Source organism: Pinus tabuliformis, chromosome 6 (assembly GCF_031772625.1).
Source record: "Pinus tabuliformis cultivar Carrire ecotype Pingquan chromosome 6, CPIR1, whole genome shotgun sequence".
Taxonomy (NCBI): domain Eukaryota; kingdom Viridiplantae; phylum Streptophyta; class Pinopsida; order Pinales; family Pinaceae; genus Pinus; species Pinus tabuliformis.
The window spans coordinates 1,395,233,766-1,395,305,854 of NC_142292.1; positions in this window are offsets into that span (position 1 = coordinate 1,395,233,766).

Sequence of the window (72,089 nt, forward strand, 5' to 3'; positions counted from 1 at the left end):
ATACTTCATGGTAAAGGTATCATAGAAGGTATGAGTAATAGCTCTCTCGATTTTTATTTCTGTGAAACTTGTGTATATGAGAAGCCGAATCTGGTGAGTTTCCCCTCTGGTGGTAAGAGGGCGAAACATATATTAGATCTTGTGCACAATTATGTGTTTGGACCTGTGAAGGTTCCATCACTGGGTAAGTTTGTGTACTATGTATCATTTATAGATGACTTCTCAATGAATACATGGATATATTTCCTTAAGAAGAAATTTGAAGTCTTTGATAGGTTTAAAGAATTTAAGGCTCTCATGGAAAATCAGATAGAGAATAAGATAAAGGTGATGAGGACTGATAATGGTGGAGAGTTTTGCAGCAAGGAATTTGAAGAATTCTATAAGAATTGTGGTATAGCATGGCAAAAGACTACTCCATATACACCTTAGTAAAATGGAGTTGCAGAAAGAATGAACAAGACGTTGATGGAAAGAGCAAGAAGCATGCCCAGTGGTGTTGGGTTAGGACAGGAATTCTAGGCAGAGGCGGTGGATACTGCATGTTACCTGGTCAACAGGTCACCTTCATCAGTGTTGGAGGATAAGACTCCACATGAGGTATGGACTGGTAAGAAACCCTCTCTTTCGCATCTAAGGGTATTTGAAGTGATGCATATGTACATGTTCGAAAGGAGAAACGAACCAAGTTGGATAGTAAATCTGAAAGGTGCATCTTTATTGGGTATAAGGATGGTTTAAAGTGTTATAAACTTTGGAACCTAGTAACAAGGAAGGTTGTGTACAGTCGAGATGTGGGGTTCATAGAGGTGAAAGATGTTATTAAACATGAAGTCCAACCAAAGGAACCTGAGAAGATAGAGATTGAGCTAAAGGACGAAAAATCAGACTCTAAAACAGAGGAGGAATCAGAAGGTGAAGAGCAACAAACTCCGGCTGTGAGAAGATCAGTTCGAGAAAGAAGGTATCCAGAGAGGTATAGTCCATTTGCTTTCTACTCAAATTTTTATTTTTTTGTTATTGATGATGATCCTAGAGCTGGGAAAGAAGCAGTGGATTCATGGGATGGAAAACTCTAGAAAGAGGCCATGGTTGATGAAATGGCATCTTTGTACAAAAATGAGGCTTGGGATCTGGTGGAGTTGCCGGCTGGGAGGAAACCCATTGGTAGCAAATGGGTGTTCAAAAATAAGTCAAATGCAGAAGAAAAAGTGGAGAAATACAATGCTCGATTGGTAGCAAAAGGTTATTCCCTAGTGCCGGGAATTGATTTTGGTGATATTTTTCTCCTCTTGCTAAGGTAACTTCTATTAGATTACTTTTATCTATTGTTGCTGCTTTTGATTTTGAGGTAGAAGATATGGATGTGAAGACAATATTTCTTCATGGGGATTTGGAAGAGGAGATCTACATGAAGCAACTTGAAGGCTTTGCGGTGAAGGGTAATAAAGAACTAGTATGAAAGTTAAATAAGTCTCTGTATGGGTTAAAATAGTCACCAAGGATGTGGTATCAGAAATTTGATACATTTATATGGGGACTTGGCTTCACCAGAAGCAAAGCAGATCACTGTGTGTATTTTAAATTAATTGGTGACCGTGTTATTTATCTGGTCTTGTATGTGGATGATATGTTGCTTATTGGAAATGATAAAAATTATCTAGGATTTGAAGACCCAATTATCCTCCAAATTCGACATGAAAGATCTTGGTGTTGCAAACTAGATTTTGGGCATGGAAATTAAAAGAGATCGGGAAAAGAGGAAGCTTTGGTTACAACAAAGGAAGTATGTCAAGACAATACTACAGAGGTTTAATATGCATGATAGTAAACCGGTGAAGGTTCATATTCCTGTAGTTGTGAGGTTATCTGCTGAACAGTGTCCCAAGACACAAGAAGAGGAAGAGGACATGTCCCGTGTTCCATATGCAAGTGCAGCTGGTAGCCTCATGTATGAAATGGTCTGTACTAGACCAGACATTGCACATGCAGTGGGAGTATTGAGCAAGTTTATGTCAAAACCAGGGAAGGAGCATTGGATAGCAGTGAAGTGGGTTTTTAGGTATTTGCATGGCACTAGTGATTATGGTTTGTGCTACCAAGGAAGACTAGGATTGAACAAAGTGTTGTATATTCGTGGCTTTGTTGATGCAGACTGGAATAGATGTATGGATCAGAGAAGATATACAAGTGAGCATGTGTTTAACCTATTTGGAGGTGCAGTCAGTTGGATGAGTAAGAAACAATCCATAGTGGCACTATCAACTATAGAAGCAGAATGCATAGCAGCCACTCATGCAAGAAAGGAAGTAGTTTGGTTGCAGAGATTGTGTTCAAGTATGGGGTTAGTACAGGAAGCTATAAGGATAAACTATGGCAGCCAAAGTGCAATTTTCTTGGCTAAGAACCCTGCATATCATTCAGAGACAAAGCACATTGATGTTCAGTATCACTTTGTGAGGGATATGATAGAAGATAAAAGGGTGTTGCTGGTAAAGGTGGACACTTTGAAGAATACTACAGATGCATTGAAAAAATCTATGAGCTCTGAGAAGTTGCCTTGGTGTAGAGAAACAATGGGCATTACAGGGCTGGATAAATAACTAAGCTCTCTTGTGGCCCCCTTTGGAAAGAAAACAACAAGTGGGAGAATGTTGGGTTGTGTTATATTCTTTCCACGACTAGCCGACGTATTTAACTGGGGGTTAGGGGGGGGAGGTCATAGGGGGTTTGAGGGGCACACATAACCCCACTTTATGGTGTCCATGGCAGTGCCCCAGAAATTTTTGGTTTTGGAACATATGTTAGGTTGGGTGGACCCACCTATGGTTTTGTGTATGATTTTCGCACATTTTTTTTTCTGGACGTGATGGTTTTCAGTCTATGGTATTGAACGCGATGATTTTCGGTCCATGGTATTGGATGCTTCGACATGTATAGATATGTATTGTAACATTAAAAGGAACATAATGAAAAATCAAGCTGGTAGTCTCAGTTTTGGGATCCAGGGGAAAATCTCTGTGTATATGTGTTTTATGTGTTATGCTCTCACATTGTTTATTTTCTGTGTTTTAGAATTCGTATGCAGGTAATTTTTGTATGGGGGGAACCTACAAGTCCATAGGATTATGACTAGGTGGACACTATGACACTTAATTCTTTTGAAATCCTTCATCATGTTCTTCATCACTGATGTTTTCATAGTCCATAGAATTACAGCTAAGTGGACACTATGACACTCTATTCAGTTAAAATTCTTCTTGATGCTCTTCATCACTATGCTCTCATAGTCCATAGGATTAGGACTAAGTGGACACCATGACACTCCAATATTTTGAAATTCTTCATCATGCTCTTCATCACTGTTGCTCTCATAGTCCATAGGATTATGACTAAGTGGACACCGTGACACTCCATTCTTCTAAAATTCGTCATCATGCTCTTCATCACTGCTTCTCTCATAGTCCATAGGATTAGGACTAAGTGGACACTGTGACACTCCATTCTTTTGAAATTATTCATTATGCTCTTCATCATTGTTTCTCTCATAATCCATAGGATTAGGACTAAGTGGAAATTGTGATTCTTTATTTATTTGAAATTCTTCATCATGTATTTCATCAGTACTGCTCTCATAGTCCTTACGATTAGGACTAAGTGGAAGAATCGACTCTCTATTCATATTGGAATAATTTCCATTATATTCATCTATATGAATAGAGTTGTTATGCGATGAAGATATTCATACTTCACAAAGGGAAACTTCACTATCATAAGAATCAATGCCTTTCAAATAGAAGAGGTTGAACGATACAAATGCAGACTCTCCTAATGATAATACATAGCTTAAAGTATGAAAATTTCCCTCCATAAAATTTTCACCAAAATTTTTCCCTCCAAAAATTTCGTTTCATGTATTTCCCTCCATTATTTTCTTCTACAATTTATTGAAAAAATTTAACTAACATTTTCTTATGAAATAAATATTTTAAATTAAAATTGTAAACTAAATCTTTTACCTAAATTAATTTATTACTTAAACTATATAATATTTAGTAGACAAATGAATGTTCTTTTTAATTTTTATTATACCTTCTAAAACAAATTAATCCCACATTCATCTTGCTATAAACAATTATGTAATGTTCATTTTATCATAGTTTCCTATCGCCATAACAAAATTTACATGTTAAAATTTATAAAAACAAATTAATCCCACATTAATCGTACGGTAAAACAATTCCTTAACTTCCCCTATATGATAAATTTCATTATCACTATTCCTCACATCACATTAGGGTTTTCTGAGGTTTGTTAAAATACTTGGAGTGAATTTGTGGAGCAGCAACATGCTATTAACAACATATTCAACAGAGGATTATCACATTTGAAAGGTTAGTCAATATTTCTGCTGTGCAAATTTTAAAATTAAATAAGTTTAATGATTTTTTTTTTTTTTAGAAAATTAAATTTTTGTGGGATAGATTTATCCACTACGTCCACAGTGGGCATGGTGGGCCCGATCATGCTCCTGGTGGCCCAATGAGCCCATGGATGAGAGGCAGGGGGGCTGGGCACTAGCCCCCTCACTCCACCCTGACGACCTAATGATCGGCTGCGGCGGTAGACCATTGGGCCACTAGGGTGGGGTAGGGTGTCTAGCGGAGCTAGGGGTGCCGACATGGTCCTGTTGTTGGGATGCCATGTTAGGGTAGGGGGGCTCGGCCCAACTGCTGGTCCAGGTGGCCGACCTATTTCGGGGTGGTGTGGCAGAGTGCTCTAATTTTTAAATTTCTTATTTTATTTTTATTTTTTGTAAATTGTTATGTTTTACGAAATTAATTATCATTTATTGCTTTGTTTGTTAATATAAGTTATTATTTTTTGTAATTTACTGATTTATATATATGTCTTTTTTCAGGAAAATGGCAACAAAGAAGATTTCTATGAATCTTTCTGGACCAAGGACTGTTAAAGGTGGATCTTCAAAAAACACTGTTGAATGAAACAAACTTGAGTTGATAGCTACAAATCTTTCAAGTGCCTCAAACTATAAGAAAATGATTTCATACTGGAAGAAATCAAAAGAAGTGAAACTTCCAACAAATGTATTGTATGTAAAAGAAAGAGAAAGAAAAGATGCCCAGATATATCTATGTGTTGATATACCTAATGATAATGGAATTTATGAGGTGCTGGGAAAGTTCATAGATATGTGTTAGGTAACGGACAATGAAGTTGTTTACATACATACAAAACCGCCCAAGTAACATGAAAGGATTAAATCTCAGTTATTATATTCATTGTATAACATGAGAGAGGTATCTACAAAGTTGTGTAAAGAAATCATAAATGAGATGACATAAAATATCATAAGTATTGTTATTTATATTTGTGTTTTGTGTTATTCTAACTGTCTCATTATATTTTTATAACTTTGTTTTTATTGACATATGATATTTTGTTTGGTAGAATTTTGTTGAAAGTGTTTCAATTATGTTGGTAGGCATTCATTTCATAGAGAATGATACTATGAAAGTTACCAGCAGTTTCTACTCAGTGTCAGAAGAAGATATGGCAAACAAGGAAAAGGTTATAATTCATGATGCTACAAAATTACGTCCAAGGGATCAGAAAAAAAAATGCCTCTAGTAGATAAATCTAGCAAAGGTAGATATGTTACTTTTCAATATAAGCAAGTTGAAATTAACATTGAAGAATATGTTGTCATGACTAAGCATGACATTGGAACTGATGTTAGAAAGTAGAACCTTAAAAGACAAAAAGTAACAATGCCCAAGAATGAATATGTTCTAGTTAATGATGAGAATGTTATGAGGAAGAAAAGTAAAGTTGAACATTCTCAATTAGTCATTACCAACAGTGAAGATCCTAGTGAAACTTCAAAAGAATGCAGAGAAATCATTACACCAGGAGCTAAATTAGAGGATGGCATTATTAAAACAGAACAAAATGTCATTCGAGAGAACTTGACAAAGAGAAACTTATTTGAGGGTGGTCATACATTTCAACTTAATGTGAGACAAATCTATAAGGCAAGTGAAGGACAATGTAAATGTCAAATCAGAAAGCCACACCACTTGCAAGTTCACAACTTGAAGACATTGATGAGGTACAATCCATATGCTCATGTGGTCAATTATGTGTTTCTTGTCGATCCAATTCAAGTTCCCAACAAAGAAGCATTTGATAAGTCAAAATGTTTTTAATACAATTATTGTGTGCTTGGGGGGAACCATTTTGTAGAAGCTCAAAGAAAATTGATGGAGGAATATCCCAATAAACCACGTTTTGAAACAATGAAATGTATCATTTATGCTAGTTTATCAGATACAAAAGAAAATTTAGTGGCATGGGATCATAATTCAGATAATGAATATAGGATGTCTATGAATTTCATCCAAAGGGTTAGATTTATTCATAGTGAATTTGAAGAAAAGTGTGGTGGGGATACGATAAAGGTTACTGTAGATTTCTGAAAGGAATGTTGTATGGAAATAGGCTATCAAATTGAGGAGAAAATAAATTCAAAATGTGACATAGTAAATACTGATTTATTCAGAGGTATTGATAACATTTTCTAGTTGGCATTTATAACTAGAGAGATATGGGAATTGATTAATGAGATTTTTAGCATGTGGGAGAACCTTAACATTAAAAACCAGAAGGCCAAAAGGTCTAGACCATTGATATGTAGCAATAGTAAATCAAGTCCTCAAATGAAGCAACTTCTAGAAGATATGACTATCACACCTTAGAGAATTGCAAGGAGTGAAGGATGAAAAACTTGTCAAAGCAATATTATCTCGTGTGAGGTCAGGGGAATAATCATTGGAGGAAATATATGATGAATTTCAAAAGTAAGTTTGTTGAATTATTTTTACTTATTTATAGATTATAATTTTCTTTTAAATATAACATATTGTTCTTGGTAGTATTTGTTATACATATCATTATATTAACTTTCTTTTCTTTATCTATGAAGTCAAAAATTTTACATGAAAATACAAGAACAAATGGTAAATGGTTGAATGAGGATAATTGGGATGATGTTGTATGCAACTATCGAGATTCAAGTTCTACATCAACATTAATTTTTTTTTATCTTGCATACAAAAAGGTATGTTCATTTATGCATCCATTTTTATTCATCTGTATACTATTTTTATTTTATAACTTATACATATATTTGTTTATTTTATTAAAGATGAGGAATGATGCAAACAAAACACCAGATATTTTCAAAACCTTTATTGAAAAAATTAAGATCGTAAGACTCAAGAAGCAACATCTTAGGAATTTTGAACTTGATCAAACTCTTACTCATTTTATTTCAAATGAGCTTGACACTATCCAATATCAAGTAATACAAAGTGACTATGAAGACATTGCTAAACTCATACCTAAAATGGATTATTCCCTAATTATTGCAGATATTCCCCATGGTTTCAGTATCCCAAACATTGACTATGATAGTGACCATTATATTTATTAAGCTCTTAGTAATGTGGTTGCCGGATTTCTAGAAGTCACATCATCACCAGTATGGATATTTGTCACATTTAATTTAGACACACAATTGGCAATGTTATTGTCAAGCTACAAGGGAAAAACAACTTCAAGGATGCAGCTTACATGGTAAGACGTTGAAGATGTATATCTGATTAATGTTAAAAAATTAATTTATGTACAAGTTAATTGAAATTTTACTATTTCAAGTTACAGGAAAAATTCAAATCCTCTTAACCGTGAAGATCAACAATTTATAAATGATTGTGAGTTCATCCATATTGATAGTTGGGCAAAAGATGATAGCTATATGTCTATGATTTTTAATCGGGTAGATGGAAAGGGTCATAACCAAGTATTGGCTTATGATGATGTTGTGAGAAAACTAACGTATCAAGACAAATAAGCAAAAGGAGATATAGTTAAATTTATCAAAAACCACAGTTATTGATTAACTATTTTATAGACATATGTTCAAATGAAGGAGATTGGGTTTTGGATTTATTTTCTAGCTCATGCAAGTTTTATTATATGGAATTGAATTTTAATATATTATTTCTTAATTTATATGTCATTGTACTAATTTACTTAATTATTTCTTTTGTGCTTGATAATTAGGTACAACACTAGCATGTTGCCTTCAAAAAGGAAGAAATTGCATTGCCATTGAAAAAGATCCAATAGAGTGCAACTTTATTCAACAAAGAATTAACGCTCTTCAATTTCTTCCACATGGAATGCAAGAAATTGGGTTGAAGAAAGGGGACTTTAGTGAATCACGTGTGGAAAAAAGGCAAAGGAATCTCAACCACTAGTACATGGGATGATTGGAAAGGCATACATTGGGAGATTCACATACATTAAAGATCCATTAGAGGAGGAAAATGAAGTAAAAAATATTGTGGAAGAAGACAATGATGAAACTCTAGAGGATGAAGAGTTTGGATTATGTGATATTGTTGATTAAATTGAAGTTATGCTTGGAAATCAAGCTCATTTTTTGTAACTATTAATTAGTTATACTTGTAATGTTTTGACTTTGACATTTTATGAGATGAATAAGAATTCAATTAATGTTGTTATGTGTTCAATATTTGTATTATGTGATTTTCGCATTAATTTTTATGTTAATCATTATTTATTGAAAAAAACAGTGATTATTATTATTTTTTGACAAGAAATTCATAAAAAAGCTATTATTTAACCATTTTTGGTTAAAATTTTCCTATAAAAATTGTGATTTTGACATGTCATTTCTAGCAAAAAATTACAAAAAATTATTAAAATGTGTAATTTTTTAGTTATATTTATGTCGAAAATGGTTATTTTTATGTCAATTGTTAAAAATGATTGTTTTTTAGAGACAATCATTTCATGTTCATTGAAAAATTAATTAACGATGTATAAATATGTAGAATATTGAGACTTCAAAATATCAACCTTCTTTAAATATGCAAAACAATAAAAAGATCACTACAAAAAAAAATAACAAGAGAATATGAAGAAGAAGACCATTTCAAAAATTGTTAAATTTAGAAAATAATTATTCACATTTCATACATTAGAACATTTAAAATAAAAAAATCGGTCTTTTAAGAAAAGGTTTTGATGCAGAATCGCCACTTTTTAAATTAGCATGCAAATCATTAACATTTTAAACATAATGTACATAAAAAAAAATTAAGTGCCAAAAACTATGCTCTAAAAAAATATGTGTGTTCTGCATCGTCCCTTTTCAAAATTGGGTCACTTTTTTGCTATCTCTATGAAACGAGTAACAGTTTCAGTTCCCGTTTCAAAGTTTACATTGTTAACCTTTGAAACCTTCAAAATGTCTTTAGATGAGAACTGGGACATCCTGTAGTAATTCCTGTCAAAACTATAGGAAACCTACAAGAAACCCTGTTAAAACTATAGGAAACCCTTTTTGAGCATAAATGATAGTTTGAGCATAAGACAGGCCCTGAACTTGACTCCCATGTCTTTCTCTCATTTCTATAACATCTTTTAGGGATTGGACAAAAGCTAGAAAGAGATTAGAGACCTCTTGGAAAGTCTCTTTTCATCACTGTAGTTTGAGTTCTGTTTTGATGGTGGATGCCTCATTTCCTTTTGTTGCCTTCTCCTTCTCTCTTGTGGCCTAGATGGTTGCCTAATGGCCTTGGAATTATCTGTTTTGATTAGGTCTCTCTTAGGCACTATCACTTTGGGTTTTAGCACAATTTTTTCTTTCTTCCTTCTTGTAGTAGCATTCTGTCTTCCTGTAGTAGTCGTTCCTTCTTCCTTCAAAGTCTTCTAACTATATTGGAGTGATGAGAAATGACGTAGGCTTGTGAAAATGGAGACGATGATCTGTTTGATTTTTTAAGAAATTCTCAGGGTGAGATAGGGTTTGTTCTTGAAATTATGAAATGGGATGGATGAATGATGGATAGATAGTGAATATGAAGTGGATGGAGGGCTTGGAGTGTCGTGGTGACTTGGCCTTTGCAAAAATTTCCTCTTTTAACTGTTGTCCTCATTCTTTGAAATCATCACCCTTCATAATTTGAATTCTCAACATTGCATAAGTGAAGGAGTGAGCTGCAATTAACTAGTTGAAGGTGGCTGAGACTGTTGACCCATCCTTAGATTATAAAACCTCATCTCTCATGCATTGACAACAAATTTCTAACTATAATATGCTCAAGAGAAGAGGTCAATAATATTGCATACGTGTACCTACCTGATGGTTGTTGGAGAGACATGCATGTTGCTGCTGAATTGATGTTGTTGTGCTTCTCATGACTTAGTACATCTTCCTGACTTCCTTTTTCTTTCTTATTTCATTGATGGGTTGTCTTCTTGTTGATATGCAGGTGATGACTTCCTCTATTACTTTTGAGCTCTAGATGAGTTTCATTGTGCCTGCAGTTATGCTTCTCCTCTTTCAATCATGGTACTGAAGTTTAGGAATGGAGCCTGATGTTACATGCAAATAGGTTGTTGTAGCTGCCCTTTTTTTTCAATGTTTGTGTCATTTCTTTGTTGGAGGGTAAATAGGTATTGGAATGAGTGGATAGTGTGGCCATAGAGTGACATGGTCATGATGGGCGTTGGCTAAGATGTGGTGAAGTCAATGTCCTTTTTTCCTATCCCAAAACATGCATGCATCATAATTTTTCCATCAGACTTCCTTTCTTGTAGATTCTCAGAACTTCTGGTAGTACTACAGGAAACTCCTATATTAATTCAAGACAACCTCTTGTAATAGACTTGTTTTGTCCATATCTCCCAAACAATAGACTGGATTGACATAAAACTTTCTGAGCATGTTTCCATCATTATTATTCACCTTCCCATAAAACAAATTTGGTCAATGGATGCGCGGATCGCAAGAAAAACTAAAAATGGCTGAAGGTGATGGTGGTCAATTTCTTGGAAACTGTGCATTGGCATTTGTTGAAATTGCTTGGGCATGTTATCATCATCCATATTCATCTTACCATTAAACAAATTTTTAAATGGATGCATGGATATCGAGCAAATGCAAAAATGGTTGTAGGTGATGGAAGTTGATTTCTCGAAAACTTTGCATTGCAATTTACTGAAATTTCTTGAGCATGTTACCATCATCCATATGCATCTTCCCCTTAAACCACTTGGAAAATGGATACTTAGTTTTCAAATTATGGAAGAAACACATTTTTGCTCTATGTATTTTTGTTTCCTGTAGTAAAACAGAGTCTTCATGTAGTTTTTTAGGACAATAAGCAAACTGAATGGGAAAATATTGAGAATGATGGGTGGATGGTGGAAATAGATGAGAGTGATGGATTGACATGGCCTTGGCCTTGTTGGAGAATTTGAGAAAAGGAGGAGAAAGTAAAAATTTGACTTCTTTTGACTAGGTTTGACCTGTCTTTTTCTTTTGTTTGGTGCCAACTTGTTTTTGTTCCTTGTAGATGGTGGAGAGCACCTGCATTAATCAAAGAGATATATGGAGCAAGGATTTTTTATTTCTTCTTTTCCCTTTTTTTTCTCTAGGCCTACTAGCCATCTCAAGGAGGTTTTCGACTAGTAGGTCCACCTAGCCGCATCAAAGGAGGTTTTCACCTAGGATTTTTTTCTCTCTTTTTTCTTTTTTCCCAACCCATTGGCTGCCTCATGGATATTTTCAACCAATGAACCAATCTCACGTGCCTCAAAGGAGGTTTTCACCTAATATTTTTATTTTTTCTCTTATTTTTCAATTTTTTTTCTACCCTACCCTACTTGGAAAACAAAGTCACTTTCAAGTATAATAATACTTCCAATGGATCCATGTGCACATCAAGATGACAGAAAAATGATGTGTAGGCTTGAAATTTATGGTTTGACATGTACCAGGATTTCAGAGACCAAATGATTTTACTTTGAAAGAATTAAGCATAGCTGAAGAAGAGAGTGATGCTCCATCTTGTTGATTTTCTGGAACCAAACCTCAATATAACTTTGATTTCTTTGGTTTTCTTGCTTATCTGGGTCATTCTTCATATCTTCCTCTACCATGACCTTCAAATCTTCCTCCTTTTGTTGATTGTTCTCTTGAATACGTGGAGGATATGATGGTAACCATGAGGGAGCTCTCTTGATCTTAAATTTTGATGTCCTCTCTTCATCAAGTGAAGCCCATGATTTTGTGGTCTTCTCATTTGAATCTTCTTCTTCCGGATGTGGTCCTCCAATGATATCAAGATAACATCTATTTTGTAATACTCTTCCTGAGCTATGTTGAATACCATTGAGCTCAAGAGGAGACGTTTTGAAGTGTTGTACCTCAGCATTGTAAGTGGGTTGAGCTACTTCAATGTGTGGGTTTGGAAATCGTGGTACAGGTAGTTGAGCGGGAGTGTATATTTGAGATGGATGTGGTTGGGGTTGTGGTTGTGGTGGAGGTGAATGGTAAGGATAACATGGAGTTGGGTATGGAGGATATTATGGAAAATATTGAGGATATTGTGGATGGATCCCATAAGTTCCTTTCCAACCTTCTTGTCAAAATTGGTTTTAGGGTTGAGATGGCCAATGTTGCAAAGGAAAGGGTGTGTTCCAAATACTTTGAGGTGGATATGAATAACCTTGAAATTGTGAATTAGGTTCTTGTATCTTACTAGGTTGACTAGGGTTCCATGGTCCTCTTGGAGCTACATAACATAGCTGCATTAGTAATTGACTTGCTCCATTGTCCTCTTGGTAAACTTCCTTCAACCTTGGAGAACAAAAATATCAACATCTTCTTTTTCTTCATCTTGAATTCTTAACATTTCTACTTGTTTGGTTAGATTGCTAGGAGTTTTTGTTTTAAAATCATCAAACAAATTTCCAAGTTTAGCTTGACTTACCGATCTTGATGTTGATTTACCTACTCTTGCCCTTCCTCTTGATATGTGTTTGCATGTTTCACAGATTTCTTCAAATGATAATTGGTATACATTACCTCTACTCATGAGATCAACGAGATCAATCCACTGATCCCTAATTGTTCTAAGTAGAGGGTTTTTAGTGTGTTAGATCCTAAATGATGTAGTTTTCCCCTCTTAACATTATACATGAACCTCTCTATTATATTCTCAAGGCTCTCATCTTCTCTTTGATTCATTCTAAAGCTTTCTTCCTTAAGATCATGATCTTTATATTTTTCTAGAAATATCTTTTTCATATCATTCCATGATATTATCGAATTAGTCCCTAAACTGATGAACCATTTAAGAGCTCTATCCTTCATGTTATTGGAAACAATCTCAATTTTGAGTTTTTAATAAGTAACCATAAGATCTAAAAGTAATTTCAAATTCAAAGAGAAAGGTTTCTAGATCTTCTGACCTTAGACCATGAAATTTTGGAAGAAAAAATGGAGAGATGTTCTTCATGTTCACACTACCATTAGAATCTTGAATTGGAAATCTGAGAGGATCTTCCTCATTGTCATCATCTCCATCCATTTATTATACATTCTTTGTCATCTTCTTCTTCTACCTACAAAAGTGAATGGTGATGTGGCTCTTACTGCACCACATGATCAAATGGGGTGATCTTCCTCATTGTCATCGTCTCCATCCATTTATTATACATTCTTTGTCATCTTCTTCTTCTACCTACAAAAGTGAATGGTGATGTGGCTCTTACTGCACCACAACTGCATTCATATAGTTTTTTCTCATTATAATCCTGAGGGTGTGTTGATTGCCAGGTTGTCTTGGAGAGAGTGAGTGTATATGAATGCAATTGTTAAGTAGGAATAATTTTCATTTTGTTGTTGTTTGTATATGTTATTGCTTATGCTCAAATTTTTTGTTGTTAGTGGTGCTATTACCCACCTCTTCAATAGATTCAATAGGCTTCCAACAAGGTCATAGCACCTTCCATGAATGTACCTTGTGTGAAACCTGTAGATTGATGAATCACAGTTCATGGTAGAAATTTCTATGGGTGGCTGATCCTTTCAAAAAACTGTAAGATGTAATACCACTTGGCATCTCAGGTAGATGAAACAAGTTAGGAAGTTTTGTATATAGATGTCGCCACCATTTAGGTACAATGGTCAAAATAATTGCTGATCATGATGGCTGCACATTAAGATATTGACGTGAATATTGAATTCTTAAACTAACAACCCTTAAACAATACTCAAGCCAGAACACCCTTGTTAACATTCATGCTTTTTAAACATAGAAGTTTGTCCATCAATGTCTAGATTGCATTTAACAACAGCTATTTGATCTATACTGAGCATATTCATATGCATTCAACTATATCAAATTCATATGTAGCCTCTTCATAAACATTTCTACCTTCATCCAACCTTTAAGAAACACTGGTGGCAAGGTACAACTTTTATTGAGTAGAAGTAGAACTCTATGAGATCGTACTTTCCATACACCATATGTATCCATCTAAAACTTATTAAGCACCATCCATAGAAATATTTAATGACATTCATCGTGTACATCTAGATAAAGTTAGTTCAATTACAGAATTATTCATTTATGGCTAGATGAACAAAAGCTATATTAGGAAAAGTAGCATTTTTCTCCTCTACATGCGCATCTCAGCAAACTGTTAGTAGATCCAATAACAAATTTTATTTGAATGGTTATCCAACTATGATAATTCAATGAGCTAAATTTATTGGAGTACACAATTTTTGCACCTCTACAATTACCATGTTCAACATTGTAACTTTTTGACAGTTTCCAATAGGCCAGCCTTTCAACAATCTACTTTTACAAAAATTAATACCTGTGCCAACTCTTTCCCAGTTGATCGTGTAATGGAAGTCTTCATCTAACACAACATGATATTGATTCCAAGCAACTAAAAACTTTCCTTCCTATTCTATTTCTTACCACTTAACAATTTCTGGAACTTGGCATTGAATTTTATTCATTTCTAGTCAAGTCTAGTCTACTCAGGTGGTATATGTTGTCTTCACATTACTTTCTTGTTGTTGGATATCTATCTCTAGAAATGGAAACTCCACTTCCAACAGAAATGCCAATTGTTGCAATAATGTAAACCATTTTGCATATGTTGTTTAACACACTCAGTAGGAGCATAAATAAATGATGTAGCAATACTTACAAACATTATGGCCAATGATCACCACTACCTCTCTAGTCTGCATATATATCTCCACCTTGTAAAAACTGCCAATGTTCTTGATATCCATAATGGTTTTTGTGGCAGAGTAGTCATATCCATTATTGGGATTAGGGACTTTTGGTTTAATTACTACAAATTGGATTATGTCCCTCTTAACATCTAAGGTTGTGAGGAGTTTGGCTTTCCATTTGCTCTCATTTCTGACCTTAGTACATAGTTCTTTCTATAGATGCATGGATTCTTTTCTCTTTTATTTTTTTATTTTTTTAGCATATTCTCCAAATATGTCACCTTGTTCAAGAGGAGGAGGATGTTGTTGAATCCTTGAGGTAGTAGTTTGTGTTTGTACTAATGCAGTGGAGGAAAACTGAGTTATTATTTTGAGGAGAATCCATTTATAAGAATCTTCTTGCTTGGCCTTCTCGCTAGTTTCCTCTGCCTTATCAATTGAAATGAATTCACTAATTGGCCTATTTTCCCCTCACTTATGATACACTATCCCTTTAGAGGTTCCAATGGTGGATGTTGTAGTTTTTTATTCAAATAATAAGAAAGAAAATCCTATTTTACTTGTTCCCAAGAATCAAGTTTCATTGCTTCTTCCAAAACTTCATATGCCTAATGCTTGTATGATGATATTTCTCATCTTGGTTATCATCCCATGAGGATCATACCTCAAGATAATTCCCTTGTGAAGGTCTAATGAACTCAACCTGTTATCTACATAAATTGAAGTAGTCCTTGTCTTCACTATCAAAGGACCCACCTCCTGTGGTACATTGAATGTTATTGAGCTCTTATTTTTGACAAAATGGATGTAATCATAGTCCATTCTTTGCCTGATGAAATCTATTGATAAAATTCTCATTGTATGGAATGCATAGATGTTGTGTTTCTAAACCATGATTATTGTGAAGCCATCACATCAAAGAGGTAGCAGTCTCCCTGCACCTGCGAGAGCATTATTTCCCATTTTTGGAAATGGACTCTAGGAGATTGTTTATTGTAAATGAGTGTCTATTCCCAAAGAATCATCACTTCTTAGAGGGTCTGCCATCAAATTTCCCAATCCATGAAGAGGAGGAGACTTTCTCATTCGAGCATCCATATTTATAAAACCATTCTTCATAAGATCTTGGCTCAATGCAACCAAGATGTCAAAATCAGGGACTTCTGCATGTCAAGACATAGAATTTGTCATGCACTTTCTTCAAGTTACCTCTTCTTTCTTGCTGATAAGGGGTGTTACAAAGAATTGATCTAAAGTGTCATGTACTTCTTCTCCTGGGACTTCTTCAAGCATGAAATATTAAAGCGTGATGCACCCCTACAATTTCTTTTACTAGAAGATCTCTGTAGCTTCTTCATAATAGATAATCTATCCAAAGTTTACATATGTCTTTTCACAACTTCTTTTATGAACAAATCTATAAGATTTTTATCGATTTATTGAGGCTACACCATACTGATACTGTATTGTAATGATATCATACATCATGATGGACTAAAAAGAAATGATAAATGATATTGAGTTTTATATGCTGAGAAGCCATACATGGGGCAGTGCTATACAACCAATTTTAATGGACTTAGAATCAAGATGCAATTGGATTATAATATCCCTTAAAGAATGTGAAACTCCATTAATTTCCTCAAAGATTCACATAAATAAGTCTTCATATTCATTTAGGGTGTCCACAACTGAAGTAATGGTCTTGTGGTCTGAATAATCACCAATGGTTTTCATTTTTGATCATCTTTAGTACCAATATTATATTTATTTGTTTTCAAGTGTTTAGCATAGAAATATGTAACGTGATTAGAAGCCTTTTCCTAAATCATGAAATTTGATAGTGTCTCCATAATTTACAATCCTTGAAACTCATCCCCTAGCCCTCACTGGTGGGTTGATTGCTACAACTTCACAATTTCCCTATGTTGTGTTGTTTTGTGTGCAATGTTACAATAATGCATTGCTTGCTATAAATTCAACATTTTATTATGTTGATCACATGCTTATGTGTAGGAACAATAAACTACTTCATGCTTTGCACAACACTCATTACTATCACATTGCCAGAGGTGAAAGTGAACATGGATCATAACTATTGATAGATTTCATCCCAATCTCTCATTTTGATATTTGTTTTCTCTGAAATGTACTATATTTGTGGCACCAAATCCTTTGTATTGGAAAACTATTTTACCGATTGGGCCCAAAATATTTTCCTTTTTTCCACTATTGTGCACATAAACCTATGTGGTGATGTAGGTCTTCCATCCCTTTATATTTGTTGGAAAAATCATGATATCCTATGAGTTGGAACCTAATTTGGATGCATTCAACTACCTTCACTCAATCTCTAAATTTATCTCAATCCATCAACCAAAAATTAGAAACTAAGAAGGCTCTAAATGTAGCAAAAACTTGAATAATTACAAAATAATAGCAAATATATAAAGACAAGCAACGACAAAAAATACTAGTGATTTCAACCAGAATTGGATACTGACGTTGAACAAGAAATGTAAATGCTAGCAAGAAGTACTTTGTAGCTGCGTAACCCGGAAAATAAATATGATACAAAATAATTCTTATGAGAAGGTATGGATGCTAACTCAGGTCAAATCAACAATAGTATGGATGATTCCTACCCTAAATAGGCTCTTCAAAAATCAATGTAATAGCACACTTCACAAAAAAATTCGTCAAGGTATGGATGCCAACTGAGGACCAAGGTAGTATGGATACTACCCTTGCCCCAAATGACGTCTTTTAGACCACCTTCATAAAAATCCTCTACTCCAATGTCTAATGGTCATTTTATAGTTAGTATTCCAACTTTTTGTAGAAAAGAGGAGCTGCAAACATTGATTAGTGACACTTAATAGTGAAATTTGTAACCAACTATGCTTGGAGTTACAAAGGATTTTATGATGAGAGCGACATAATTTTTAGATTTTTGTGTTACTTTGAAAATATTTACACCATGTTCAGGCCTTGGGGGTGCTTCATGAGATGTGGGGTGCATGGTGCATGGTTGGACCATGCTCTTCCATGATGGACATGGAAATTGGAGGTGGTTTAATATTTTCTGCTAGACCTTGTTTGGATTTTTGAAAGACATTCTTCCTCAAAGTGTTGGATAAGTCTGGAGTTTGGTGACTTCATGTTGTTGGTGCATCAAGGCAGTTTATGTTCTTGGAGTACAGTTGTGTATTTCAGAGGAGGCTATTGAGCCCTATATATCACCGCGTTTCTTGGTTGCTTGCATGGAGGCTTACACTTGACATGTGGATTCTTGGGTTGAGGGAGTGGATATGTAGGTGTTGGAGTCCTTAAGGTCACACATGACCTTGGATATGCATTGTCCTTAAGGAGACACATGACCATGTAGATGCATTAGAGCTTTGCACCTTTGGAGGATTGTTGGACCTTGGGGAGTAGTGTTCATGCCATGGAGGCCATTCTTGTTAATCTTTGTCACCTTTCAGCCTCACACATGTCACTTAGAGTAGAGTGCTTCACATGGGTGGACCTACTTGTGTGTTGCAAGTTTGTTTGTAATGGACTAGGTCCACTTGTTATTGTAAAGCCCCTTTACATCCCATATAAATAGAGGAAGGAGTGAGCTGTTATTATAGTCTTTCATGGACTTGCGCATATTACTTTTCATACTTGGGTTAGATATGTAAGAGCAATTCCACTTTCCCTCTCTTTCTCTCTTGTTCAATATTCTTTGTACTTTATCTATTTTTATCTTAAGGTGTTAGTGTTTCCTCAAGTATTCACCCGAAAACTTCATATGTATAAAGAAGAAATGAAAGATGTGGGGTGCATGGTGTATGGTTGGACCATACTCTTCCATGATGGACTTGGACATTGGAGGTGGTTTACTATTTTAATGTTTGAAATACATTCTTCCTCAAAGTGTTGGATAAGTATGGAGCTTGGTGACTTCATGTTGTTGATGCATGAAGGGAGTTTACGTGTTTAGAGAAGAGATGGGTATTTCAGAGGAGGTTATTGAGTGCTAGATAACACATGGATGATTGGCTTCTTGCATGGAGGTTTACACTTGACATGTGGACTCTTGGGTTGAGGGAGTGGATATGTACGTGTGGGATTCCTTAAGGCGACACATGACATTGGATATGCATTGTCTTTAAGGAGACACACGACCATGGAGATGCATTGGAGCTTTGGACCTTTGGAGGATTTTTGGACCTTGGGGAGTAGTGCTCATGCCATGGAGGCCTTTCTTGTTAATCATTTTCACCTGTGTACCTCACACATGTCACTTAGAGTAGAGTGCTTCACATGACTAGACCTACTTGTGTCTTGCAAGTTTTTTTGTAGTGGACTACATCCACTTGTTATTGTAAAGCCCCTTTAGCTCTCATATAAATAGAGGAAGGAGTGAGTTGTTATTGTAGTCGATCATGCAGTTGTGCATATTCCTTTTCATACTTGGATTAGATATGTAAGAGTAGTGTTACTTTCTCTCTCTCTCTCTCTCGTTCAATCTTCTTTGTAATTTATATGTTTTTGTCTTAAGGTGCTAGTGTTTCTTGGAGAATTTACCCGAAAAAATCATATATATAAAGAAGAAATTAAACCCATGAACACAATCACAACCTATCATATAATTCTCCATGTTTTCATAAACACTAGGTAGGGAAAACCAAGAGAAACCCTAGCTCCACCAAATATATTCCAACAATCAATATTTTTGAATATATTTTTGAAATATATTTTGTGGAGCTAAGGTTTCTATTGGTTTTCTCTATCTAGGGTTTTGGAGAACTTAGAGCATTATATGATGAGTAGTGATTGTGTTCATGGATTTCAGTTCTTACACACACATATGAAGTTCTCAACTATCCAAAATTGTGTTATTTGAGATTTGACTTCCATCTTACCACTGCCTAACATACCTTGTCACTCCTATAAACTGTGTTCTTTCAAATATTTGACTTCCAAATTTTCATAAATACAATGTCCTCAAAAGGATAGCTAAACACTTCCATATTCATAGTTAGCTCATATTCCAAGAATATATACATTTGTTGTATAGATCAACAATTGTATCACAAACAACAATCACATCACAAGAGGCAATCAAAATTGGTTGCGGAGGATATTAATTTATCCTCTCAAGTTCCCGAGTTCCTTTTTCTATCAAATCAAATCAAAACTAGATAAAAACCAGATAAAAAAATTGGTTGACCATAAAAAACATAAATTATTCAAATTTAGGAAAACAACATATATATTAATGTGCATCCATATGAATCACAACCATTATACAAAACAATTTCCATTTAATTTGAGTTTTCTTGGAAACAGATTTGGAAGTTTCCCAACGTGAAATTCCTAAAGAATATGTTGTCTTTAAGACAAGCATGCACCATATCATAGTTAAAATCTAAATTATTTGGCACCCTTAAACCTCGTACTAGTCCGAGTATAGTATACCTTACTAAGAGCATATTTTTGCTAAGAGAGTTCACCATGCATTTACATCCACATTTTTTCTTAAGGGTGAAAGTGGTTTTGTGCCACATACTTTGTTTGAAGGACTAATATCCATATGATAAAATAGAGGCAAGCTTGAAATGCTTGTTCTATAGCTAGAAGTATTTTTATGGCATTGGTCACAACTTTTAAGTACTTTGTTGAAGGAATTCAAAAGGATGTAAAAGATATTTAGTGGGTTAGAATATTCAATGATGGGTATTATTGTGATATTATTTGTGCAACATGCTCCTACTAAATTGAAATGGTTTTTTTTGTTATTGTTTGGGTCAAATATTGCAAAAGAAGCACTAGTGCATTAACTATGTTGAAAGGTCACCAAAAGATACATAAATTATTCAAATTTAGGAAAAAAACATGTGTATTAATGCGCATCCATATGAATCAAAGCCATTATACAAAAAAAATCGATTTAACTTGAGTTTTCCTAGAAATAGATTTGGAGGTTTCCCAACATGAAATTCCTAAAGCAATGTTGTCTTGAAGCGCACCATATCATAGTTAAAATCTAAAGTCTTTGGCACCCGTAAACATGGCACTAGTCTGAGAATCCTATACCATACTAAGAGAATATTTGTGCTAAGAGAGTTCACCATGCATTTACAATCACATTATTTCTTAAGGGTGAAAGTGGTTCCATGCCACATAAATCTGTTTGAAGCACAAATATCCATATCATAAAACAAAGGCAAGCTTGAAATTGTTGTTCTATAGCTAGAAGTATTGTTATGATATTATTCACAACTTTTTAGTACTTTGTTGAAGGACTTCAAAAGGATGTAAAATTGATTTAGTGGGTCAGAATGTTCATTGATGGGTATTATTGTGAGATTATTTTCCCAACATGCTCCTACTAAATTGAAAATGGGTTTTTTCTATTTATTGTTTGGGCCAAATGTTGTAACAACAACACTAGTGCATTAACTATACTAAAAGGTCACCAAAAATTACATAAATTATTCAAATTTAGGAAAAAATATATATATTAATGTGCATCCATATGAATCACAACTAGTATACAAAAAAGACTCCATTTAACTTGAGTTTTCGTGGAAATAGATTTGGAGGTTTCCCAAGATGAAATTTCTAAAGAATATGTTGTCTTGATGCTGAGCATGCACCATATCATAGTTAAAATCTAAAGCCTTTGGCACCCTTAAACCTAGCACTAGACTGAGAATCCTATACCATACTAAGAGAATATTTGTGCTACGAGAGTTCACCATGCATTTACAACAACATTATTTCTTAAGGCTGAAAGTGGTTCCATGCCACATAACTCTATTTGAAGCACAAACATCCATATCATAAAACAAAGGCAAGCTTGAAATGCTTGTTCTATAGCTAGAAGTATTGTTATGACATCGTTCACAAATTTTAGGTACTTTGTTGAAGGACTTCAAAAGGATGTAAAAGTGATTTAGTAGGTTAGAATGTTCATTGATGGGTATTATTGTGAGATTATTTGCCCAACATGCTCATACTAATTTGAAATGGGTTCCCTCTATTTATTGTTTGGGCCAAATATTATAACAACACTAGTACATTAATTATGCTAAAAGGTCACTTCCTTGTTAATTTGACCATGAATATCTCTTTTACAAAGAAATATTTCTTAGCTCTATTTACATTAGTGGTTTGATAAGAACATTTCTACAGTCTCTTCACTTAATTTCTTAATGTTTTTACATTTATGTTTTTTGACAAAAAAGGGCTAACATTTTACCCTGGGTAAGTAAGGATTCTTTAAATAACTGTCTAGCTTGGTTCCTTTTTGTTCCATCTAAGCTTTGCAAAATGTCATGAATTTACATTGAAGAATGTAAGAATCTAGTCTTTTCCAGAAACAATCAAGCCAACTCTTTCGTTTTGCAAATTACCTACTAGCTCTTGACATCTTCCTTGAAATTTCTATGCTAAAGGTGTTGGATTTAGGTAAGTGATGCAGAATGCACACCTACAGTTCTATTGTTCACCTATTAGACCAGTCCAAATTATAGGAAAACTTGGAAGGGTTGGACGTGACTATTCCAACCATACCCTTATTGGCCCGCAATACATCTATTCATAACACATACCTACAATACTATTGTTCACCTATTCAGCTAGTGCATATTGTATGAAAAATGTTAAATGTTGGACTTCGCTGTCTCAAGTTCACACGCCAGCACTAAAGATTCAATGTATTGTGTGCACCCTTAGATATGTTTGATATTGAAAGCTAACTATTTAAATAAATTCATGTATAAAACTTCTATATTAGTAAAATAACCATCAATAATTTATTTCTATCATTTTGGGCTGAATTCATAATAGTATGCTAAAAAGTGTCATTTCAATGTCTTGAAATTAGGATATATAAATGTGTGATATATACTCTACATATTTGGGTTATCTCCTTTTCAAATCTGAGCATTTTAAGGCTACATGTTAATTGTTTGAACTTTGAACTTTGAAGAAATTCCTGAATGGACTTCGTAAATACTTGAATGAATGGACTTCATAAGGTAGTAGTACCATAAATTGTGTTATTTCAAAGATTTGACTTCCATATTTTCACAAAATACAACGTCCTCAATACATACTTATATGTATAGCTACTTATGTTTAGGATTATATATGTGTTGGAGCGCTTCCTTTATCTTTTACTATAATCCTAATGTTGACAACATTTAGCTGACTTTTTTCATCAATTGTTCATACAATATGTGAAATATTTCATTGTGAAAATGTGGAAAAAATTACATTTATCATGGTTTCCTTTTTTATTGTTCATGACAAGATAATCATGTTGTAGGAATGAGGTATCCTATAGTCTATATCAATTTGTGGATATTTTTTTTCCTCCCATTTTTTACAAGGATGTAGATTTCATTTTCATGTTGATGGTTTTTGCATGTGTCTTATCTAGCCCCAAATGTTGGTAATGGAGTGGACCTTGAGAAGTAGTCGTGGACACAGACTATTAGAGGTCAATGTTACAATACCACTTCCACTTGGTATCAAAAAATGTTTAATGGCTAGTGACATAAAGAAGAGTTATTTAACGACAGGGTTGAAAAAGCAACCTCATCTCTTAGTTCTAAGTCATTTATTTTCGTTTATTAGTTGTAAGTCATTTGTATGATTTTAAGCTTTATGAGATCAATTATTTCACTAATCCACTATGCATGGCTTGTATTTCTCACCCAATCTTAGTTACTTGACATGGTTGATATAACATTCAATTCTAGGCCACTTTTATTTTAAGTTAGAGATTTTATTGATTAAAAGGATGTTCATATTTTGATTAGTTTACTTGGAGTTTGATTTTAAAAAGTTTTGTAAATTCCATGTGGATGCTTTTTTTCTAGGGTGAGCTCTTTGCACCAATAAGGTCAGATGATTCCTAGAACATAGGTATAAAACAAGCACATCTTTGGCCTTTTTTGTGTGTATGTTATTCTTTATAACATTGACGGATGGTTATCACTGATGTAAAGCAGAGTATGGGAAGGTCCTGCCAATTCTCTTGAAAAAACAAAATAAAATGGAGTGGTAGAATTGTGTTTTAAAGGGTGAGCCAGAAATCAGTACTTGAAAGGTAGAACTTGAGAATGGAAATATATCTGATCTAGATATAGAGACACAATAGACAGTGGAAAAGAGTGATGGTATTGATGAGTCTTCCCGACAAATAAGATCTAACTATTATACCACTACCAAAATTTTAGTTATCTGCAATGGAAATAGTGACTCTATATTTATTTGTATGAATAGTGACTTTGGCCATTGTCCTATTCATTTCCTATGGATGATTTTGATTTTCAAACTGCAACTAGTTTGTTATTAAACTAATTAAATCTTTGATGAAAAACTTATAGTTTTAAAAGCTCTTTTCTAAATCTATTTTCTTGAGCAAATTCATCTTTTTACTATAGGTACTGTAGATTGATACTGTGTGACATATGTTATGATATAATTGCTTGGATAAATAGACAGAAGTGTTGTAAAACATAGTCTTTTTTAAATCTAAAGAAACAATATTTCCAGATACAAATTTTATTAATTAAGAACATCTTTTAGACTTCTTAGCTTATTTATGATTATATTTCAGTAGGGGATTTTTTGTACAATGATATTGTGTTTCTCTTTGGTTTATGTCAGGTAACAATGGTTAAAAAGGAATGTGTTCTTGAGCATCAAGCACACATCTTATTCTACTATCGACAGGAAACTTCATGGTTTTCATGCATGGCAATAAAAGCATAGATGTGAGCGGGATATCCAAAGTCTGTGTTGGATGAATTTAATACTAGTGATGATTTTGATTCCTTGTCAGATAAAGAATGTCACAAGTCAAATTCAAATAAATAGAAGCAATTCAAGAATGAAGGTGAAGCTATTGGTTTCTGTCCAAGTTTTTTTTTTTTTTGGTTGCTGTCATGTTTTGAGTGCGAACTTATGAAATTCCAAATTGCATGTTGGTTTATGTAAAGGGGATATATATATATATATATATATATATATATATATATATATATATATCCCCTTTACATAAACCAACATGCAAGTTTCACTTCTAATTGAGTATATATATGTATATATATATATATATATATATATATATATATATATATATATATATATATATATACATATATCGTTCATGGTTTCCGAAGATCCATGTTACATCTGCACAGAAGTTTAGATATCATTCAGATAGCTAAACACCAAACAACAACAACTTTGATATTTTTCTTTCACTCAACCTATATTATATTGCATCTTTCTTCATCAATGCTCTCCTTCCATATGCTATCCACTTATGACATTTCCTTTGCAATATTTGGTGCATTTGGTAGTTATAGGTTATAAATGTCCTCAAAGTTTCACTTCTAATTGAGTATTCAACTGAACATATTGATTCTCTTATACATAACTATTTTTCCTTCCACCCACTTTTCATAACTTCCATAACCATTAGGTAGGGACCTACAACTTCGATGCTCCTTTCCATGTTTAGTAAAATATTGCTAAGACTTTAATTTATTGAAAGTTGTAGAATTTACAATTTATGAAGTTTCAAGGTCTAATTATTAAAAGTCTAATTATGTAAAGGGTTCTAGCTCAATGGAATAGCACCTGCTTTACAAGAAGGAGGTTGGTGGTTCAATTCCATTATGCCCTGACATCCATATGGAATGACGACGATCAAATTTTTGTGACAGAGGCTCTTTTGACCATCACCAATGAGATTTGGTGGCATTTTTAGACCCTCACCAATGAGCTTTGGTGACATTTTTGGACCCTCACCAAAATATCAAATGGTGACGGTAAATAAATGCCACCATATATACCCATCAATAGTGATGACCCCCAAAGGTCCGTAACTATAAATCATTGTTGTTGATATGAAATGGTGATGATCATTGTCCTTCATTATAGTCATTATTCGTGATGAACCTTGAATGTCACCACAACACCTATACTTTTGGCAAGGTGAATTTTGGTGATGGTCAACGAATGTCACCATATATATGCACTAATAGTGATGACCATGAAAGATCCATCACAATAAATCATTATTGTTCATATCAAATGGTGATGGTCACTATCCATCATTATAATTGATATTCATTATGGACCTTGAATGTCACCATAACACCTATACTTTTGGCGACACCCCCTATGGTGATGTTCAGTTTTTGGTGACCGAGGTTATGGTCCATCACCATTGCTCATATGAAATGGTTACGGTTGTTGTTTTTCATTATAAATTATTATTGGTGATGGACTTTGAATGTCACTACAACACCTATAATTTTGGTGATGCCACCTTTGGTGACATTCAATTTTTTGTGACGCAAGCTATGGTCAGTCACCTTACTCATGTGAAATGGTCGCAGTCGCTATCCATCATTATAAATCATTATTGGTGACAGAATTTGAATGTCAGTACAACACCTATACTTTTTGCGACACCACCTTTGTTGAAGTTCCATTTTTTGTGATGAAAGATCTTTTGACCATCACTAATGAGCTTATCGTGACATTTTTCACCCCTCGCCAATGTCTTTTTTTCTTGTAATGCATCAATAAGTTTTCAGATCATAGGCCCAATTTCCATAACTTGAACTTGGAGGTTGGTTCATGCCATAGGAGTACTCAACTCATGTTTCCCTTGGAGAGCATGAAATATTGGACAAATATGGGTGTAAGCATTACAAGGAGAATGCAAGGTTCTATCTAGTTGAGTTATCCAAACCTAGTTCGACATGGGATATTAAAAATTCAATCAAATAACTACCCGAAAAAAGAGAAAAGAGGACATAAAATTGAGTTTCTTAGGGATGAGAAACAATTCTAGTAGATGAGCATGATGAGCCTCCAAAATAGGTAAATCATAGGGCCCATTAGTCCTCTCTTAAGAACATAAAAGTGTTGTTTTGATTTGAGATTTTTCACGTGATGGTATACTTTCCCAACTTAATGAGTTCCTAGATAATTTATGTGGTTTTCTTTCTTTATGTTCCTTAATATGTTTATTGTGCAATATTTATAAGGATTTTGAGTAGATTCTAGAATCCAACATTGGAGAGATTGCAGGGATTTTATCCCTACCGTAGTAAGACTCAAACTCGGTTGGCTTAGAGAATTCAATGCCTTCTCCTATTGTTGTGATTTAGATCTAGGGAAGGATCCCTTTTCTATAGGGATTTTCGGGGGAAATGAAGCCCTCATCTCAAGTAAGTTCGTCGCCACCTGATTTACAAATAAGATATTTATGTTGGCCCTTGATGTAGAATAAAAATGATAGATTAGAAGGAGTTTAAGATTTTAATATTTCTGAGTAAGTTTTGCAGCATGGTATTTCCTAATGTAGGACACATTTTAAGCTAATGGAAGAAGTTCCTTATTTTAGTTTCTAGCTTGGCTCCTGTTCAAGGAATCTAAGAATCATTGGGTCGGACCAACCCTAGGAGATTTAGAGCCATCTTTTATTTTTGTTACTATCATTTTAATGCTTTGTTTTTGCTTTGTTTGGTTTCCAAATCAACATTTTTGGATATTACACTTTGATACCTTTATTCTGGGTTAAGTAGGCATTTTTACTTTCTTTGATACTTTCTTTGTAGGTCATTTTTACATTATTCCATCAACTTGTATCACTCGTATTGTTTATAATTTCATTTTCAAGTCTCTTTCCATTTCATTTAAGCTTCTGTTAAAATTTTTGTAATTTCGTCTTTTACTCTATAGTTAAGATTATGATTACAAAGGATGAATAGAAGTTGGTTTTGGTGGTAATGATTATAATTAAATTTTCCATGCTTTTACTAGCTAAATGATATCATTTCCCATCATTCCTACCCATTATTGCGTATTAGATTTCCAATTTAGCGAATTTTTTGGCTTACTAGTTTTTCTTGTAGCAAAATTGGGAATCTTCTAGTAGCAAGAGAATATCCCATTTTATTTATCCATTTCAACAAAAATCTATTGATTCAGTTTATTTATCATATTAGAACATGTCTGGGATGTTGAGGATGGAGTTAGCGAGAGTATAGACCTATTGAATTTCCCCTTAAATGCTTTTACTATATGTTTTCTTAGTGTTGTTTGTAGCTTATGCAACATAGGTTTCAGCTTTACTTTCCAAGTATTTTATTTTCAAACACGGTGTGCTTTTCATTACCTGTAATCAACATAGCTATGTGGTGTTTCATTTCTACAATTTCCTTTTCTTGTAGCATAGTTACCTTGACAACTTGACTATATTTGTATTCATCTAACACACACTATAACATATCACCTGCATGATGATTAGAAAAGGAAGAAGGTAGTGCCTATTTCGCATACAATTCTGACCCTTCTTAAGTTTGTATGAACCTTGAGTTGATAATTAAAGCTAGGAGTCTTCAAAGTTGTAGTGTTCATGTTGCAATAATGAGCTTGATCAATATTCAAAAGGTATTCGTCTATTTGTTTCAAAGAATGGTATTTGGGCTAGTGGAGGAAATAATATCAAAGGAGGCATCTGCATTCTTAAAGGAAAAAGGTTCTTTAGAAGTAGGAGGTATTTTTTGTCTTCTATTATAATATTTGGATTTTAGGGTAGATATTTTCTCTTGCATTTTCTCATTTGCGAAAAGATATTCATTGTGAGACATGTAGATAGTGCATGTACTAGTTTCACTTCTTCCATAAAATAAGGAAGAAGAAATTTATCACATTTCCTATTATAAAAATGGAGATAATTTTAGGAACAATTCCCAACTTGATGAATTCTATGAGTATTCTAAAACCCCCTAGATGTAAGAAGCTCCATCCTATGATGGTTTTGAACCAAATGGCTTATTTTATACACATTTGGTCTTTGTTGGATGTATCACGATATTTAATAAAGCATTAATAGTTCATGAAGGATAAGGGGATACTAAAAAAAGTATGATAATGTTGTTTAAATTTAACAACTATATTTTTTAGATTATTCTCATACTCTTCTAAGAACTAATTATTGATATAGGAAGAAAGGATATACGACAGTCATAAGAAAACCAGCTCCTCGAATTTATCATAATAAGTAATTGTTGATTCGGATTTAAACAGGAACACAACAAATCATAGATATAACCATGCATATAGAGATGTAATAGAAATAATACTTCATTTCATTACTGTAAAATACTTAAATATGCTTCTAAACAGAAATGGAAATAATCTAGCGAGGGCAACAGTAGCTTATCTCTAAGAAGAGATGTGGTGGCCACATGTGTCTAAACTGTGTTACAATGAGGTTTGAAGGCCTATTTATTGTTGAGAAACAATGGAAAACCATAAACAACAAAAACCTAACCTTAGAAGATGAAACACCAAACTGTGGGCCCCATTTGGGTAAATTGGTACATCAACTTCCCGGGGTCGTAACTTTGGCATAAGATCTCCGTTTGACATGCACAATATCTCATTAGAAAGATCTATCCGATAACTACAACTTTGGAAATAGAAACAATGATTGATGGACCTATGTTGCTCCCAATTTTCCCAAAAAACATCATTTAGTGCCTCAAAACGACTCCAGAAGTTCAGGACCCAAAAAACTGCTAAAAATAGTAAACATTGCTACAATTAAGGAAACTAAAAAGCTAAAAGAAACAATGGTGGGGTCCAAGTGGACTTGGTGGGTGGCCACCAATATCCACCTAGATCATTCCTCCCCCATTAGGAAGGAATGATCCCCATTGCATTGAGTTCCTCCATGAGATGAGGAAACTTCTGCTGAACTTGGTCCCTTGTGAAGGAGTTGGCCTGCTTTGACAACTCAATAGAGTAGGATATTCTGCTAGTGAGTGTGCCTGATTTGTGTGTCCATGATCTAATCAGTTCCAGCCTATTCCATGCAATCTGGATTTAACTCTGTGGGTGTTAGCTTCTCTGCAATGTTGGATGTGTCTAGTAATGGTGGAAAGTATGGCCAAAGGCGGTCCACATTAAAAACTGGGTGCAGGCTAAGGAATGGGGGAATGTTGACCTCAAATGCATTGTCTCCCATAACCTTGGTAATGGTGTAAGGACTATATTGAAGTGGTTTGAGTTTTTGATAGGGTCTGGTAAGGCGTTCCTTTTGTAAAGGAAACCAAACTTTGTCACCCACCTGAAACTGGTGTGGCACCCGATGTTGATCATGTCGCTATTTGTACTTGGCATTTGATTTCTCAAGAATGTCGTGGACCTGTTGGTGAATACGTTGGATGTGCTCAATGAAGTTGTTTGACTTATCTATTTTGGACTAGACATGATTTGACTCTGCATGAGTAGCTGCAAATAACATGGACACATTAATGGGACATAGTGGCTGGAATCCCAAGCCCACTTGAAAAGGGTTATGGCCAGTCAAGTTGTGGAGAGATCGGTTGTAACTGTGATGAACATAGGGGAGGCTCTCATCCCATGTGCGTGGATTCTTTGAGTTGTACATGCATAAAATGTGTACGATCATCCTATTGAAAACCTCTATCTGGCAATTAGTTTGAGGATGGAAGGTTGTGGACTTAGTGAGTTTGGTGTCCAGCATCGACCAGAGACTGGACCAAAATGTACTGAGGAACCTGTTGTCCCAATCTGAGATGATAGACTGTGGTATTCCAAAGTTTACCCACACTGATTCAAAGAAGAGTTTAGCAGTGGCTTCTACTGTGATATTCTTCTTGTAGGCCACCATAATGGCCATCTTCGAGAACGTATCGATGACCAAAAAAACATAGTTGTTTCCAAGCTTATTAGAAGGAAGGTATGACATGTAATCCATGGAGATGGATTCCCAAGGTTGAATAGGGGTAGGCAGCGGGGTATACAGGCCTTACTTCTTGATGCTCGATTTGGCAATGGTGCAGGCAGTGCATGATTTGATGTACTTCCTGACATCATGTCGAATATTCAGCCAATAGAAATACTTCTATATTACTGCCATAATTTTCTCGACCCTGAAATGACAAGCAACCCGACTATAGTGTGCTTCCCAAATCATCTTGGCACACTCGCTTGAAGAAACAAAAAGGTGACCTAGGTGGAATAACAGGGCATCCTGGAGGTGAAAATCTGGAAAATGCTAACCCTACAAGAGTGTCTAGAATGTGTGGCGGAATTCTGGGTCGCTTTTGTGGGGAAGTGGCCAATCAGAAGTCTCATGCCCACAAGAGTTGAGCACGGTGGTTAACGCCATGATCGGTGGTCGACTGAGGCAATCTGCAACATTATTGGTGCAACACTTCTTATATTTGATATTCAAATGGAACTGTTGCAGGTATGTGGACCACTTCTGATGGTAATCATTCTGTGATTTCCCTTGGGTTTGTATGAGCTACAGGAGTCAGTGGTCTATGTGGATGACCGTTTCCTTCCCCAAAATGTAATTCTTTCATTGTCGGCAGGCATGCACAATGGAATACATCTCTTTGTCATAAGTGGGATACTTCCAGACTGTTGGGCAATTTATTGGACTTAAATTGCTGCATAAATTATCGACCAGGGAAAATCGTAAGCTTGTGATGATGCCAGCACAATATATGCAGGAGTAGGCAACTAACTCTATGTCTAACTAAATGATTTATGATTCAATACAATATGCAAGGGAAGAGGCTCCTAACTAAGGAGGTCCTGGTTGTCCTTCCCTACAGTATCATAGAGAAACCATATAAAACTAAAAACTTGAAATAAAGACAAGAGAATGAACTTTAATTGTTTCTCAGATTCAAGTAGAGAGAGAGACTAACTTAGTCTCTTGATTGTCCTCTCATGCACTAATCCAAACTAAACTAAGATTCATTCATAAGCAGAAGAAATGAAATAAAAGCGCAAAAGAATGAATTTCATTTACCATATAAATCATTGGAGAGAGAGCCTAACTTAGACTCTTGGTATCTCCTCATATGATACTTGAAACATAAAAGTAAAAGAATGAATTTTAATTATCATGCAAATCAAATGGAGAGAGAGAGCCTAACTTAGACCCTTAGTTGTCCTCTCATATGCTGATTAGATTCTAATTTAAAACTCATTCATCAACTACAAACAAATTCTTAAACATCTAAGCAACTAAATGAAATAAGATCTAATATGAAATAACATGTTTCTCTCATCCTTTTAGAGTGAGCTCAATTCTCCTAAGAACAAGACAAATTATTCCATATACTACATTAACAAAACATATCTAAAAACTACATAAAGTCCTATCTACAAAATGGAAATATATGAAAAATGAAGTCTTATTCTATTCCATCATCAATTGGATACAATGCTCTAAGAGTCCTCCCCTTTGGAATGGAGGAGGTACTCCTATTTATACAAAAACTTATGATAACAACCTCATAAATGTAGACCCACTATTCTCTCCTTTGACCCACATATTTCTCAACCAATGATGACACATAACCCTATCCTCCATGATCTCCTCCATGAGGTCCATGATCTTCTCCATGAAGCTTATCTTATCAAATTCGAATTTGATCATTCAAGGCCACATAAAGATGCCCTGGAAGCTTCCTTTGTGCCTACACATGTCAACAAACTCATGCTAATTGTTAGGTATAAGTTTAAGCATATTATTTTCTAAGTTTTAGCCATAAATTCACTTAGAAATGTTAAGAATTAATGAACTTTGGAAAACTATTGTTAGAACCCAATAATGAGGTAAATGTAATGATATGGAGGTGGAATGGAGGTAACATGAAGGTAAAATGTGAAAATATTGGTGAATAATGGAGTGAAAATAGGGACTATTTTGAGGCCCAACATCTCCCCCAAACTCAAGATATTGCATGTCCTCATGCAATCTATTACATTACTTTTTGAGCTTTGGCTTAAACTCTGCATGATATCATTTACATAACTTTTGCAAAGCATTATTTTGATGAATTACAACTTGGTTGGTTCTTGTGTTTTAACCATATTTTGTTTGTTGCATTCAATGTATGATCTTTGCATTTTGATAATGTGATTTTTGCTGCAGATTATTTTTGTAGGAATGCATCATGGTTGGTTCTTGTGTAACAACCATGATTTGTTGGCATCCAATTAACTTTTAAATACTTTTATCAAAGCCACTTGTAAGCTCATGTAATAATGAATATAGCTTGAAGGTAAGTGGGGTTAAGAATGTGATATATGAATGTGGATGTTATATGAATGTGATATATGAATGTGGATGTATCCTTCCCCTTAAACGGATGATTTGGGAAATTATGTGAAATGGGGAAAGCAAGGAAAAAGGAAGTGAAGTTTTTCCAAAACTTATTATTCTAACTTTTCAAGGAATTAATGGTTAAAAGTTAGAAAATATCATACCTTAACTTACCCTTCCAAAATGGATGAGAGCTGTGCACGTGTGGCTGCAAGAACTTTTGTTCATGGTCTTCTTTGCTTAGTTGGAAAAATCATGCATGAATCATGCATGTTCATCTGCCACAATTCTGCTCTAAATCTGCTTCTTCAAGCTGTGGATGAAAGATGAATCTGTGTTATTGTATCGGCTGCTGGATGAAAAATCTGAGGAATCTGTTGAACATGGCTGAAAGTTGTATCTGCTACTGAATCTGATGAGTCTTGCTGAATATGGTTGAAAATATATAAGGCTTGGAAGGTATACAAAATATAGAAGTTACATTTTCCTCCCAGCCTTATTTATTCACTTGTCCTCAAGTGAAATACAATGTATACAATGAATGGAAATTGGCTTCATCTGCTACAAAATATGGGTCTTCAAGTCTTCAACTCTCGATGGCACAAATTTTACTATGTGATTAAATGTGTCGATGTCGAACATAGCAAGAAGTTGTTGACTTAGTGGCCATTAATGAATGCCCCTAGCCAACACAAGAGCTCCCACCATTGATTCCAATGGGAGTCAGGATGCCTAACACATCTTTGTAGGTACGAATAAATTTGTCATGGTCGAGTCACCTACAAGATCCAACGAACAAGGGATATTAATGTACCCCCATTGTTCATTGGCAAGAGTACTTTCCATTAAGGCATGCAAGCCTCTAGGTGTTTTTTCAATGATACATAGACTCTAGGACTTTGACTCAAGCAGAGTTTTATTGGCGGAAATGAAGGGGAATGATAATGACAAAGAAAATGGATGAATGTAAGGAAAATGCATGGTGGATGAATAAGAACTCTTGCTGTGAAAAATGGATATGGAAATGGGATGCTTTTATGGATTGACAATTGGTGGAAAATGTTTTGCAAAAAGGGAGTTGCAAAGGAGTGGTTGTAGAGTTGGATTTGTCTTTAGAATATGTCATGACTTAGTCTTTGGAAGACCAATTGTGCACATAATGTAATCTCCTTATGATTACTTGATTATCCTATAACCTATAAAAAAACTTGGTACAAAGAAAACATAAGTGTGCTCATGAAGAAATGGCCATTTGCTTCATGTTTCTTACGCAAAAATTTTATACCAAATAAATCAAATTAAGGACAATCAAAGTTTTGAAGTTGACTTAATCATGATATTAATATCAATCCATTTGTGAAAATAACCTTAAAGAGTAGTACTCCCTGTTTGTGTCAGCTGACTTCTGTGCATGGCGAAAAGTTTGGCAGCATAGATTTGTTGTGTCCTGCAAATTAGTACGTTATAAATGCATACAACAATATCAATTTGCCCACTCTAAACAAGTTAGTCAGCATTTAAATAATCCACCAAATGTTCTTTTAAAATATGCTTCCAAATGTTCCATTCTTTATTTTCAAGCCTGCATGAATTTTGTGAAAAGTTTTTGTCTTTTTTTTTTTCTTCTAATTTTGCCCTTGTACCAACTGTTGCACTTTCAAGCAATTCCTGTAATTTTCATGATTCTCTCAATTTTCATGCCCCCAAAGTTTTGTTTTATGCCAAAAACAATCACAAAATGCTTAACATAATTTTTTTTATTATTTTATTATTTTTTAACAATCATAACATTACAATGTTAACCTAATGTATTAAAACAATCATACAACATAATAATAAAATACATTACCAACATAACAAAAGAAATTATAACTATATTAATTAATGCAATTATAAAAGATATTAATATATTAATACATTTTTATAACCAACATTAATTAATAATTAACAAACATAACAACTCATAATTACAATTAACGAATATTAATATAATGAATTTAAAAATATAAATAACAACAAAATACAATTATAATAATTTATTGATATATTAATAGAATTAATATATCAATATATTAATTATAATAACAAACCTCAAAAAAAAAAAAAAAAAATTATAACTAAATATATACCAATACAAATCAAAACAAATCAAATCATTAATTAAAAAGACAACTATAAATCAAAACAAATAAAAATAAATATAATATATAATATCTAACAATAAATACAAAATAGATTTAAACTAAAAATAGAAAAGAAAACCCAAATGGAAAATCAAACGTAAAACAAAACAAATGGAAAATCAAATGGTAAACCAAAACGCATGGAGGGTCGATGGAGAGTGTGAGGTATTGGAATTGCGCTGAAGCGCTGAACGCTACCCTAGCTTTGCTCACAAAATAATTCAAATTCATGACCACTATCATGGCCTGTGTCTGAGCAGTTTCAAGAAAGGCTGCCACAGATTGTGGATATCAAAGAATGTATTTCTGTGTGTTTTTCCTTTGCCTGCAAACTAGCATGTATACCTCCAGAAGCCCTGATTTCCCTCATATGCATGAGATAATTGTAGCCATCGTCAGTAAAACCGAGCTCTATGATTTCTTTTCTGATGTGATCAGGCAGAGGGCCTTGCCCTTGTTCGATCCATGGGGAATCGGATGAGTGCTCTTATATTCATCTTTCTTGGGTCTGATGTTGGCTTCCTCGCCTGAATCTTTGTCGGCGTCTGCAAAGATCGATTCAGTTTCTCCCTCTTCTAAATTGGCGCGAGGGTCATCGTTGGTGAAGCCCGGAACGTAGCTTGTGCCTTCCTCGACTCGCGTGAAAATCCATGGATCAGAGAAAGTCGACGGTGAATTTCTGTAAACCAAACGGAATGTTGCAGAGTTCTTCTTGTTCACGAAACTTTTCTTCTTTCCCATGTCTGGATTGTTGCCTCTTGCTTACTGCTCTCTTTTTCTCTGATTCTCAAAAAAACATATCGACATTAGCTCTCTGATATAGATATACCTCTGCTTGGTTGCATCAATGCCTCATGCCAGACTCTCTTTCAGCAATAGATCCTGAGATCCACACCAGATCTTGTATTTCAATTATAGAATCATCGCTCTAGCACTCTTCATGGGAATGACAGTGCATCCCAAGATCAAGCCCTGAAAAAAAAATAAATTATAAACTTGCTCCAAAAGGGCGCTACCACTGTGCAGATCAGCAAGCACGCTCAACTTCTCTCGCGCAGCTCCAACTGCCTGACAGAGAGCTGCTAATGAGAGGGCCACGGCACGATTTCTGGCAAGAGAGTCTACGGAGTTCGCAGCATCAGCTAAGGGCCTCTCCTCAATATTTCTGCTTGATAGTGAGACATTCCAAGAACTTGAACCTTACAAAGATACGTTGGGAAAATTTCCAGCTACTTCAATGAATGAAGAGACCGTTTGCTGTTCGTCCCTGGACAGATTCTGAGCAGAATGTTAGAAATTTATTTAAGGTTTGGAGATTTATAGTGACCTTTGCAGATGTTCTTGGTCTATGGCCATTCACTCTTGATGAGTTTGTTCAAGCCTTTCGTGATTATGAACCGAGATTATTTGGAGAGATTCATATCAGTCTCTTGAAGATGTGAAAATGAAAATGCATACTTAGGGGTAATGAACATGAAATGAATGTGGAGTAGAAAAAAAAAACCGTTTTATTCACGCAGTTACTAAAATAGGGTCCCGAAGAACCACTATTTACGCTTAGACCGTTAGGATTTTAAGCAAACGATTTCTGGGTTATATAATTCATTCTATTATGGAAAAAACCCATGTCTTCGTTTGTCCAGATTTGCCCTGGTTGAATCACAAAATGCTTTTCAAAACTGACGTTTTTAAGGGGTTGCGTTTTGAAGATAATCTTTTTCTCATTCACAAAATTCTTTATTTCTTTTTGCAAATTAATTCTTCAGCAAGAGTATTTTATTTGAACAAAATCAATAGACTTTCTGATCTTCCTGATCGCACGAAGCGCAGGAAGAGAGCATACTAATCGATTGATTCATTTTTATTCATGCAATGGGGGTTTTTGAAAAGACGAAATTTAAAACTAACTAAACACTAAACTATCAAAAAAAACTCAAACTTAAACTTCTTTGTGAAGATCCTGCTGTCACCAAGTATCACAAATTATTTTGTCTTAAAGCAAAATACTAGAACTGAATTAAATTCCTAATGCCTAATCCCTTAGCACCATCCCCGGGAACGGCGCCAAAATGTTGGGCAATTTATTGAACTTAAATTGCTGCATAAATTATCGACCAGGGAAACTCGTAAGCTTGTGATGATGCCAGCACAATATATGCAGGAGTAGGCAACTAACTCTATGTCTAACTAAATGATTTATGATTCAATACAATATGCAAGGGAAGAGGCTCCTAACTAAGGAGGTCCTGGTTGTCCTTCCCTACAGTATCATAGAGAAACCATATAAAACTAAAAACTTGAAATAAAGACAAGAGAATGAACTTTAATTGTTGCTCAGATTCAAGTAGAGAGAGAGACTAACTTAGTCTCTTGATTGTCCTCTCATGCACTAATCCAAACTAAACTAAGATTCATTCATAAGCAGAAGAAATGAAATAAAAGCGCAAAAGAATGAATTTCAATTATCATACAAATCATTGGAGAGAGAGCCTAACTTAGACTCTTGGTATCTCCTCATATGATACTTGAAACATAAAAGCAAAAGAATGAATTTTAATTATCATGCAAATCAAATGGAGAGAGAGAGCCTAACTTAGACCCTTAGTTGTCCTCTCATATGCTGATTAGATTCTAATTTAAAACTCATTCATCAACTACAAACAAATTCTCAAACATCTAAGCAACTAAATGAAATAAGATCTAATATGAAATAACATGTTTCTCTCATCCTTTTAGAGTGAGCTCAATTCTCCTAAGAACAAGACAAATTATTCCATATACTACATTAAGAAAACATATCTAAAAACTACATAAATTCCTATCTACATAATGGAAATATATGAAAAATGAAGCCTTATTCTATTCCATCATCAATTGGATACAATGCTCTAAGAGTCCTCCCCTTTGGAATGGAGGAGGTACTCCTATTTATACAAAAACTTATGATAACAACCTCATAAATGTAGACCCACTATTCTCTCCTTTGACCCACATATTTCTCAACCAATGATGACACATAACCCTATCCTCCATGATCTCCTCCATGAGGTCCATGATCTTCTCCATGAAGCTTATCTTATCAAATTCGAATTTGATCATTCAAGGCCACATAAAGATGCCCTGGAAGCTTCCTTTGTGCCTACACATGTCAACAAACTCATGCTAATTGTTAGGTATAAGTTTAAGCATATTATTTTCTAAGTTTTAGCCATAAATTCACTTAGAAATGTTAAGAATTAATAAACTTTGGAAAAGTATTGTTAGAACCCAATAATGAGGTAAATGTAATGATATGGAGGTGGAATGGAGGTAACATGAAGGTAAAATGTGAAAATATTGGTGAATAATGGAGTGAAGATAGGGACTATTTTGAGGCCCAACACAGACTATGTATGAAAGTGTGTCACTATGATGTGCCAGTGGATGCCCATGTTGAGTAAGGATTGCCCCAATAACATAGTGAGAGGCATTTGGCTTGACCTCAAATGGTTGTTGCAAGTCTGGTAATGCAAGCACTAGTGCTGATCAGAGGCGATCTTTCAAATCTGTGAATTCCTTTTGTTGAGATTCAAACCAAAAGAATTTTGCTTTAGCTCCTCCCTTGGTCACTTGACTCAAGGGCCAAGTGATATGAGAAAATCCCAACATGAACCTATGGTAGAAGTTGGCAAGGCCTAGAAAGTTGCAGAGCACTGTCAGAGTGTTTGGAGATGGCCAATCCCGAATGACTTGGATCTTGGTTGGATCCACATGCACCCCCTGTTCATCAATGATTTATCCTAGATACTAAATCTGAGTTATGCCAAAAGTGCATTTCTCCACATTGGCACATAACTTATGTTGCCACAGTGTTTGGAGAACCTATTAGATGTGGCTAAAGATTAAGATGTTATCCAAGTATACAACTACAAATGAGTTGGTGAATGGCCACAAGATGTCATCCATTAGCCTCATGACGGTTGTAGGAGCTTCGTCAATCTGAAAGGCATAACCAACCATTCAAAAAGGCCCTCCTTGGCTTTGAAGGAAGTCTTCCACACATCAAAGGGTTCAATTGGTACTTGGTGCTATCTTGACTTCAAATTGATCATGCTGAAATAATTTTCCCCCCTTCAGTTGCTCCAGGAGGTCATCAATCCATGGGATTGGGTACCTATTACAGACAATGATCTTGTTCAGTGCTCAATAGTCAATACCTAGTCTCCAAGTCCCATCCTTCTTCTGTACCAACATGATCGAGTTCCCACAGGGTAATGAAATTAGATGAATGCGACCTTTCTACAGTAGCTATTGAATCTGCCTCTTGATTTCATTATTCTCCAAGGTGGAGCTTCGATATATTGGTCCATTGGGCAATGACGCACCTAGGGTCAGATTGATGGAGTCCTTGACCTGACAGTGTAGAGGAACCCCTACGTGGGAGGTGAAGATGTCCTCATGCTCCTCTACGACCTTGTCCATTTTTAGTTTTCGTGCGTAGGGGCCTTGTCTAGAGGTCGTGCCTACCATATTATTCTTTCCTTGGGGGTGTATCATCAGGAAAAAAAAATTCCCAGTGTCAGAAATGAGCTTACTACATTTTTTTTTAGTAACCAAAGAGAGGGTGGTAGGCGGTGCTACCTTCGGTATCCTGCACAAATTATTTCCCAAAGTAATGATAACAGCACGGGGCCTTGATTCATACATAGTATGTCGCTTCCACAATTATGGTTGTCCTAAAAATACATCACAAACATCAAGGGGAGCAACATCGCACAATACCTCATCCGTGAAGGGTTTGATGTTGTATGGAAGGCGACACTGCTAGCTCACACGAAGATCCCATCGTTGGTGAAGCCACCCGATGGTGTACGGTTGTGGATATGCTGTGATCGATAAGCCCAATCGCTTCATGACCTCTATCAAAATGAGGTTATTTTGGCTCCCGCTTTCGACAATGAACTGTAGAAGGGAGCCCTTTACCCACATCTGGGAGTGGAAGAGACGCTCCTCCTCCTTTGGATCTTCAGGTTCCTCCTTCTGAATCTTCATGGTGGAAATGGTGGTGTTGGGCTCTGCATCAATAATCTGTATCCCTTTGTCATTACCTTGTCAGGTTCTGACTCCGAGTCAAAACATGCATCTGATTCTAAAACCTTTAGCTTAGCGACCAATGACTGTTTGGCCTGACAGTCACTTGTGTTGTGAGTGGAGCTCTTATGGAACTCACACCACTTTCCTATGTCCTCTTTCAGCTTCGCGACGTTGTCCATTTCTTGAATATTTTACAGGTTGTTTGGGGCTACCCCTCCTTGGCTTTGCCCTTCGCTCTACAGTTTTTGCGCACCTTTCCCTTGCTACAAATTCATTGATCCAAAGTCTCGCTTCTTCTGTTTAAACTTTTGCTCGATCTTGACAGCATATCAGTATGTTGTACCAAGCGAGGAGATGTTTAGGAATTCTATTTCTTCCTGGATTTACTCAGGCAGCCATGGTATTTGGGTACCAAATGCTACTCTGAATCCTTGATACCCAACTTTGTGTGAAGGGTATGGAAAATATTGGTAAACTCCAAGACATCTTGGTTCCTTCCCTGTCGTAGCATGGTTGATTTTATGTATTGATCCTCATAGCTTCCAATAGGGTAGTACTGCTCCTTGATGGTAGCCCAGAATGAATCGCAAGTGGGTGTGATTAAAAATAGTGAGGCCATACTTTCATCCTTCTGCTCACAGTAGGTTTTCCACCAATCCTTGACAATGGGGGCAGCTTTGAGAAGAGTGAAAGTAATATTTTCCTGGGAGGAAAAATCATGAACAAAAAAATACCCTTCTGGCAGACTTAACCATTTATCTATGGTGTCTGCATCTATCCAACCCTCAAATATGGGAATGTCAAAGTTAACTTGTACTTTAAAGGGTGTGGCGCTTCCAAAGTAGCTGCTAGAAGTATAAGTGTTGCCCCTCGGTAGCCGCTGGAGGATCTGGGAAAAGTTGTCTAGCATTGCATTCCTTTGTCGCTCGAGGGCCTCTTCGAGCAAGATTTGATATGATATCCTACCCCCTCATCTTTCTTTTCATCTGCCATGGGAGGCCATTGGGATTTGTGAGGCTGGTCTTGCAAATGTTTGACCAGTTCAAGCCCTAACTCCTTATATCCTGACCTCGTTGGGGACATGAGAAGGAAGAGAGAGAAAGAGCAGACTGCTTTGATACCACTGATCCAGATTTAAAAATGAACGCAAAATATTACAGATATAACCATACATATAGAGATGCAGCAGAAATAATACTTCATTTCATTACTGTAAAATACTGAAATATGCTTACAAACAAAAATGGAAATAAACTAGCTAGGGTAATGGTAGCTTATCTTTGAGAAGAGATGTGGTAGCTACATGCCTCTGAATTGTGTTACAATGAGGCTCAAAGGCCTATTTATTGTTGAGAAACAATGGAAAACTCTAAACATCCAAAAACCTAACCCTAGAAGATGAAACGCCAAACTGTGGACCATGTTTAGGTAAATTGGTACATCAAATTTTCGGGGTCATAACTTTGGCATGTGATCTCTGTTTGACATGCACAATATCTCATTAGAAAGATCTATTAGATAACTACAACTTTGGGAAGGGAGACATCGGTCCATGGACCCATGTTGCTCCTAGTTTTTCCAAATAATGTCGTTTAGGGTGTCAAAACAACTTCGGAAGTTCAAGACCTGAAAAATGCTAAAAATGGTAAACTGTGCTACAATTAAGGAAATTGAAAAGATGAAGAAAAAATGGTGGAGGTCCAAGTGGACTTGGTGGGTGGCCACAAATATCCACCTGGATCAATTGTATTTCAAGAATCACGACACATACTTTCTTTGATAATCATCAAAAGAAATTTACTATTACTAGTTCTACAAATGGAGGAGATGATGATTTCCCTTAGAAACACCTTTAGATTATTACATAAGATTTCTTGAAATTAAAAAATAAATTATATTGGGAAGTCTAAATCTTAAGTTCAGACAGAACAAAAAATGGTGTAAATTAGAGTTATTTTTGAGGAATTGAGAAGGAATATATTGATTATTTAGGAGTACCCCATCATGATTCACCATGCGGATTTCATTTGAAATTCTAAAAAGTTACAAATTGAAGATGTCAACCTAAAAAACAAAAAGGTTGTCGAAAAAAGTATCTCTAAACTTGATTTTGCAATGGTAAAACCTTCAAAGGCCTCTGAGTTGCATATTGGCTATAATAGATGCACGTAAGTATTACATTGATGAGTAAGATAAATGGAATCTCCAACTGAATAGATGAATAAAATAATTATAAGATTCTTTGTTCCCCAAACCCCTATTCCAAGAATCCATATCTACAATTAAGCATGTTCAAAACATTGAGCAGATGCACGAATTCGGTCTGAGTTTAAAAGGAATAATAATCCTACTAAAGTCTATAAGAAAGTATATTTCTAATAATACTATATTGGTAAGAGGATTCATATAATCCTATAAATTTTGGAACTTGCTACAAATTCCAATAGTATTACCAACATGATTACAATTTTGAGGAAATCCTTGGAGAAGGATTTACAAAGTGATGAAAATTTCTATGAGGGGGTTGTGAAGATATGTTATGTATTATGTTTTCATTGATGTCAAATATAGGAGGCCCTTTTACTATCATTGATTTAAAATCTAGGAGTAGATCCATGGGACCCATCATGGGTACATGGGACCTTTTGTATATATGATAAAGTTACGGAGGAGTCTAAATGTGTAGATGGTTAGAGAGGAATCCCAAAGCCCAAGGATAAGGTGGTTGCGATAATTATGGATGAAATATGTGTGAATGATTCTTAATGGACACAGGATAGTCAAATATTTTTCCCAAGTCAACATGCTCCATGAAATATTAGTCCCGTGCAATTTTGGCCCAAATTGAATGAAACAATGATTAAGTAAGATCCCTAAATGCAAGCATGAATCCACAAAATTTCCTTTGATGAGTCATACTAGCATCAAGTTCCAAATTACTATAAATGCCCCCATAAGCAAAGTACATATGTGTAATGCAATGGTGTATGGGAGTGATCTAAGAGAAGAAAACAAATATCAAAGTGGCGAAGTAGAGAATTAGGGGAAGGGTATCTATGATGAAGAATGAGGTTAAGAAGAGGCATGAGGTGTGAGAAGCAACCAAAGTGTCAAAAAATGAATTGTGGACCATAGGAGTCTATTATATCAAAGAAATTTTTCATTGGGTCGAAGCCATAATGATTAATAGTTGATCTATTTTTTTAATTGAAAACCTCAAATTTATTTACAACACAAGTAGCTTGTAAATCACATTGTCTTAAGCTACCTTTAGTCTTTGGTCAGAATCATAATCAACCATTTTATTAAGGTGGGTCTCCTGATTTCTCCAATATTCAATATTAGATAGCCCCTGATCTTTGCTCCTAGTGGTTTAGTATCTTGGAGTAACACCCAATGTTTAACTCCCTTAACATACTGCCATCCTAAACTTTGATAACATGGTTCCTTCACATATACCTCAATGATTTGAAGCATAAGATCTTCTTATTTTTTCCAAAATCCTAAAATTTGAAGGTCATATCCCTAAACCCAAAACCTTTAGTATAGTGGTTCATTGTCAAGGTTCTACCTGAGTCAAGGTTATTTTGAGATATTTTTCTCTGTATTTTCATTTTGGAAATGTGCCAATACTCTAGTGCCATCTCATCAATTGATGAAATCTCACAAGATGACATTTTCAGTAAGTGGCATCAATATTAGACGTCTTATAAAGTGTTCACCTGATAGAGCTTAGGCCATATATCCCAATATTGATTGGCTATAGCATTTTGGTGGTCCATATTGCTGAAATAATAGAGGTTTGATATGGAAATCTACTAGTTTTCCAATATCATATACGAGTTAGAATTCGGTCATAGTAGTTTGGTGCCTAGGTGCTAAGGGTCAAATTTTTAGTGTTTTCTAGTTATGTAGGTATAAATTCAAACTTGAGGTTCAAATTCTAATTCCCAACTATTGAGAAATCGGGGAACAACAACTCTAGATAATTTCTCTTACTTGATTATTGTTTATGATGTATTTTTAGTTTTCTTAGTTAGCTTTGTCTTTCACTTGATTTTTATTAGTGGTATCCTTCATCAAGCAACTAACAAACAATAAAAAACAACAAGACAAAGAACAATAGTATATTCTATTATTATTAGTAACGGAAAAAACTAAAAAAAATGATTTTTGTTAGTAAAAAAATAATGTAATCTATATTTAATCTTTTTCCAATATAAATTTAAATCTACTATGTCAAAAATCAATAAAAATATGTTTGAAATTAATTTTCACATTCTTATTATTATTATTGTTTAATATGGTTTGTTTAACACAGGTATATAACAACTCATTATGAATTGGGCTTTCCAAATTTGATAGGTAAAAGGTTCTTATATTTAATTTGACATAAAAGATATAAATAAATTGATGGTAAAATATTTATTAAACTCACTTTAATTTTGATGTTAATTTATTAAACATTATATCAATTATTATTAATTTATTGTAATGTTGATGAGTATAAATAGTTATCCACTTAGAAAATGGGTTCAGCCCAGCAGATGGATTAGTAGGCTTCGGCCGAGGTCCTCTATCCCTCATCTCACAGCTTGGCCCCTCGTGGGGTAATAAGTTTTCTTACTGTCTCGTTTCTATTACTGATTCTCCTTCCAAAACTAGTCCTTTGTTTATAGGCCAGACTGCTAGCCTGAAAGCCAGGGCGGTGAGCTCGACTCCTCCTATTCAAAGCACTTTGCTGCCAACTTACTATTATCTTTTGTTGGAGGGAATCAGCGTTGATGGTAAATTATTGAATATCCCTGCTGGTACTTTTGATCTTCATTCCGATGGCACTGGTGGACTTATTATAGACTCTGGCACAACTATAACATATCTGATAATGCCTGCATATGATGCTGTGAAGGACGCGCTGAGGTCATCGCTTAATCTTCCGCAGGTTGACGGATCTGGGATCGGACTGGACCTCTGTTTTGGCCTAAAGTCTGGATCTTCAAATGCAAAGTTTCCGACTATCACATTCCACTTCAAAGGAGCAGATTTCAATTTGCCAAAAGAGAACTACATAGTAGCTGGTAGCAGTGGTATAGTCTGTCTTGCCATGTTACCCACACAATCACAATCAATATTCGGTAATATTCAACAGCAAAATTACCAAATACTGTATGACAACGGAAGGAACTTGCTTTCCTTTGCGCCAGCGGTTTGTGATACATTGTAACTTGTAGCGGAAGAAAAAGCTTATAGCATATGGTGCTTTCTTCCGAAGGTATGGCGTTTATATATATATTTATTCGTTGTAGTTCTATTAATTGCTGTAACAGTTGGAAGCAGCAATGTTGCTTATAGGTTAGGGTGGCTTTTTCCTATATTATGGGTATATATTCTGTTGTAATTGTCGCTTAATTGCTGTAAAGTTTGGTAGCAGCAATATCGCTTACCGTGCTTTTTTCAGATGGTATGCCTTCTAATAAATATATGTGTAGTAGTTTTGTATTAACGGCTGTAACAGCTGGAAGCAGCAATATTTTTGAATTTTTTTAATGTGTATATTGTTATAACAATGGGATGTAATAGTAATAATATTTTTGAGTGTATTTATTATTCTTAATATTTCTGGAGTTTATTATTTTAAGAATAATACAGATAGTTAAGAATAGGAGTGGTTTTTAGTGTGATTTTTTAGACTTTTTCGTTTTAGAATACAGCTGAAAATTTTGAGGTGAAATTTTGATTTGTGTTATTTAAACTTGCTTTTCGATTTAAAACAACACTTAGATTGTGCAGGGTTGCCAAATTTTAGAGAAATTAAAAGATGCAAAAAACCTAATGTAATTTTTTTATAGGGTGAAAAAATAAAATTTTATTTATTAAAAATTTTATTTTATTTAATATTTTTAATGATGATGATGATGAGGGTGGTTACTAAACAATGGTCTATCGGATCTAAAGAAACAAATTATTTATTTTGATTTAAGATTCTATTTATATGCTCAAAAAGCTTGGAGAGAAGCCTCCCAAGCTCACTATAATTTTGACATTGTAAAAGGCTAGGAAGGTCAGTATTGTAACAAAGATTATGAAACTAAGATCTAATGTGGTTGTACGCGGGGCACTCTAAGAGGAAGTGGTTTTCATCCTCGATGTTCCTATTCTCACATATATGGCAAATCCTTTATGAAACTAAGATCTAATGTGGTTGTACGCGGGCACTCTAAGAGGAAGTGGTTTTCATCCTCGATGTTCCTATTCTCACATATATGGCAGATCCTTTCCATCCATGGCGTTTTAAGAACTGCCCAATGACCTGTTTCACTATGGAGCTCATGAGAATTCGTTCTAATCTTTGCTATATTAATTTTCTTCTTTGAGCTAGTTAAAATAGAGAGATACTTTTGATCTTCTAGGGTGGGGTTGATGACTTTCTTATAATAACTTAATTTTGGAGCTCATGAGAATTCGTTCTAATCTTTGCTATATTAATTTTCTTCTTTGAGCTAGTTAAAATAGAGAGATAGTTTTGATCTTCTAGGGTGGGGTTGATGACTTTCTTATAATAACTTAATTTTCTTTTAGCTTCTAAATCTTTCCCACACCACATTTTTTCTTTGAACTTAGAAGTAACAATATCTTTAATGTTATTTATGTTTTGCAATGCATCATTTTCGTTGATCTCTCTATAGTTTAACGAAGCCCTTGTGTCTTTATGCCACACTCGATTGAGCTTTAGGTGGTTTTGGCTAGAATTTAAAGCTAGCTTAGGAAGTCTATGGTCGTCTATGTTATGTATCTAGTCCTTGTACAAAAGAAACCTAAGAATATTTTGTCCTTGTACAAAAGAAACCTAAGCATAGATAGGCTCTCAATAGGGGGAAAGACCCGCTTCTATAAGGAGAATAGGATAGGGTGTATTACTTTTAATTTTCAGGTTATAAGTTATAAAACGCTTATGGATTTGCTCAATCTTTCTCCATGATTCTCTGGAGATTCTGCAACCCCAAAACTCACAGCCATATAAGATAACGATAGTTATTAAAGCTTCAAAAAGGAACCTCCTTTTATCCCACATTAAGGGGTTTACTATTTTACTAAAGCTTCAAAGAGGAACCTCTTTTTATCCCACATTACGAGGTTTACTATTTTACAATTATTTTCAAGACCAAAATAAGCTTTCCACCCCATTAATCCTTTTCTCAATGCTATGGTTCCAGTTGAGCTTGTAATGAATATAAATGCCATAGTTATCATTTTTATATGACATAATAATTATCATTTTTATATGACATAATAATTTTCTGTTTAAATTTTTTTAATTTTTAATTTTAAATAACATGATAATTTTCATTTTAAATTTCTTAATTTTAAGTCATGATGTTAATTTGGATAGTTATTTCAAAAATATATAATGTATCTTTAATTTTTTAGAAAAAATAATATATTTATCTAATTTGTATTTCGTTTTTTTGTGTTTTAATTTAGTAATATAGATGAATATAAATGCCATAGTTATCATTTTTATATGACATAATAATTTTCTATTTAAATTGTTTAAATTTTTTAATTTTAAATAACAATATAATTTTCATTTTAAATTTCTTAATTTTAAGTCATGATGTTAATTTGGATAGTTATTTCAAAAATATATAATGTATCTTTAATTTTTTAGAAAAAATAATATATTTATCTAATTTGTATTTCATTTTTTTGTGTTTTAATTTAGTAATATATCACACATTTTAAGTAAACACATTGTAAGTAACCTTATATGTAAAAGCAGGGAGTTAGAATTTTTTACACAAATTACCTACAAGTAATTATCCAAATCACAACTCCATATTCCTCATTAACCAATATTCCTCATTAACCATTAGATAAAATGTTCATTAACCATTAGATAAAATGTTCAATAGTACATAAAGTAAAATTATTTTTTTACACAAATTACCCACAAATAATTATCCAAATCACAACTCCACATTCCTCATTAACCATTAGATAAAATGTTCAATAGTACATAAAGTAAACTACCATTAGATAAAATGTTCAATAGTACATAAAGTAAACTTCAATAAAGGATAGTAAGTTGCATTACCATTGTATTTCATTTTTTGTGCTTTAATCTATTAATATATCACACATTGTGTTTTAATTTAGTAATATACCACACATTGTAACATACCTCAATAACCTTACATGTAAAAGCAAGGAGTTAGAATTTTTTTACACAAATTACCCACAAGTAATTACCCAAATCACAACTCCACATTCCTCATTAACTATTAGATAAAATGTTCACAGTAAGTTGCATAACCATTGTCTACCACTGTTGTAGTGTATTATATAATTTATATGTTGAACCTTGCAACCATTTCATTATTTCCTTAACCATATTAATTAATCACATACTTGAAATTATGATTATCACATCAAATAAGAAATCAACATCAATTTCAACATACAACAAGAATCACATCATTGAACACCAATATACCTGGAACCATCAAACACATCATTGAACACCAATATACCTGGAACCATCAAACGTTTAATCTTATTATTAAATGCTTGTGAACGTTTTCACCCCTCACTCGATGGCTTATAATGGTTTAATCTTATTATTAAATGCTTGTGAATGTTTTCACCCCTCACTCAATGGCTTATAATGGATTCCATCCCTTATCCATTGTTATCAATTATTACAATGATCAAAGTGACACAACAAGCAATCACATCATTGAACACCGATATATGTTTAATCTTATTATTAAATGCTTGTGAATGTTTTCACCCCTCACTCAATGGCTTATAATGGTTTAATCTTATTATTAAATGCTTGTGAATGTTTTCACCCCTCACTCAATGGCTTATAATGGATTCCATCCCTTATCCATTGTTATCAATTATTACAATGATCAAAGTGACACAACAAGCAATCACATCATTGAACACCGATATACGTTTAATCTTATTATTAAATTCTTGTGAGGGTTTTCACCCCTCACTCAATGGCTTATAATGGTTTAATCTTATTATTAAATGCTTGTGAATGTTTTCACCCCTCACTCAATGGCTTATAATGGATTCCATCCCTTATCCATTGTTATCAATTATTACAATGATCAAAGTGACACAACAAGCAATCACATCATTGAACACTGATATACGTACATCATTGAACACTGATATACGTTTAATCTTATTATTAAATTCTTGTGAGGGTTTTCACCCCTCACTCAATGGTTTTGTCTACCATTGTTGTAGTGTATTATATAGTTTATATGTTGAACCTTGCAACCATTTCATGACTTAACCATATTAATTAATCACATACTTGAAATTATGATTATCACATCAAATAAGAAATCAACATCAACAAGGATTTCAACATCATCAGACTAACACAACAAGCAATCACATCATTGAACACCAATATACCTGGAACCATCAAACGTTTAATCTTATTATTAAATGCTTGTGAGGGTTTTCACCCCTCACTCAATCGCTTATAACAGATTCCATCCCTTATCCATTGCTATCAATTATTACAATGATCAAACTGACACAACAAGCAATCACATCATTGAACACCAATATACCTAAAACCATCAAACTTTTAATCTTATTATTAAATGCTTGTGAGGGTTTTCACACCTGGCTCAATGGCTTATAACGGATTCAATCCCTTATCCATTGTTATCAATTATTACAATGATCAAACTGACACAACAAGCAATCACATCATTGAACACCGATATACCCTGGAAACCAGCAAACATTTAATCTTATTATTAAATTCTTGTGAGGGTTGTCACCCCTCACTCAATGGTTTATAACGGATTCCATCCCTTATCCATTGTTATTAATTATTTCAATGAAATATCATTAAAATGTCACATAACTAGCTAAAGCTATTACATTTTCCATGAAACCCTTTACCTACATATCACAACATGCTTCCTCTATTAACGTTGTGCACAAACAACAGTTATCATGCATGTCATAATAAATAACTAGTTCATTTATTTAAGTAAATACTTGTTTTACTTTCCACAATTCTTATTCACAATGCATAATTCTCTTCAAAGGATCTAACCCAATAGTTCTAGAGATACATGTTCCTCTTTACATTATAAACACAATAGTTATATCTTCATACATGTAATAAACTATTGTTTCTATGCTTTTTGCATATGGTTCTTTTGACATGGTTACTTTTCAAGAACCCATCGTAGTATCTCTATCTTTTATGTACAAAGCTATTATGCATTTGTTTTCCATGAAAATATCATAACAAAGTCCTCATGCACTATATTCAACTTTTATTTTGTGCATAAGAACTAAGATGATAATAACGGTAACCATTTATGCATTAAACGATGCAAATAAATCAAACTACCCATTATGCAACAACCAAATCCTTTACCTTTTACTCACCAAAACATGTAACTTTTTGTGTAGAAATTAACACCATTAACTTATCTTGCATGCATAAAAGGATATACTCTTTTTCAAAGAAAGTTCCTATGACTTATCTCTGCATTTTCTTTATGTATAAATTACTATATTTTCTCATGTCTAAGTATTGAGAACTCTCTACCCATGAGAATATTTCACGATTAACCCCTTTAATCTATATTCACTTCAATCTATATTCACTTCACTTCAATCTATATTCACTTCATGGATAAGGACCCCCTTTAATCTATATTCACTTCACTTCAATCTATATTCACTTCATGGAAAAGGACTACGAAATCCCTTTTAAAGAAAAGGGAATTCATCCTATCTTTTCTTGCTTATGCATGTTAAATAAAGATAATAAATGTTACTTATCTTTTAATGTTGCAAATGTATATAATATTCATCTTTTCTAAAATATAATAAAAACCTGTAACTACATGTAGTAATATATTTTCTCTACCAAGAAAATATATATAATATTCAATCTTTATCTACATGCGGTAAAAGAATATTTATCCTTATTCTACATGTAGTAATATACATGTAGTAATATATTTTCTCTACCAAGAAAATATATATAATATTCAATCTTTATCTACATGCGGTAAAAGAATATTTATCCTTATTCTACATGTAGTAATATACATGTAGTAATATATTTTCTCTACCAAGAAAATATATATAATATTCAATCTTTATCTGCATGCGGTAAAAGAATATTTATCCTTATTCTACATGTAGTAATATGTTGAATTACCTGTTATTTAAATAAAAACCCTCTTTAGGTTATTCAAGTAAAAACCCTATTTTCTTTAGCATCTTTATCTATATGTACTATTATATTTTCTTTGGCAAAAAAATATAAAACAACAATCTTCTCAAAAACATTAGATGTCTCATACATCTCTTCTTCTCAAAAGGATATCTTGATTACTTATATTATGTAATTTATCCCGAAGAAATAATAAAGCTATTTAACTTTTAACACTTTCAAAAAAAAATTACAAAACTACTTAACTTCTACCCAAGAGGACTTATATCTCTGCGGTATTTTAACGCATAAGAACTTTGCAATACGTTGCAATACTTTGTGCACTAAAATAAAGAAATCACTTTAAAAAAACATAAACATTATCGGCCATATCTTTCTAGGCAAGAGATAACTCAATTGTACCACCAACCAGCTATCCAAAAACAAAAACGAGAGAAAGCGCGTTGTGAGAGTGGGAATTGACAGCCAAGTGGGATATAACCTTGGCGCCTGCAACCGCATTGAGCGGAGCAATTGTCGACTCCGCAAATCGCCTTTGGGAGCAGCCTGGCCCTGCACTATCATTTCTGGAGGAAGACAGAAGAGTTTCGGTGGTTGATGATGAAGCGCGTGACCTTGCTGCTCTTCCGAACGAGGAGTTTCTGCTCGATGGAAATGCAGATCTGATTGCAGAAGAAATTACGGACCTGGAGAATGCTCGGGATGCCATTAGCCTCGTCAAAAGGCTTACACAAAAATTTATAGAACGTTTCGTAAAAAAAAACACTGTAACCTCAGACGCGCCAAAACCCTCCCCCCATCGAGCTTAAAAGATTTCTCAGAAAACCCATAACGGGTGTGGCATGCCGTCCACAAGTTCACTTGCCACTGCTGAAATACATTTGCCACCGCTTTACCATCCGCAGTTCTACTGGACGGTTTGTTCCTCTCCACTTCATTTTATCCTCAATCCGTTTTTACGAATATCAAGAATTAGTTTGTAACTGATTCGTAACTTTTCAAATTACTATTTCATAACTATTTAATTTTACAATGTATTATTCTATGGATGTTACACACATATTATTTATATTAATATCACAAATTTATCTGTAAAATTTATTATTGAACTTGTATCTTTTATTACTTAATTTTGTTTATTCGTTTTTTCCATGTCTGGAACTATATTTTTTTATTTATTTTATAGACTCAAAACATCAAATCTATAATTTCGGAATTAATGCAAGTAAACATAATTCAACTACACACATGTAAACTAACTATTTGAGATAGCAAAATACAATATTAATTTTAAATTAAACTGAAAAAAATAATAGAAGTCAAATATAAACCATGACATGTATAAGGAATAAGATCGTAAATTAAGATTAAAATTTACATCGTAAGCAATAAAATGATACTAGAGTAAAAAAAAAAAAACAATGAAATTTCAAATACAAATATATATATATATATATATATATATATATTATTATTATTATTATTATTTTCATTCCTTCCTCCCAATTTCAAACCTAATACTGAAAATTCCCAATGTCATCCAAACATTCTACCCTTGCAATATTAAGGAGATATTGGTTATATTTATCCTTAATTAGGTTGTTGTTGGGAAACATTTTTTTCAATAATATATCTGGCATATTATATAGAATTAACGTAAAAGTAAATGGCACTGTAAAGATCTACCTATAGAAGGATGTCTTGAAATTTGGTATCAAATCTAGGTTTCTCTACTGGATTAGAGGATTTAGCCCTTCGATGTGTGTTAAAATTGGTCCTTGGTATCCGTGACCAACTTCCACGCTTAGGTTGCACCCGTGAGGGACTACATATATTCTCACCAATTACATATTACATAAAGAATCTCAAATTATTGCTTCCTTGCTAACCGAATTCCTTCACCACATATCAAATAGAATAAGCCTAAAATATTTATAAATATTCACCATTTTAGTATTCTAATCTTGGAAACTCGCTTCTATCAATTCAAATTTATTTTAGTGGTGCATTGTTTTTCTATGGAAAAGATCCATTGCACTAGCTACCATATGTATTTAATAGGGACTTTTTCATAGTCAAACACGACATCAACCTCAGGAATAACCATATGGAATATGCATTTTGGATTTTAACTTTATTTTTAGATTTACTAAACAAAATGTGGGAAAAAATTATGTATATAATGTATGAGATGTCATGTTATGAAACCAACTAGTTATTCATTCCCACAACTTATTTTTACTAGATTTTACATGCATTGATTCAAATAAACTATCATCTTTATTGGGTGTTAAAACTCATAACAAGAGGCATGGATGAAAATAATTGGAAATAAAGGGATAATTTCACACCTTTCTCAACATTAAATAGACTTTAAAATAGATTAGAAATTTTCTAGAAAAATATAGGATTAACAGATTCTAGAGAGACATCTAGGACTCACATGGACTTTCTAAATTGTCTAGTCTAACAACTTCTAGAAGTATATTTATAAACATATGATAATTAATTACCCAACCATCTTAGTTAATAATATATATTATTTTTAACACTCCCCCTTAATTTGCATTCATTGCCACTAACAATGCCTAAGTGTTGCCTCTGAAACTCAGACAATTCTTCCTAATGGTTTGGTGAACGTATCTATTGGATAATTTCTATGTTCACAAAATTGAATAGATATTTGACCATTATTGACAAGCTCAAAAATGTAGTGATAGTGAATGTCAACGTTATTGATTTTTGTATGAAATAGATAGCTTTTGGACAATGCAATTGCTAAATTATTGTAAAAAATAATTATAAGTTGGTCCATTCTTTACATGTGTGAGTTTTTTCAAAAGCCTTCTTAGCCATACTACATGACATGAGGTTGTAGTAGCTATAACATATTATCTTTCTATATAGGATATTGAGATAATGGGTTGTTTCACTGAAGCCCAAGAGACCAAATTTGGTTCAAAATGAAAATCTTATCCTATTTTTTTTCCTATCATCAACACTGCAAGAAAAGTCACTATATGTGCACCATATAAGTTTTTTTTCTTAAAAGAATATGCGTCACAAATGGTAAATACATCTTCCAGCAATATCCTTAAAATTATTTTTTCGACATTCAAATGAGATTCCTTAGTACACTCCATAAATATAGAAATAAATACTTACTTCATACATATCATCAAGGCTAGTTGCAATAATGTACATGAGGATTTCTACAAGCCTATTATACAATAGTGAATCCTTTTTTGGTCCATCATCCAACTCGCTCAATTTTGTTCCTATTCCAATAGGTGTCCCTATAGGTTTTCATTTCTCGACCTTGAACCTGTTTAAGATATTTGTAGTGTACTTTTGTTGACATGTGAAAAACACTTGAGTATATTGGTTGACACGAATTCTAGAAATGCACTTCATGAGACAAAGTTGGGTCATCTCAAATTATCTTTTCACAACAAATTTGGTATCACCTAAAATCATATTCCTAGTATATATTGTCAGACTAGGCAGTAACTCATCAAAAATAATTCGTTGATTTCATTTAGGTTGGTGTTTATTATATACATGAGGGAGAGACTGTTCATTTCATCTCCCAATGACTATTCATATTCTTTATTATTTATTTACATAATTTTTAGTTATTCACCCAATCCTGATGATCAGGTGTCAACATTCCCCCCCTTGATTTGAAGGGATGTTCATGAGTCCAAGCATCGTTCTAAATCTTTCAAGATTTTCTCTTCCAAGTGCTTTAGTGAAGATGTCTACAATTTGCTCGTTCATGGAACAATGGTGGAGATGGATTGTTTTGGCCTCAACATGATGTCGAATAAGATGATATTTAGTGTTGATGTGCTTCGTTCGATCATGGAACTTTGGGTTATTTGCCAACTTTATTACAAAGGTATTGTAAATCATGAGTGGAGTTAATTTTACTTGTTTTACCTGCAAATCTTCAAGAATTTTCCTAAGCCACATAATTTCTTTTGTTGCCTCAGCTGCTGCCACGTATTCTACTTCTGTTGTGGAATCTGCCGGAACTGACTATTTGCATGATCTCCAGGAGACAACTCCTGATATAAGACTCTTAGCATATCTTGAAGTAGATACCCCAGTTTCTTTGTCTCCATCAAAGTCCAAATCAGAGTATCCAATAAAGCTGAATTCGTGCACCTGTGTATACTTGATTCCAAAGTCTTGAGTTCCCTTCAAGTACCTTAGAACTCTTTCTGCAGCAAACCAATGTCCCTCACAAGGATTTTTCATAAACCTGGAGAGGATTCCAACAACAAATGAAATGTCTGGTCTGGTAGTAGTTAGGTAGTTGAGACTTCCTACAAGCTGTCTATACTTTGTTGCATCCTCAAATTCTTTTCCTTCAATAGATGTGATCTTCAAGTTTTGTTCCATTGGAGTAGTAAGAGGATTGCATTCTGTCATGCCAAACCTGTTCAACAGATCTCCAATGTACTTCTTTTGATAAAGAAATATGGACTTCGGATGTTGACTTACTTCAATACCAAGATAGTAATGAACATAGCCCAAATTAGTCATTTCAAAAAGTTTCCCCAATTCCTTCTTTATGGATGCAATGTAGCTTTCATTGTTCCCTGTCATCAAAAGTTCATCTACATATACCACAAGATATACAACTGTTTTTCCAACTTTCTTGACAAATAAAGTTGCATCATCAAGATCATAATGTTTGAAATTGAGTTTCAAAAGATGCTCAGTTAGTTTTTCATACCAAGCTCGATGTGCTTGTTTGAGGCCATACAAGGATTTCACAAGTTTGGATGCTTTATGTTCACGTCCTTTCACAACAAATCCTTCAAGCTAGGACATAAAAACATTCTATTTTAGATCTCCATTCAAGAAAGCAGTTTTTACATCCATGTGATAGACTTTCCAACGGTTCTGAGCTGCTAGGGCAAAGAGTGTCCAAATGGTAGCCCATTTTGTTGTGGGGCAAAAGTCTCCTCATAATCGACTCCTTCCTTCTATGCAAAACCTTTTCCCACAAGCCTAGTTTTGTGCTTGTCAAGTGAGCCGTCAGCTATATACTTGTTTTTGTACACCCACTTGCAGCCAATTGGTTTGGTTCCTAATTGAGGATCAACCAGCTTCCAAGTGCCATTCTTTATGAGGGCATCATACTCCTTTTGCATCGTTGCTTTCCATTCATCATGAGAAGCAGGTTCTTTTAAGGCAGTTGGTTCAAAATCTGTAGATAAACTCAATTCATAATCATAAGAAACATCCATATCAATAGGTGAATTAGAGTCATCTACATCACCTCCATTTTGCCGATTTTAATTTCTAGTTCCTGTCTTTCTAACCTCATCAGGATGAACACTTTCAAGTGTCTTTCTCAGCCACTTTGGAGGAACTTTCTCATGTGGTCCAGGCTTCTCTGTTGATTGAGTTGGGACTGAATCAAGATTGAGTCTCCCAATTCTATCATTCACATCACTTAAAGCATCATCTCTTGTTGGAGTTTCATGCGGGGGAGAGAGTGCTTTAGAGAAGATTCCACATGTTGTTCTAGTATAGGAATCCCCCCTTCAAGATGGAGAATCTGATTATCAAATTCTTGAAATGATTTTTCATTTGTGAATCTATCCAAGCCATCAAGTTACTGCTCAACAACATTGTCAATTTTGGATGATTCAAGAAAGATTACATATCTAGATACAACAAACTTTTTATTGACTTCATTATAGAGATGGTATGCTTTGGAGGTGTTTGAATACCCTAAGAAGATACACTTACGACTTCTTGAACCAAGTTTGTTTCTATGTACCTTTGGTATTAAGGCATAATAAGTGGAACCAAAGACCCTGAGATTCTTTACCGAAGGAAAATGCCCATACCACATTTCATATGGAGTCTTGTTTAAAATAGCATTAGATGGACATCTATTCTTTATGTATGCAACACATAGAACAACATTAGCCCAAAGCATTATTTTTACAATTTTGAAGAAAAGCATAGAGCGTACCATATTTAAGATTGTCCTATTAATTCTTTCATGATCCAGGTGGATATTGGTGGCCACCTGCCAAGTCCACCTGGACCCCCACCATTTTCTTTCTCAGCATTTTCAGTTTCCTTAATTGTAGCACAACTTACTATTTTTAGCAGTTTTTCGGGTCCTGAACTTCCGGAGCCGTTTTGAGGCCCTAAACGACGTTTTTTTTGGTAGTTCTCAGATAGATCTTTCTAACGAGCTATCGTACGCGTCAAACGGAGATCGTATGCCAAAGTTACGACCCCGGGAAATTGATGTACCAATTTACCCAAACGGGGCCCACAATTTGGCGTTTCATCTTCTAGGGTTAGGTTTCGGGATGTGAAGGGTTTTCCATTGTTTCTCAACAATAAATAGGCCTTCGAGCCTCATTGTAATACAGTTTTCAGAACAGTTCAGAGGCATGTAGCCATCACATCTCTTCTCAGAGATAAGCTACCATCGCCCTAACTAGTTTATTGCCATTTCTGTTTGTAAGCATATTTCAGTATTTTCCATTAATGAAATGAAGTATTATTTCCGCTGCATCTTTGTGTATATGGTTATCTCTGTAATTTGTTGCGTTCCTGTTTTAATCCGGATCAGTGGTATCAGAGCGGTCTGCTTTTTCTCTGTTTTTCTTTGCATGTCCCCAACAAGGTCGGGATATAAGGAGTTAGGGCTTGAACTGGTTGAACCTTTGCAAGACCAACCTCGCAAATCCCGACGGCCTCCCATGGCGGACGAGAAGAAAGACGAGGGGGCAGGAGATCCCATCAAAATCTTGCTCGAAGAAGCGCTCGAGCGACAACGGAACGCGATGATGGACAGCTTTGCGCAGATCCCTCAGCGGCTACCTAGAAGCGGCGCATCGGCTTCCAGCAGCTCCTCTGGAAACGCCACACCCTTTAAGGTACAAGTTAATTTTGAAATCCCCATATTCGAGGGTCAGATAGACGCCGATGCCGTAGATAAATGGTTAAATCTGCTAGAGGGTTATTTTTCTGTTCATGAATTTTCGAGTCGGGAAAAGATTGTTTTTTCTCTTCTCAAAGCAGCCCCCCACGTCAAGGACTAGTGGGAAACCTACTGCGAGCAGAAGGATGAAAGTACTGGCTCACTATTTTCAACCGCACCCACCTGGGATTCGTTCCGGGATGCCATCAAGGAGCAGTACTACCCTGTCGGAAGCTATGAGGATGAATACATAAATTGGACCACGCTGCGGCAGGGAAGGGACCAAGACGTGCCGGAGTTCACCAATCTTTTCCATACCCTTCGCACAAAGTTGGGTATCAAGGATTCGGAGCAACATTTGATACTCAAATACCGTGGCTGCATGCACAAGTACATCCAGGAAGAAATACAGTTCCTAAACATCCCCTCGCTCGGCGCAGCATACCGGTATGTCGTCAAGGTCGAGCAGAAGTTTAAACAAAAGAAGCGAGACTTTGGATATGCGAATCCAAAGCAGGGGAAAGGTGCCCCTAAACCACAGAACAAAGGACAAAGCCAAGGCGGGACAGCCCAAGACAACCAGCCGAAGCTGCAAGCAAAGAGCAACGCCGCGAAGCCGAGAAAGGACACTAGAAAATGGTGCGAGTTCCATAAGAGCTCCACTCACAACACAAGTGAGTGTCGGGCCAAGCAGTCACTTGTGTCTGAGCTAAAGGTTTCAGAATCAGATGCATGTTCCGACTCTGAGTCAGAACCCGATAAGGGGTATGGAAAAGGGAAGCAGATCATTGATGCGGATCCCAGCACCACTGTTGCTACCGCAAAGATCTAGAAAAATGAACCCGAAGATCCAGAGGAGGAGGAGCGTCTCTTCCACACCCAGATGTGGGTAAAGGGCTCCCCGATACAGTTCATTGTTGATAGCGGGAGTCAAAAGAACCTCATTTCGGCAGAGGTCGTGAAGCGGTTGGGCTTACCGACCACAGCACATCCACAACCATACACCATTGGGTGGCTTCACCAAGGGCGAGATCTTCGCGTGAGCCAGCAGTGTCGCCTTCCATACAACATCAAGCCCTTCACGGATGAGGTATTGTGTGACATTGCTCCCCTTGAAGTTTGTGATGTATTACTAGGACAACCATACTTGTGGAAGCGACATGCTGTGTATGAATCAAGGCCCCATGCTGTTATTATTACATTGGGAAATAAGTTGTTCAGGATACCAGAGGTAGCACCACCTGCCGCCATCTCTTTGATTACTGCAAAACAATGCAGTAAGATCATTTCCAAAACCAGGAAATTTGTTTTCCTGATGATACGCCCTCAAGGGAAGAAGAAGACAGTGGCCGCGGCCTCCAAACGGGGTCCCTCTGCACGGCAGCTACAGATGGACAAGATTGTGGAGGAGTACGAAGACATCTTCACCTCCCCGGCAGGGGTTCCTCTGCACTGTCAAGTCAAGCACTCCATCGATCTGACCCCAGGTGCGCCGCTACCCAATGGACCAATTTATCGGCGCTCCGTTCTGGAGAACAATGAAATCAAGAGGCAGATTCAGGAGCTCCTGCAGAAAGGTCACATCCGTCCGAGTTCTTCGCCCTGTGGGAGCCCGATAGTGTTGGTACAGAAGAAGGATGGGACGTGGAGACTCTGTATTGACTATCGGGCGCTGAACAAGATCACTGTCCGTAATAGGTACCCGATCCCGCGGATTGATGACCTCCTAGACCAACTAAAGGGGGCGAAATATTTCAGCAAGATCGATCTGAAGTCAGGATATCACCAGGTACCAATTGAACCCTCAGATGTGTGGAAGACTGCCTTCAAATCCAAGGAGGGCCTCTTCGAATGGTTGGTCATGCCTTTCGGATTGACGAATGCTCCTGCAACCTTTATGAGGCTAATGGATGACATCTTGCGGCCATTCACCAACTCCTTTGTAGTAGTATACTTGGATGACATTCTGATCTTCAGCCAGAGTTGGGAAGAGCACCTCCACCACATCCGACAGGTTCTCCAAACACTGCGGCAACACAAGCTATGTGCCAATTTGGAGAAATGCACTTTTGGCATGACCAAGGTTCAGTATCTGGGATACATCATTGATGAACAGGGGGTGCATGTCGATCCAGCCAAGGTCCAAGTCATTCGGGATTGGCCCTCTCCAACCACTCTAACAGAGCTCCGCAGCTTTCTAGGTCTTGCCAACTTCTACCGCAGGTTTGTGTTGGGATTTTCTCATATTTCTTGGCCCTTGAGTCAAGTCACCAAGGGCGGGGCGAAAGCAAAATTCTTTTGGTCTGAATCTCAACAGAAGGCATTCAGGGAGTTGAAGGATCGCCTCTGCACGGCACCAGTGCTCGCGTTACCAGATTTACAACAACCATTTGAGGTCGAGACAGATGCCTCTGACTATGCTATTGGGGCAGTCCTTACTCAACATGGACATCCAGTGGCATATCACAGTGAAACACTTTCAGACACAGTCCGGAAGTACCCCACTTATGATAAAGAGATGTATTCCATTGTACAGGCCTGCCGACAATGGAAGCATTACATTTTGGGGAAGGAAACGGTCATCCACACAGACCACCGACCTCTGCATTTCATACAGACCCAAGGGAAATTGCAGAATGATCGCCATCAGAAGTGGTCTACATACCTGCAACAGTTTCACTTGAATATCAAGTATAAAAGGGGCAGCACCAATAATGTTGCAGATTGCCTCAGTCGACCACCGATCATGGCGCTAACCACCGTGCTCAACTCTTGTGGGCACGAGACTTCTGATTGGCCACTTCTCTACAAAAGCGACCCAGAATTCGGCCACACATACCAGACACTCTTGGAGGGTCGGCAGGTTGCAGATTTTCACCTCCAGGATGCCCTATTATGCCACCTCGGTCACCTCTGTGTTCCTTCAAGCGAGCGTGCCAAGATGATTTGGGAAGCACACTACAGTCGGGCTGCTGGGCATTTCGGGGTCGAGAAAACAGTGGCAGTACTGCAAAACTATTTCTATTGGCCGAATCTTCGACAGGATGTTGGGAAGTACATCCGATCATGTACTGCCTGTGCCATTGCCAAACCGACCATTAAGAAGCAAGGCCTCTATACCCCGTTGCCTACCCCTAGTTGACCTTGGGAATCCATCTCCATGGATTACATGTCAGGCCTTCCTTCCACTAAGCATGGAAATGACTGTGTTTTTGTGGTCGTCGACAGGTTCTCAAAGATGGCCATTATGATGGCCTGCAAGAAGAATATCACAGCAGAAGCCACTGCTAAACTCTTCTTTGAACGAGTGTGGGTGCACTTTGGGATCCCACAGTCTATCATCTCAGATCGGGACAGTCGGTTTCTCAGCACCTTTTGTTCCAGTCTCTGGTCAATGCTGGACACCAAACTCACGAAATCCACAGCCTTCCATCCTCAAACTGATGGCCAGACAGAGGTTGTCAATAGGATGATTGTGCACATTCTACGCATGTATAACTCAAAGCATCCACGCACATGGGACGAGAGCCTCCCCTACGTTCAGCACAGCTACAACCGAGCTCTTCACAGCTCCACTGGCCATAGCCCTTTTCAGGTGGGTTTGGGATTCTAGCCACTATGCCCCATTGATGTGGCCATGCCACTTGCAGCTACTCACATGAATTCAACTCATGTCCAGTCCGAAACAGATAAGGCCACCAGCTTCATTGAGCGCATCCAACATATTCGCCAGCAGGTCCATGACATTCTTGAGAAATCAAATGCCAAGTACAAGCAACGACATGATCAACATCGGGTGCCACACAAGTTTCAGGTGGGCGACAAAGTTTGGTTGCATTTGCAAAAGGAACGCCTTACTGGAGCCTATCGGAAATTGAGACCACTCAGACATGGTCCTTACACCATTACTAAGGCTATGGGAGACAATGCATTTGAGCTCAGCATTCCCCCATTCCTTGGCCTGCACCCAGTATTTAATGTGGACTGCCTTCGGCCATACTTTCCACCATTGCTAGACACATCCGATATTGCAGAACAGCTCAAACCCACAGAATTAAATCCAGATTGCATGGAACAAGCTGCAACTGATCGGATCATGGACACACAGATCAAGAACACTCGCCAACAGAATATCCAACTGTATCGAGTTGTCAAAGCGGGCCAACTCCTTCAGCAGGGCAAGTGGCTCACCAGGGAACAAGTTCAGCAGAAGTTTCCTCATCTCATGGAGGAGCTCAACGCAATGGGGACCATTGCTTCCTAAGGGGGGAGGAATGATCCAGGTGGATATTGGTGGCCACCTGCCAAGTCCACCTGGACCCCCACCATTGTCTTTCTCAGCATTTTCAGTTTCCTTAATTGTAGCACAACTTACTATTTTTAGCAGTTTTTCGGGTCCTGAACTTCCGGAGCCATTTTGAGGCCCTAAACGACGTTTTTTTGGGAATCTAGGGGCAACATGGGTCCATGGACCGATGTTGCCCTTCCTAACGTGGTAGTTCTCGGATATATCTTTCTAACGAGCTATCGTACGCGTCAAACGGAGATCGTATGCCAAAGTTACGACCCCAGGAAATTGATGTACCAATTTACCCAAACAGGGCCCACAATTTGGCGTTTCATCTTCTAGGGTTAGGTTTCGGGATGTGAAGGGTTTTCCATTGTTTCTCAACAATAAATAGGCCTTCGAGCCTCATTGTAATACAGTTTTCAGAACAGTTCAGAGGCATGTAGCCATCACATCTCTTCTCAGAGATAAGCTACCATCGCCCTAACTAGTTTATTGCCATTTCTGTTTGTAAGCATATTTCAGTATTTTCCATTAATGAAATGAAGTATTATTTCCGCTGCATCTTTGTGTATATGGTTATCTCTGTAATTTGTTGTGTTCCTATTTAAATCCGGATCATTTCAGCGACACCATTCTATTGGGGATTATAAGGCACAATCGTTTGATGTTTGATCCCATGTTGGCGAAGATAGTTTTAAAATTCATTTGATGTGTATTCTTTTCCATTACCAGTGCGAATAGACCCAATATGAGATTGTGCATCATTTTCAATCCATTTATGAAAGTTATTGAATGTTTGAAAAGTATTAGATTTATTCTTCAATAAATAAACCCAACACATTTTGGTGTAGTCATCAATAGATGTCATCATATATTTATTTCCATTTGTAGAAGGAGCATGCATTGGACCACATAAATCTAAATGAATGAGTTCAAGTTTTCTATGTGCTCTTGAATGTGAATCATGAAAAGACTGTTTTCTATGCTTTCCTAAAATGCAAGCATCACATTGCTTAAATTTGCTAGGAATTGTAGGCAAACTAGCAACACCATTTTTCTTCAACAAGCAGAGTTGTCATAGTTCAAATGTTCAAATCTAGCATGCCATAATAAACTTGATGGAAGTGTACCTTCTTCATAATGAGAATTGTATGAGAAATGTTGTGCACAAGCAGAGGTACCTTGTAGCTTGAGAAGCCTTTCTTCTTCTATTCCCCTCATAACAAGTGAGTGGTCAGATGCTTTTTCTACCTCAAGCTTGCCATAAAATATATGAATGGAGTGACCTTGCTGGTCGATGTGGACCAAGGACAACAAGTTTCTCTTCAGCTGTGGGAGATATAGAACATGATGCAGTAAGAAATTCTAGAAGACTAGGCAATTTAAGCCTGATTGTGCCAAGCCCTGATGGCTTGATTTTTGATTGGTTTGCAAAGTATACTACTCCATCAACATTGTCAGTAAATTCTTCAAAAAAATATTTTCTATGAGTCATGTGGCAAGTTGCTCCTGAATCAAGCAACCAATCATTTTTCCAGGAAGCAAGTGAAGCATTAAATAAGTCTCCATTTACTCCGATATTACATTGTGCCACAACATAATGAGAAGATTCAAGTGCTTTGCCTTTTTTTGTGTCCTGTTGGTTTCTTTGCTGCTCAATTTTTTCCCATGGTAACTTTCATCTAGAGGCATCATGTGATCCATTTCTTTTGCAGTGTATGCAATGTAAATTTGCCTTTTCTCCTTGAGAGTGTCTACCCCCCCACCTCTGCAATATCTTCCTCTTCTTCTTTGACCACCTCTTCCTCTGTAAGAATATTGAGCAGGATTCTTTTCTTTATGAGCAAGGCACACAGCCTCTTTAGAAGATTCAGGGGTTGTCTTCTTTCCAAAAGATTTCTCTCTTTGAACAAATTTTTTCACAAGAGAGTCAAAGATAATATTTTTAAGATTTCAATTTGCTTGCAATGACTCAAGATAATTACAGTAAGTAGGATAAAGTGCCTTGAGAAAAGCGATAAGAGTAATATCCAATTCAAACTTAGTGGCTTTGATATCATGCATTACAGATTTTACTTCAGATGCAAGAGCAAGAGGATCATTATTTTGCAATTCAAGAGTGAAGAGTTTAATCATGAAGTGAACAACTTCAAGTTCAGAATGTGAGTCATAGAGTTCTTGCAGCTTTTGTAAGGCTTCAAAATTAGCTGAAAATGGAAAAATATGGCGAATCACCTCTTCACCTACAAATGTTGTAATTAATGCATAGGCTTTCCTGTTCTTATTTTCCCAAATGGTGAGCTCTTTGTCTGAGGTAGGCTATTCTGGCTCTTTGTCTCCATCTCCAATACACACTCCTTTCCTCAAATCATTGAAAATGAGGGTGTGTTTTATCATTTGGGACCACTCAAGATAGTTCTCCTTGCCAGTGAGAACTATTCCCGCAATAGATATGATTGAATGCATGCTGTAAAAAAACGTCTGCTTTTTATGGAAAAAAATGCACTGCAGTAGCAATATTTTGAATTCTTATGAAAATGAAGAAACAAGCTGCACAGATATTCTAATGATTCTTTTGGAAAACAATAAATAATATCATGTCAAAAGTACATCCTCAAAGGTCAACAATTAGGTAGGCCTCGTCCATTATCCCTAATTTCAAATCCTTCCACATGAAATCAACAATCTTCTAAAGAGATTCTTAACAGTGTGAAGAATAGCCACCCAAGTTGTTCCATAGCAAAAATTGAAAGGAAGAAGCCTGAAATTGATAGGACATCAAGGCAATCAGGATCTTCAAAATATTCATTCCAATTTCTTACTAAAAAGAGTACAAAGTCAGCCCATAAATATTAATTCCAATTTCTCACAATGCATATAACATTGGCTCAAATAGATTCAATAGCAGTATATATAACAGTATATATAGTGACTGAGAGAACATAAAACATAACAGTAGCTGAAGCATAAAGGGGCTTAATTGCCATCATTATTTTCAACGCTTGTGCATATCCTAGAGATCATGTTCTTCAATTCGATCTCCATTTCAGAAATCCTGGATTCCAGATACACGAACCGCTCTTCCAATTATGCTAAAATATCAACATTAGCTCAGCTTTTGATAAAGGATAATCACTTCAATGTTCCGAATTCCCCTTTGATATTTCAGCGACTCAAAGTTTGTATGCCTTGCAAGATCTTCTCGAGGTGTCACGCTGTGCAAAAGTATTACAACTCTATTCGGCTTCCATGCTGGAGATGAGATTTGAAACCGAGAGCAACAATGGAGCTGCAATGTATGGAGCTGCAAAGTATGGAGCTGCAGCATATGGAGGGTGGGGAAAGAGCAGCAGCATATGGAGGGAGGCCACTACAACGGAAACATCCACTGTGCGAAATTTTAAAACGCATATGACAGAGGGTGCAGATTTTAAAACGTATATGAAACTGCCTAGACATGCAATCCTAATGATTAGGTGTCAACATATATCATGCCATAAATATAAATACAACTATAATGATTTTACCCTTATCTAATTTGAGATAGAGAGTGAACTCATTATTGCACTTATTGAACCCATTGTAGAGTAAATATGACTAAATCAAATTGTAACAAGATCTTGTAGCTTACTTCAATCCATACAAGGCTTTCTTTAACTTGTAAACTTTGTAATCTTGGCCTTTTACTTCAAATCTTGGTCATTGACAAACGTACACCTCACCTTCTAGTTTTCCATTAAAGAAGTATGAATTCACATACATCTTGGAAATTAACCATTTTTTGTATGATGCAATGGCTAACAAATTCATAACAATATTCATTCTTGCTACAAGAGAAAATGTTTCAAAACAATCAAACTCTGGTTTCTTAGCAAAACCATTGGTAACTAGCCTTAGTTTAAATTTCTATACCTTAGATTTATTATCTATTACAGACACATAACATGAATATTGGTTTTATCATATGAGATATTAAAAATATCCCATATCTTATTCTTTTCAATAGATTCAATCTTTTCATTCATGATCTGTACCCATTGTCCATCTTTTACTGCCTTTGTAAACTAAGTGGACCAATAGGATAAAAATGAGAAATCATGTTGTTGATGCATTTCATCACATTTCTCATATACCTTAAATTCCTTTTTCTTTGATTTCTCATAAAATCCTTTCACTTATTTCTAAAAGGAATATTTCTCTAATTTCTCACTGAATCTACTAACTCCCCACTAGAAGAAGGACTGCCTTCTTGCCTTTGCAAATGTGACCTTGGTAATCTTGGTGGATGGGCTTAGTAACCTAAAATATCCACTAGCTCATATATTTGAGGAGGTGAATTTATGATCTCCATTGCTTCATTCTCTTATGATAATTCCAATATTTCTCTTCCAAACATTTTACATCTCATCTCACCACAAGTTTCATAGTGACTAGATTATGAAGTTTATAAGCTTTGGACTATTCACTGTATACAACAAAAATTAATTTTCCCTCATGTTGTCTAGTTTCCTCCTTATCTCATATGTGGCATATGCATATGTTATGCATTCCAAAAGCCTAGAAATGAGAGGCACTTGATGTTATGCCACTTTTTGCTTCTTGAGGAGCTTTACCTTTCACACTATTTGTTGGAGAACTATTCAATATGTAGACTAAAGAAGGAAAAGCTTTAACCAAAAAATCATTGGATAAATTTATAGCTTTTAGCACATACTTTGAAATATTAAAGATGGTATGATTCTTCCATTTTGTTGTGGAGTATATGTGGTGACAAACTATATTTTAATTCCCTGCTATCTACAAAAATTTCCAAACTCATTTGAGACATATTCTTCTTCTCTATTTGATGTGAGAAATTTGACATATATTCAATTTTTTGTTTCTACTACAACCATAATTTTTTTAAACTTGTGAATTATTTGATTTATTTTTGAAATAATACACCCAAAATTTCCTACTAAAATTATCAATAAATGTTATAAAATTTGTTTAATCCTTATATAACACTCATGTTAACCACAAATCTCCTTATTAAGCCCTAGATATTGAGTGATCAAATTTCTCTTTTCACATCGTTATGTAGGCTAGAACCTGTCATGGTCCCATTTTATTATAAATGTACCCTTTGTCTCCCTTACACACACACACACACACTAAGGAGACATCAAATATTTTCTTGTACATTGTATTCATTATCAAAGGAGGCACACCCCTTGAAGAGGAAATTAATTATTAGTTTCCTATCATTTATAGGTCATAAGGTTAATTACTTTTGGTATCAAACTTCATGATCCTAGGGTTTTGTTGTTTCAAATTTGTCATTGTGGAATTTTTGTTATAACATTTTTGTGGGGGAGGTTTTAGATGGTGAAACCTGATGAATAATGAAGAGAAACCTTTGGTGATATTTTGATAAAGTTTCACATTTTCATTTCCTATATTTTCATAGGTATGGTCCAAGGAAGCTAGGGTTCCTAAATGATCCTAAAATCAATCTCAAACATGGAAATAAAATTTTTTCACTATAAGTTCTTTTCTATAAGGTTTTAGTTTTTTAAACATGGAAAACATTGAGGAAAATCATGTTGAGTGTCTAGTTCAAATTTTAGATCTTGGTATTTATAGTTTCAAATATATTCTCTAAGGAATTTTGGGTTCTGAAATGCTCCTAAAATTAGTTTCAACCATGTTAGTTTGGATTCTTCATAAACAAAATTATTCTGGGAGGTTTCAGATAGTAAAATTTGGAAAATATTAAGGAGCATCTAGTTCAAATTTTAGAATTTTTTTCACGATAATTTCAAAGCTATACTCGATGGAAGATAAGGTTTGTGAACAATCTTGAAATATATTTTAAGCAGGTAAGAGCTTGGCATTTTTGTTATATCCTTTTTTTAGGGACCTTTGATATTGTGAAATATTTAGGGATTTCAGGAGCAATATAGAATTACCTTATGTATAAAATCTAGAATTATATTTGGGAATTAGATATGTGTCACATTATACATGTTTCCTTGTGCCAAGGGGCAAAAAATCAATAATTTTTGGGAAAGTGACCATAACTTTGACTCAACACATCAAATTTTGTTCAGACCAATGGAATTACACATATTACATATCAAACTATTACAAACCAAAACTTCATATCTAAAAGAATTCAAATCTATGATACATATGAAGAAAAACTTTAACCATTCAAATATTCACCAAACTAGTGTATGTGACTTACAACTGACCTAACCATTGACTATAAGATCACATTACTTTTTCCTTTTACTAGCTGAATGTTGTGATAAACAGGAGTATTATTATTATTTTTTTCTATCACTCTTCAAGAGAAATATACTACTGCAATTAAATATATTGAATGCTCATCCTTAACTCATAAAGAAAGTAAAGACTTAGAATTTATGTTATCTAAGTTAGAGAATAAAACTAATGAGTTGGATTGTAGCATGTTGAAAAAGGTATATTTTAAAAGGGAAATAGGAAATAACATGAATGAATCCATTAGTGATGAAATTAAAAAAAATACAAAACATTCTATTAAATATTTTTCCTAAAAGGGATGTGGATATACAAGGAAATCATGAACATCAGGAGAGCGTGGTGTTGAGAATTTGTTAAGTCCCTATAGTACTAGTGTAGCCTCCATATTGTTATTTTTGTGCCCTATGTAGCCCCCATATTATTAACATTGTGCCCCATAGAAGCCCACTATTGTTATTTTTGTTCCCTTATATTATTATTGTTATGTAGGTCATGATTATATTATGACAGTTTAGACTCATATCTACCAAGGAGGTATTTTCATTTGTATCATCGATGAGTTGTTCATTTATGTTACTTAAAAGGAGGTTTTCCCCAAAAGAGGATTATTTTTAAGTCATTTATCTGCATTTTATTTTCTTTCATGATATGGTTACATTGCATTTGGTATTAGAGCTTTGGATACCATGGTTTTTCTCCTTCAAACAAGCCATCTTGACATTTTCTCTATAACTTTTTTCTGTGATGATTTTGAAGATGAAAATTTTATCGTGTGGAATCAAAATCTTGGTGAACTTAGGGTAATATTTTCAGATATTATTTCTTTGTATTATTGGAGATATGGAACATGGTATTAGGGTCTCTTTATGCTCAAGAATTTAGTCTCAAACAAGTGAATTAGGGAAAATTATCATAAATTTCCCTTCAAGCATCATATTTGAATTCCATAAAAAGTGACTAAAAGTACAGTCATAGATTGTAGTTTCTTGAAGATGAATTTCAAGGTGAAAGGTCAAAACCATGACACATGGAAGTCCGTACAAGTCCTCTATACTGAAACAGTTCATAATGCGGTCATCGTGGGATATTTGGTATGCTTTGAAAAATCCAATATCAGTCTAACTTGTGAGGATGGAATGAAGACACATAAAGCTACCTCAAAACATAGTTTTGGACCTTCAGAGGCTAAAATTAAAAATAAATAATAGTTTCAATAGTGATCTAGAAATAGAACATAGCTTTTTAAAATTTACATAACTTTTGTTTGAAAAATCAGTTTGAAGTGTTTGAAGGCCATATTGAAGCATAGATATTGTTATTTGGTTCCAGGATGCCTTGAAACAAAATAAAATGGATACAACCAGTAAGCCAAGATAAAATTCTATTATGCCGCATGAAGAAGTGGCAGTAATGTAATATGATAAATCCAAATTATGAGAGCAAGTGCAAAAAAAATTTCTTTGCCAAAGAATAAACAAAAATGAATAGGAAGTGATGATAAAGGTTAATATGGTTGGTTTAAAAGGGAACAATAATGGTTTAGTTTAAAAAATAAAAAATTACATGAAAGGTTTGAGGAATGGTTTAAAAGATGAAATGGAAGGTTTGAAGGAATGTTTGAAAAGGTTGCTATAAGTAATTCTTCCTAATGGCGAAATGGCATTCCATGAACTCATGGTGAGAATAAAAGGAATGTGAATAATTATTTTAGAGACTCTAACTTTAGGTTGAATACCATCCACAATCCTAATATCGATATGAGGAGGTTTGTGGCAAGGATACGGGAACATGGATACTACAGAGGGAATAGTTCTTAGATCTACATGATGTGAAGCAAACACAAAAGGTATGCATTGCATATGTATATTTAGAACCGAATAAATTTGTATGGTACTAATGTTTTTGTTCTCATAATTCACAAGTCACCTAGATAATTTTTATGAAAAAATTAATAGCACATTACGAGAATACACAGAGAAATACCTTCTTTAGCCAATTAATAAATCTCAAACAAAAGGGTTCAGTTGGGGAGCACATTAAGGACTTACAAATATTGAATATAAAGGTAACTAATATTCTAGTGGAGCATATGATTAATGTATTCATGGGGAATTTAAAGGATAACACCCAACATGAGGTTCATCTTTGGGAACCTAAATCATTGGAGAATGCATTAAGGGTGGAAAGATAAGTTGAAAGAAAAATTATGGAAATAAGGAGGTCTACCACTCATAACTATAAATATGGAAGTGTTTCTACTCCTAACCTGCCACAACATATAAGGTTTACACCACAATAACTAGAGAGAAAAAAAGCCAAAGGGATTTGTTATAGTTGTGATAGATAATACACTAAAGGTAAGAAGTGTGTTGACAAAAAAATATTTTACATAGATTATGAAGAGGAGGAAGAAAAGGAAAAAGAAGTGATATACACCAAAATCAACAATAAAGAAAGAAGAAGATAATATGACCATATTTTGTAATGCATTGGTGGGAATTACCACTCATCAAACTTTCAAGATAGACAGATATATCAAGAAGAAAAAAGTAATATTGATGAACTATTTGGGTAGCGCACATAATTTAATTAATTCTAATATAGCCAAGGAATTTTATTTCTTTCTACATCCTGCACCAGAGTGCCAAGTAATGGTTAAAAATGGAGGAACCACAAATTTCTCAGTGAAGTGTCCTAATATCAAGATAATAATGGGGGA